The sequence below is a fragment of the Magnolia sinica genome, chromosome 1 (assembly GCF_029962835.1).
Source record: "Magnolia sinica isolate HGM2019 chromosome 1, MsV1, whole genome shotgun sequence".
Classification (NCBI taxonomy): Eukaryota; Viridiplantae; Streptophyta; class Magnoliopsida; order Magnoliales; family Magnoliaceae; genus Magnolia; species Magnolia sinica.
The window spans coordinates 130,995,188-131,055,834 of record NC_080573.1 but is presented as its reverse complement, the minus strand read 5'-3'; the positions used below and the strand labels follow the sequence as shown (position 1 = coordinate 131,055,834).

The 60,647-nt window shown below is 39.1% G+C and overlaps 3 protein-coding genes and 8 non-coding genes across 13 annotated transcripts; 10 read left to right on the top strand and 1 right to left on the bottom strand.

The window, feature by feature from the left end:
• The first annotated feature begins 4,668 nt into the window (after window positions 1-4,668).
• On the top strand, window positions 4,669-14,750 carry LOC131217294 (small ribosomal subunit protein uS2-like). Of its 2 annotated transcripts, none has more exons than XM_058212215.1 (5): window positions 4,669-4,845; window positions 11,738-12,000; window positions 12,085-12,282; window positions 12,980-13,202; window positions 14,483-14,750. In XM_058212215.1, the coding sequence occupies exons 1-5, from the start codon at window positions 4,716-4,718 to the stop codon at window positions 14,584-14,586; spliced, it is 918 nt and encodes a 305-aa protein (XP_058068198.1). In that variant the 5' UTR covers window positions 4,669-4,715; the 3' UTR covers window positions 14,587-14,750. The 2 variants fall into 2 exon arrangements, with proteins under 2 accessions (XP_058068198.1, XP_058068191.1); XM_058212208.1 differs by having other exon boundaries at window positions 4,671-4,845; window positions 14,480-14,750.
• LOC131223667 (small nucleolar RNA snoR2/U65) lies at window positions 6,078-6,225 on the top strand. The gene has a single exon (XR_009160620.1). It is a non-coding gene; the product is annotated as a small nucleolar RNA snoR2/U65 (small nucleolar RNA).
• LOC131223741 (small nucleolar RNA snoR2/U65) lies at window positions 7,028-7,180 on the top strand. Its single transcript, XR_009160658.1, has one exon. It is a non-coding gene; the product is annotated as a small nucleolar RNA snoR2/U65 (small nucleolar RNA).
• Window positions 8,038-8,188, top strand: LOC131223758 (small nucleolar RNA snoR2/U65). The gene has a single exon (XR_009160662.1). It is a non-coding gene; the product is annotated as a small nucleolar RNA snoR2/U65 (small nucleolar RNA).
• Window positions 8,520-8,672, top strand: LOC131223730 (small nucleolar RNA snoR2/U65). The gene has a single exon (XR_009160655.1). It is a non-coding gene; the product is annotated as a small nucleolar RNA snoR2/U65 (small nucleolar RNA).
• Window positions 9,010-9,161, top strand: LOC131223696 (small nucleolar RNA snoR2/U65). Its single transcript, XR_009160631.1, has one exon. It is a non-coding gene; the product is annotated as a small nucleolar RNA snoR2/U65 (small nucleolar RNA).
• Window positions 9,460-9,611, top strand: LOC131223678 (small nucleolar RNA snoR2/U65). The gene has a single exon (XR_009160624.1). It is a non-coding gene; the product is annotated as a small nucleolar RNA snoR2/U65 (small nucleolar RNA).
• On the top strand, window positions 9,909-10,060 carry LOC131223709 (small nucleolar RNA snoR2/U65). The gene has a single exon (XR_009160641.1). It is a non-coding gene; the product is annotated as a small nucleolar RNA snoR2/U65 (small nucleolar RNA).
• On the top strand, window positions 11,030-11,183 carry LOC131223747 (small nucleolar RNA snoR2/U65). The gene has a single exon (XR_009160659.1). It is a non-coding gene; the product is annotated as a small nucleolar RNA snoR2/U65 (small nucleolar RNA).
• Window positions 14,751-18,255: 3,505 nt separating the features above from the next.
• On the bottom strand, window positions 18,256-25,227 carry LOC131217285 (large ribosomal subunit protein eL28y-like). The gene is made up of 4 exons (XM_058212199.1): window positions 25,072-25,227; window positions 21,577-21,729; window positions 21,309-21,472; window positions 18,256-18,663 (listed from the first exon to the last, which is right to left on the bottom strand). The coding sequence occupies exons 2-4, from the start codon at window positions 21,722-21,724 to the stop codon at window positions 18,523-18,525; spliced, it is 453 nt and encodes a 150-aa protein (XP_058068182.1). The 5' UTR covers window positions 21,725-21,729; window positions 25,072-25,227; the 3' UTR covers window positions 18,256-18,522.
• A 16,305-nt stretch (window positions 25,228-41,532) lies between these two features.
• LOC131217277 (uncharacterized) lies at window positions 41,533-58,101 on the top strand. 2 transcript variants are annotated; one of them, XM_058212177.1, is made up of 11 exons: window positions 41,536-41,682; window positions 44,966-45,031; window positions 45,149-45,216; window positions 49,476-49,509; window positions 50,197-50,266; window positions 50,586-50,643; window positions 53,661-53,789; window positions 55,923-56,014; window positions 56,904-56,988; window positions 57,373-57,448; window positions 57,847-58,101. In XM_058212177.1, exons 1-11 carry the CDS (start codon window positions 41,676-41,678, stop codon window positions 57,924-57,926), a joined length of 765 nt encoding a protein of 254 aa, XP_058068160.1. In that variant the 5' UTR covers window positions 41,536-41,675; the 3' UTR covers window positions 57,927-58,101. The 2 variants fall into 2 exon arrangements, with proteins under 2 accessions (XP_058068170.1, XP_058068160.1); XM_058212187.1 differs by lacking the exon at window positions 53,661-53,789 and having other exon boundaries at window positions 41,533-41,682.
• Window positions 58,102-60,647: the final 2,546 nt, after the last annotated feature.

Genomic DNA, 60,647 nt, shown 5'->3' with positions numbered 1-60,647 from the left:
ACAAATATTAGCCTAATAAGGGCTTTGTGGACCTGCAAGTAATATCCTAACATGAGCAGGAGAAATTGTTGGATGGCTTGGATTTGGCACGGACATCTTGGTAGGCCCAATAGCTCCCACTGTAGTAACATGTGGGGCAAAGGCAAGAAATAAATGATACATATGAAATTCGTCCATTGATTTTACTAACATACGTATTTCGGATGAGAATAAAAGTCTTGTGACATGCAAAACTCATATCTTTAATGTGATTTTGGCTTATAAAAGTATGATATGTGATGGAATTACACTGCATGATGGCTAGATATGTTACATTTTTCAAAGGTAATATTTTTTTTTTCCAGAAAATGTAACATTACTTGTCTCTTGATTATCATTGTTTAACATAAATTTTTTTTTTTATTGGATAGTGTAAATTAACTCAAATACCATTGAAATATTGGAGGAAACCAAAAGTACAAGGTATAACTTATAACCTGCTAACCAACAACGAATTTAGCCAGTATTGGCATTGTGTGGTGGTGATTGATGTAATTAAAAGATCAACGTAGTAATAATAATAATAATAATACACATCACCGCTACCTATTTTTTCTAAGATTAAAAGAATTCAATTCTCCTTTGATATTCTAAGATTGAACATTCCTGTTACGCACGCTTGTGTAAATCCGGTCCAGGTACCATATGGAGATTACGTGAGCACACACTCTCCTGAAAGCCAAGATGGTCAGCTCTTAGGGTGACAAAGATGTAGTTGAATGCTAGACATTGGTGAGTTTACATCTGTTCATTTTCTTTCTACAGGCATGGTCCACCTGATCAGTGGATTAATCTGATTTCGGGTCCGGATAATGGTCTCCAACGGACCAAACTAATGATCGGTCTGGATCTTTTGTTCGTGTTCCCTTGAAAATCTCCTGCCATGCATTTTTATTTTTATTTTTAAATCTCTCTATCTTTCGTACGGTGCAGAAGTGTGGTCGATTTAGGGTATGGAATATGGTATTTCCGTATTAACTTTCCAACTCCAAGGGGATTTGTGAATGCTTCTAAAGCTTATAAATAAGCATAAGTGCATGACATCCGAGCTAGAGTTTCACCTCTCAAAGGCAGAGAAGAGAAAGAGAAGGAAGCGCAGCAGCTCTCCAACACAGAAGACCGAAATCTGAAGATAATTATTACACAGAAGACCGAAATCTGAAGATAATTATTGTTGAAATCTGAATATGAAACAAAACGTTTGTTAACAAACATCTTAAACGTTTAAAATATGTTAACTTGACACATTTGCCCCTATCTCCAGTTTGGAAATGTTTTACATTATAAAGAAATATTTTTTTATTAAATGAAAATAAAATTATTCTATTTAATTCAAATAAACTATAAAGTACTTGATAGAAAATTAAAATATCATTATTCATAAAAACAAATAAAAAATTAATGATTTCCACCGTTGAAACCTTTCTAGGCTCTAGAGTGATGTTTATTTGTCATCCAACCTTTTCATTATATCATAAGGACATGGATGAAAGGAAAACAAAAATATAGGCATGCTCCAAAACTTTTATGGCCCTCAAGAAATTTTCAACTGTAGACGTGCAAGTCAACTATTTCTTGTGGGTGTGGTCCATTCAAACATTCTATATACTTTATTTTTTGGCCTAATGTTCTAAAATGAGTTCACAAAATTGATGAACGAGATAAAATTCTCACAAAAGTTAGGGTGGGCCCCGTAAAAGTTTCTAGCATAAGAACTTCCTGTGAAAGGCTTTCCCACATAATCTGCATCCATGGCTGGTGTACCACACGAAAAGGGATTGGCTACTCTTGTTGCCACCTGCCAATGATTGATCGTCAATGCTCTGTGGGCCCTACTATAATGTATGTGTTTCATTCATGTTGTCCGTTTATTTTTGCCAATCATGTTATGGGAACAAAAATGAGGTATATCCCAATCTCACGTAGACCACATCAGAGGAAACAGTGTTGAATGAGCTTTGTTCATTGAAAACCTTTTAGGGCATAAAAGTTTTGGATCAAGCTGGTTTTTGTTTTTTCAGTTCACCTGGTAATGTATGACCTAATCAACATATTGGATGTCAAATAAACGTACAGTGGGCCCTAAGAAGATTTTAATGGTGGATATCCAATCACTATTGTTTTCCTATGGTGTGGTCCACCTGAGATTTATATCCCTCTTACTTTTGGGATAGAGACATAAAATAATATAAAATTATATATATAAATGAATGGACTTGGAGTAGGTGAAACACATACATCATGGGGCACAGAGAACCGACTACAACCCACGAGGCTGGTGTTGGGGGATGCGGATTGGCTGGTGTACCGCACACCAGCTATATCGCTGCCGCAGGCACGGTCGTGCAAAGACGGGCACTGGCGTTCCTTGGGCTTGAGTTGATGTATTTATTATATCTATACTGTTCATCTATTTTTAGATATCAATTTATAGCATTATCCAAAAAAATAATCATATCCAAAGATCATTTGGACCAAACCACAAATAGTATCGTAGATAATGATTTTCACTGTTAAAAAATTTGTAGGGCCCATCATAACATTTATTTTCCATCTAAACTGTTCATAAGGTCACAAAGACCTAAATGAAAAGGAAAAACAAATTTCATATTGATCCAAAACTTCCGTGACCCCAAAAAGGGTTTCAATGGTAGACATTCAATCCCCCCCTCTTTTTTCAGTGTGGTCCGCTTGATGATTATATCTGTCTTATTTTTCCTCTCAAGCCTTAAGACTAGCTCATCAAATGAATGGACAGTTTGGATATAACACATACCTCATGATCAGACCCACGTAACTTACGGACGTCAATACTGCAGGTGTGAGGTACACCAGCCTGGACGGGGATTCCTGCGCTGGGAACTTTTATATATATATATAAATTTTAGTGGGACCGGAAGTGATGTTTTTGAGAAATCCACTCCATTCATCCGTTTTGTGATCTCATTTTAAGACATAATGTTAAAAATGAGCCTATCCAGTACTCAGGTGGGCCAAAAAAGTAAGTATTGAACATGTTGAAATATTCGTGTGGCCACAGAAGCTTTGAATCCGGATAATATCTGTTTTTTTTTTTTTTCATTTCATCCCAATATGAATGACTTTATAAGCGGTATAGATGGCAAATAAACATCACTTTCTACACTAGGAACTTTTCAACGACAGGAATTTCCCTACACATATTTTCCCTTAGTGCGGCCCACTTTAGTCTTGGATCCTACTCAATTTTTGCCTCAAGTTCTAAAATGATCTCAAAAACCGGATGGATGGGACGGATTTCTAACAAACATTACAGTAGGCCCCAGCTAAATTTCGAGTGCAGGAACTTCTTGCAAGAGGCTTTCGCAGGAAATCCGCGTCCACTTCCGTGGCAGGGGGAGTAGCCCATCCATTTCCGTACCATACGCCTGATATATAGCCGTAGATATACAGCTGTTGTAGATAGACGAGCGCCGACGCTCCTCAGCTATTCGAACGGTTCAAAGGAGATCAAAGTTACATGAGCCCTACAATAATGTATTTATTATATCAACACCGTTCATAAAATTTTTGAGATCATTTTAGAGCATCATTAAAAAAATGAATCATATCCAATACTCAAATGGACCACACCAAACATAGCAGCGGGATAATGATTTTCACCGTTAAAAAATTCGCAGTGCCCAGTATAACGTTTATTTTCCAATCTATTCATAAGGTCAAAAATATATGGATGAAGAGGAAAAGAAATTTTCATATTGATCTGAAACTTTTGTGACCCCAAAAGGATTGCAATGGTACACGTTCAATCCCACGCTGCTTTTTTCAGTGTGGTCCATTTTATCCTTGTATTGTCTTATTTTTCGGCTTAAGCCTTATGACGAGCTCACAAAAAGAATGTACGGTTTGGATATAACAAATACTTCATGATGGGACCCACAGAACTGGCTGACGTCAATACACCGGCCAATCCGCTTCCCAATCGCGTCCCCACAATCCGCTTCGAACGTCCTACCCCCGCCCGAACGGATTACCGTCCGGGCACGGCTATGTGGGGCCCACCGTGATGTAAGTGTTTTATTTAAGTTATTCATCATTTTTCTCGTATTATTTTAACATATAATTCTGTTGATGAAGCAGGTCCACAGCTCCGATGAACCACACCAAAGGATGCTGCAGTGATAATGACATCCACTGTTGAAATCTTTCTAAGGGCCACTGTGATGTTTTTTTACCATCCAACCTATTCATTAGGTCATGTAGAGGTGGATGAATGAAAACACAAATACCAGCTTATCAGAAACTTCTCTAGCTCCCAAGAAGTTTTTAACGGTGGACGTTCAATCCCCACCTTGTGGTCCAATTAATTTTTTAACCTACTTCTTTTTAAGATTCACACCGTAAATGATCCTAAAAAGTTGATGGACCGTGTGGATCAAACAAATAAATCATGATGGGGCATAAAGAAATTTTACGTGTTAAAAGTTGAGTTTTGTATTGCGCGAGGAAAAAATTTCCGCAAGCAAAATTGTTTTTTAATAGAAAATTGCGTTCACCGTTAAGCCAGACTTCTATCGCAGAAAGAATTGTGTGAAAAACACTTCTTCTGCGTTAACAACGCATTAACAAACACCACTGGACACGAACAGGCCACTAGTTTTTGTCTTTCTCATAGCTTTTTCTCAGAGCTTGCAGTCATGGCAGCGAAGAGCGGCTTATCCCAGAAGGAGGCGGATATACAGATGATGCTCGCTGCCGATGTTCATCTCGGCACTAAGAACTGCGATTTCCAAATGGAAAGATACGTCTTCAAGAGAAGGACCGACGGTCAGATACTCTTCAAATCTTCTCTCTTTGAATCTCGAACGTCTGTGTTTTCTACCATTGTTTATGCATCTGTTTGGATTGTCTTGTTTTCGTTGGGGTTTATGGATGAACATATGTAGTGGAAACTCAAATAATTTTCTTCTTAGTAGGAATAGGCACTTTCATGTAAATGTAGGGATTCGATTGTGATATAGAAATCAGTATTTGTTAGCATTGAGACGTGGAGATCGTTGTTTGGTTGATGGCGAGTTGTGTAATGCTCAATCGAACAAGCTTTGTTGGCCGTGCTGGTTATCGTGATTTGGGAGACACCCGAAAAGTATATGATATTTGACGATCGCAAGGATCTGACTAGGCATGTGTTTTTCTCCTCTAAATTCTTACCATTGGCTGTAAGTGTCTGTTTGCTATCCGCCAATAGGATATCTAGATAATCTGATTGGGGAGGTTTGCCCACTGGCCAAACCGCCTAGATGACTAAGACAGGTCCCACCAGTACTATTCATGAGTTGAACATAAATGCTGTATCTTTTGTTTGAACATCACATTTACGAGTTGTTTTATTCTGGTGAAGTATTTCGTTTCGTTTCACTTCCTTTTTTCACCTGAACCTGGTGTTGAGCACATGACTTAGGGAGGGAAATCAAATGCTCTAGATGTCCCTAGGCAATGGTCCGTCTAGGCAACTGAGGGAAATCGTGTGTCCAAAAGAAAATGTTCGGATATTGCAACATTGCCAACCCTTTCCATTTCATGATAACCCTGTAATAATTTTGCCCATGTCAGCTGATACAAGGGGATAAACTATAGAAGACTTTTTTATTTTTATTTTTTTTCCTTTTCTATTTTTTCGTTTTTACCCTAGAGGATGTTTTAAAACAAATTTAGACTTTATCCAGGTCAGTTTTGGATCAAAACACAAGCATGGTCCTATCATTTTGGCAAAAATCAGGAAAGTGGCAAACCATAAAACGAATTTGTTTCCATTATTTTATTGAATTTTAATGTAATGATCCATAATCCACTAAAGCATTCGTGTTATGTATCCGAATAGAGCCTAGTTGTCTGACAATCGACAGGCTGGCCGATAGACAACATTCTTTAAAAGATTTGATACACCATTGGATACAAGTTAGAAATGCACACATGGAAAAAAGATAGATTATTGTGTTTTGCATTTTTTATGGGATCTCTCTATAGCTTTCCTTCATTTTATGCTTTATTTTATTTATTGCCCAATGCCACATTGCCGGTAGCAAAATGGATTGCATTGACCGGCGATGCTACGATTGGGCACAAAGCAAATACCAATTTCGCAGGTTGATAGGAACCTGTGGGTCTCTAGTTTTATCCATGGAGCCAGTTTCTGCGATTACACCTCATTTCTTCTTCTTTAAATATAAAAAAAAATAATTTAAAAACTTATTTGATTCATTTAAAAAAAGAAAAGAAAAGAAAAGGCAAACGAAAGGAAGAAAAGAAAGAAGAAGCTGATTGGACCTGTTGTCCTCACATTCTAAATTAGTACATTATGTTGGCTTTCAGATTGGATGTGGACCCCATAGTTCAATCTGACCCTTGATTTGGTCCATATCTTCACTCAGGACCTGCGATTCGGCCTGGAACATCAATCAGACGAGATGTCCTTCGGCAATCGGCTGTCTCCTGCATCAGGTTCCACCATGGGTTGGGGGGGCCTCAGGGCTACAGGGTGATATGACTATAAAAGTATAGAGGCCTTGTTTCTTTTCTCTCTCTCATTTGTCTCATTTTTCCATTTGTTCTTCATTTCTACAATAGAGGATGTTTTAAAACTCGTTTTAGACTAGATCCAGCCCTACTTTTTGGATGAAAACACATGACTCGAGTACAGTTCGACCATCTTGGTAAATTTTAGTAAAGGGTCAATCCATTAGGTTTTTTTCTCCATTCCCATCTTTTGTTGCATTTCATTACAATGGACCATAGTCCACCAAACCGTCCTTGATCTTTCTTCGATTAAGGCCTAGTTGTTTGACTTTCAACTACTTGTCCAATAGACAAGATTTTTTAAAAGATCTGATACACCATTGTTTCCATGCTAGAAACACGCATACACAGAAAAAGACAGATTACAATGTTTTGCATTTTTTAAGGGATCTCTCTATCGCTTTCCTTCATTTTTATGCTTTATTTTATTTATCGCCTGATGCCACGTCCCCGGTAGCAGAGAAAATGGATTGCATTGATGGGCGATGCTACAATTAGGCGCAGAACAAATACTAGTATCGCATGTTGATCGGAACCTGTGGGTCTCTAGTTTTATCCATGGAGCCGTTTTGCTGCGATTACACCTCGTTTCTCTCTCTCTTTTCAACTTATGTAACTTGTCAAAAAATAAAAAAGAAGGAAGAAAAGAAAGAAGAAGCCAGTTGGACTCGTGGGCATCACATTCTAAATTAGTTAATTGTGTTATCTTTTGGATTAGATGTGGATCCATAGTTCAATCTGACCCTTGATATTTGGTTCAAATCTTCAATCAAGACCCACGATTTGCTCTAGAACCTCAATCAAACAGATGCATTTGGATGTCCTTCGGCAATCAATTGTTGCCTGCATCAGGCTCCACCATGGATCCAGGCCTCAGGGTTACAGGGCGATATTACTGTAAAAGAATAGATGCCTCTTTCTTGACCTTTTTTTTCCCCCTCATTTGTCTCATTTTCCCATTTGTTCTTCATTGCTACCATGGAGGATGTTTTAAAACTCATTTTACACTAGACTTTTGGGTTGAAAACACATGACAAAAGCACAATTGATAATGTTGGTAAATTTTAGAAAAATAGCAAACCATCAGTTTTTTCCCCACTTCAAACATTTTGTTGCCTTCCATTGCAATGGTCCATAGTCCACCAAATATTTCTTGATCTTCATTCGATTAGAGCCTATTTGTCTGACTTTCAACAGGTTGACCAATAGACTGCATTCTTTAAAAGATCTGATGCATCATTCGATCTTTAAAAGATCTGATGCACCATTCGATCCATGTTAGAAACACACATCCACAAAAAAATAAAAAAATAAAAAATAAAAAATAAAAAGAAGAAGAAGAAGAAGAAGAAGAAGAAGAAGAAAAATTATGGTGTTGTGCAATTTGTTTTCAAAGGATCTCTCTATAGCTTTCCTTCATTTTTACACCTTATTTTATTTTTCACCCAATGCCATGTTCCCTGTAGCAGAGAAGGTGGATTGCATTGACTGGTGATGCTGCGATCCGAGGCACATCAAATACTAGTTTCACATGGTGATAGGAACCTGTGGGTCTCTAGTTTTATCCATGGAGCCATTTGCTGCGATTACACTTCATTTATTTTTTTCAACTTGCGTAACTCGTTAAAAAATAAAAGAAAGAAAAGAAAGAAGAAGGTTGTTGGGCTCGAGGGCCTCACATTCTATATTAGTTAATGTTGTTGGCTTTATTGGATATGTGGGCTCCATAGTTCAATCTAACTATTGATTTTTATCCAGATCTTCAAACAGGACCTTTGATTTTGTCTAGAACCTCAATCAGACATGCATGTGGATCCATATTAGAAATACACAAATAGAAAAAAGATAGATTATGGTGTTTTCATTTTTTCCTCTGAGGGATCTCTCTATAGCTTTCCTTCATTTCTATGCTTTATTTTATTTATCGCCTGATGCCAAGTCGCCTGTAGCAGAGAAAATGGATTGCATTGACCGGCAATGCTACGATCGGGCATAGAGCAAATTCTAGTTTCGCATGTTGATAGGAACCTGTGGGTCTCTAGTTTTTATCCATGGAGCTGTTTGATGTGATTACACCTCGTTTCTTCTTCTTTTTTCAACTTATGTAACTTGTTAGAAAAAGAAAAGAAAAGAAAGAAGAAGCTGGTTGGACTCTTGCGCCTCACATTCTAAGTTAGTTATTTATGTTGACTTTTGGATTGGATATGTGAGCTCCATAGTTCAATCTAACCATTAATTTGGTCCAGATCTTCAATCAGGACCCATGATTTGCTCTGGAACCTCAATCAGTCGGATGCATGTGCATCCATGTTAGACACACAAACAGAAAAGAAGATAGATTATGGTGTTTTGCGTTTTTCTCTTTGAGGGATCTCTCTAAAGCTTTCCTTCATTTCTATGCTTTATTTTATTTATCGCCTGATGCCACGTCGCCAGTAGCGGAGAAAATGGATTGCATTGACTGGCGATGCTAAGATTGGGCGCAGAGCAAGTGCTAGTTTCGCATGTTGATAGGAACCTGTGGGTCTCTAGTTTTATCCATGGAGCCGTTTGTTGCGATTACACCTCGTTTCTTTTTCTTGTTCTTTTTTCAACTAATGCACTCATCAAAAATAAATAAAAAATGAAATGAAATGAAAGAAGCAGCTGGTTGGATTTGTGGGCCTTACATTCTACACTAGTTCATTATGCCATAGGTTGATCAAACCATGGATGTGGTCCAGAACTTCAATCAGACAAATGCATGTCTATCGATGTTAGAAACACACATAAACAGAAAAAAAAGATAGATTATGGTGTTTTGCATTTTCCTTTTGAGCGATATCTCTATACCTTTTCTTCATTTCTATGGTTTATTTCTTTTATCGCCCGATGCCACGTTGCCAGTAGCAGAGATAATGGATTGCATTGACTGGCGATGCTACGATTGGGCGCAAAGCAAATACTAGTTTCGCATGTTGATAGGAACCTGTGGGTCTCTAGTTTTATCCATGGAGCCGTTTGCTGCGATTACTCCTCATTTCTTTTTCTAGTTCTTTTTTCAACTAATGCACTCGTAAAATAAAAAATAAAAATGAAATGAAATGAAATGAAAGAAGCAGCTGGTTGGATTTGTGGGCCTTACATTCTACACTTGTTCATTATGGCATAGTTTGATCAAACCATTGATTTGGTGCAGAACTTCAATGAGACGGATGCATGTCTATCGATGGTTGAAACACACATAAACAGAAAAAAAGATAGATTATGTTGTTTTGCATTTTCCTATTGAGCGATATCTCTATACCTTCATTTCTATGCTTTATTTCTTTTATCGCCCGATGCCACGTTGCCAGTAGCAGAGTTAATGGATTGCGTTGACTGGCGATGCTACGATTGGGCACAGAGCAAATACTAGTTTCGCATGTTGATAGGTACCTGTGGGTCTCTAGTTTCATCCATGGAGCCGTTTGCTGCAATTACACCTTGTTTCTTTCTTTTCAACTTATGTAACTTGACAAAAAATGAAAAAGAAAGAAGAAGAAGAAGCTTGTTGGACTCGTGGGCCTCACATTCTAAATTAGTTAATTATGTTGGCTTTCTGATTGGATATGTGGGCTCCATAGTTCAATATGACCCTTGATTTGGTCTGGAACCTCAATCAGACAGATGCATGTGGATGTCCTTCGGCAATTGGCTGTCTCCTGCATCAGGCTCTACCATGAGTCCGGGCCTCAGGTGCTACAGGGTGTTGTGACCATAAAAGTGTAGAGGCCTCTTTTCTTTTCCTTTTTTTTTTCTCGTTTGCCTCATTTTTCCATTTATTCGTCATTACTGTCATAGTGGATGTTTTAAAACCCATTTTAGACTATATCCAGGCTTACTTTTGGGATGAAAACATACAACTCAAGCACAGTTGGATCATCTTGGTAAATTTTAGATAAATGGCAAACCAATAGTTTTTTTAATTTCAATCATTTTGTTGCCTTTCATTGCAATGGGACATAGTCCCCCAAACATTGCTCGATCTTTATTCGATTAGACCCTAGTTGTCTGACTTTCAATAGGTTGGCGAATAGACAACATGCTTTTAAAGATCTGATGCACCATTGGATCCATGTTTTCAATCTAACCCTTGCCAGTAGCAGAGATCTGTCTATAGCAATAAAAGAAAAGAAAGAAGAAGCTGGATGGACTTGTACTCCTCGCATTCTAAATTAGTTCATTATGTTGTCTTTCGGATTGGATATGTGGGCTCCATAGTTCAATCTAACCCTTGATTTGGTCCAGATCTTCAAACAGGACCTGTGATTTGGTCTGGAACCTCAATCAGACAAATGCATGTGGATCCATGTTAGAAACACATATAAACAGAAAAAAGATAGATTATGGTGTTTTGCATTTTCCTTTTGAGTGATATCTCTATACCTTCATTTCTATGCTTTATTTCTTTTATCGCCCAATGCCACGTTGCCAGTTGCAGAGATAATGGATTGCATTGACCGGCGATGCTATGATTGGGCACGCAGAGCAAATATTAGTTTCACATGTTTATAGGAACCATTGGGTCTCTAGTTTTTTCCATGGAGCCGTTTGCTGTGATTACACCTCGTTTCTTTTTTTCAACTCACATAAATTTCAAAAAAGAAAAAGAAAGAATTAAAAGAAATGAAAGAAGAAACTGGTTGGACTAGCCTATTTAGTAGGGGAATTATCTATCCTGTTTTTGCTTTGTATCTTTGTTTTCTTTTAATGAAATTTCTCAACAATTACAAAAAAATGTGACAAATATAACCTATATTTTGAAATTATAGTGATGTTTTCCTGGTGTTTTGAAAATGAGATTTGTCATATTGCAATCAATTAGTAAGCCAATAAAGGAGCATTGACCAACACTTTCTTGCTTTTGTATTAAACAAAGGATATTAATTTTTAACACGTAACCTTCCAACAAAACTACAGTACTTTCTCTTCTTCTCTCCATCTCCCATTCTAATTGCTCTACCCTCTTTCTCAGGCACCTATTTTTTTGTGACAAATGTGGTTACATCCTAGCTGCTAGGCCACAAGACTAGATCCTTTGTTTCTTCATGATGCTAACCAGTAACTCTAATGTATTTAACCCTTACATTTACCATTTTGTTTATCCTTTCTTCTTTCTCAGGTATTTATATCATTAATCTTGGCAAGACATGGGAGAAACTGCAACTTGCTGCAAGGGTTATTGTTGCCATTGAAAACCCTCAAGACATCATTGTCCAATCTGCTAGGCCTTATGGTCAGCGAGCTGTTTTGAAATTTGCACAGTACACTGGAGCTCATCCAATTGCAGGGCGGCACACTCCAGGAACCTTCACAAATCAGCTCCAAACTTCATTCAACGAGCCTCGTCTCCTCATTCTTACTGACCCTAGAACAGATCATCAGGTGCATGCTTCTGTAGATTATACACAGCTTATGCTTTCTGCTCGATCACCTATTACTTATATTTACTGCTGTTTCATTTGACAGCCAATCAAGGAGGCTGCTCTCGGAAACATCCCGACAATTGCTTTCTGTGATACTGATTCACCGATGCGGTATGTGGATATTGGCATTCCTGCCAACAACAAAGGGAAGCACAGCATCGGCTGTCTTTTTTGGTTGCTAGCACGTATGGTTCTGCAGATGCGAGGCACTATTCTTCCTGGACATAAGTGGGAAGTAATGGTAAGTACCAGCAGAAATATTTCTAACTATAGCCGGGATTTGTTCCATTCCAGTATATTTCTATTATGTATGTGTCTTATCCATGCTATTCATTTGTTTTACCTGCTCATTTTAGGGCATGAGCCCCAAAACGAGGCAGATTTGAAGCTAAGTGGACCACACCAGAGTAAACAGGGGGGATTGAATGCCTACCATTGAAACCTAGTGCGGGCCACAAGTTTTTGGATCAAGCTGTTATTTTATCCTTCATCCATGTCTGCATGACCATTGGCCCACAACCCTGTGGACCTATCCTTAGGAAGGTTTTGGTTTTGAATGGTGGACTATGGACGTCATCGTCTCCCCTTTTTTCTATGGTGTGGTCCACATTGGGGTCATGCCCTAAAATGAGATGGTAAAATGGATGGACGGCGTGGATCAGACACGTACATTGTTGTGGCATCCGCAGATTTTACCACTGTGCAATTCTCATCCATTTCATGCATGCAAGCAAGCATGGTTTTCGAGGCATGTTTAAGAGGGGTATTTCCTTCTCTTCCAAATTCCACTTAAAAGTAATTATTATTCATTTACACGTATTTACAGTGCAATTCTTAAAAACCAACAGGCCCTTAGGGTAGTGGTTGTTTTCAACTGTTGGTCTGCCAGAAATGGCCTGCTCTTGTATTAATGAACTTGCTATGCTGACTATATACAGGTTGACTTGTTCTTCTACCGGGATCCAGAGGAAGCCAAGGAGCAGGAAGAAGAGGAAGTTGCTGCAGCCCCTGACTTTGGAGCTATAGATTATCCTACAGCAGCACTTGGTCTTCAAGGGGACGAGTGGCCTGCTCAGATCGCCGATGCTCAGTTGAGTGGGGCTGTTGCTGTTGTTCCTCCTATTCCTTCAATTCCTGCAGCCGACTGGAATGGAGCTTCAGGTCAGTATAATGCAACTAAGCACGTTATGGTTTTCACAAAAGAAAACAGAAAACATGCTTTACCGTGTGCAAATTTGCTCATGAAAACATTGAACTTTGCTGACCAAATATTCCCCTATATGGGACCAACCTTCCTGTAGAATATTTGGCCTTTTAGGGGCCTGTTTGGCAGTGGGCTTAAGAGGATTAAGTGGGATGAACTTGCCTTTGGTTCCATGGAAATTGTGGGATATCCACTACATCTGTGGGCCCCAAATTGATGCACATGTTTTATTCATGCACTCCATCCATATGCATCCTTTACACATGACATCCAAGCTTTATATGTGCGCAAGTGACTGGCATCAGTTGTGAATCTAGTTTGTTGGTTGCAATTCCATAGTCCTCCAAACAGGGTTTTTGCATAATCTGGTATTTTTGCCTAAGGACACCATGGTATTTCCAGACACGCAATTATTGTGCAGTAATGGTGTTAATCCCATCTGATGCAATTCCATACCATTTAATTCCCCAGAGCCTGGACCAAACAGGCCCTAGCTAAATGGAAATGGGTGCTGCAGTTCATGGACCATTCACAGTTGATGTTGTCGATGGCTTGGATGGCAAACAACGGGTCCCAATTAAACATACTAAAGTGTGAATGGTACTCTACAATCAAGCAGTACCATTGAACAGCCGGAACTTTTTATAATACTTCCAGTTTTCAAGACATTAGCTGAAATTATGAGTTGCATGCAGTCATCCCACGCGAATGCAAACAAATACATGTGCATTCTTTGTTAGTTTTCTGTCTCACATGTATTTTGCAAGCATGTTTCTGATTTACATCACTTCACAGTGCTCTACTGCATCTGTAGCTACATTGACATCCTCAGTTACCTGAGAAAAACTTAGATACTCTGGCAGTGAGATTGTTGATATGCTCTTTAAATTACTAAGAAATTGCAGGCATGGAACACAATCAATTCAAATTGAACTGTACCAGTTAGATGTATTATGACTCAAAATTAGGCTTACTTGGGTATCTCACTATTGGATTGGTAGGCATTGTTGGACCATTAAAGCTGAAACTAAGAGATATCTACTGGTCCTATTTCAGCGAATATGTTTCCACCAATTAGATGTTTGGATTGTCCACCAGATCTGATTTTTGGAATATGACTTAGTGACAGTGGTTTCCACAATGTAGTCTGTTTAATCCTAGTTGATGTATGCCACGTGTTTAATCCTAGTTGATGTTTGCCATGTGTACAATCTCACTGACACCTGTGAAACAGCAGTTCCTGTATCAGCTGATGGATGGGATGCAGCTGCTGCTCCTGCACCAATTGCTGCCCCTGGGCTGGTTCTTGCTCCTCAACCTGCAGCCCCAAGTTGGGAATAAACTCTCATGGATCAATCAACAAGCATCTCTCTTGTGAGAAGGTAAAATGCTTCTCCGGTTTCTTCTGGATCAGTTTTGTAGGTTAAAGTATTATGTTGGGCTATCAAATGGTTTTTGCCAGAATTGTTAAAGACTGAGTGATTAATGATGCGTCTTTTAATTTAGATTTGTTTCTTGGGAGATCTGTTGATCACCCTTTTATTTTGACAAAACATTCTTTTTTTAAAAATGATTATACAATTTATTTTAAAATATTTTTTTTTCACTGTGGGATGAATTAACGAAAGCAGGAAAGGGGGATGATAAAGAACAAACTCTTCTCCTGACAGCCCCTTGTGATTGTGAACGGATTTCCTTTGGAAATTGTATTTCGTGCTGTTATGCTGAGTTGGCCTCGAAATGCATGTTCTTGTACTGTGGTTCGTTGAGGGCATGGTCCGTATATCAAATTGCCCATGAGGCTTTTGGTCTGGATCATCTAAGCATAGGACCTACTTGTACAAATCCAAAACAGAGGATACAAATGTATATTACGCTGTCAGTTATCTGTTTGGACAACTAAATCATGCATTCCTGTGCTTTTCAAATTCCAAATGATGGTGATCATGTTGACAACAATAAATAAAGAATCACGTCGTTTGACATGATAATTACATACATGGCCTCGAGTCGAACTGGTTGGACCACAGGTTAATGTCTATAACCATTGGATAACTTGTTCAGTGCATTGTACATCCAACCTGTTTGATAGATTGGTCTCCCCATGAAGAACGCATTGTGCAAAAATCAGCCCTACCCACTCATCAAATGGACCACACTGGTATTTTGCTATTTATCAATGGCTATATATAATGTTTCTATTGGTGTGGTTGTCTTGAGTGTATGGGGCTGATTTTCAGGATAGGTGATCCTCATGGTGGGGACAACTTACTAGGAGGATTGGTTTCACGACAACTTAACCGGCTGGAAGTTATCCATTGGGTCGACCTTTTAATTTGGGATCCGACCAGCTGGACTTGAGAACTCATTGTATGCAACCATAACTGTTCATTAAATGGGAAATACCCTATGTTACGAAATTCGATTGCGTACTGACTTAAATACATTGTTGGGCTCGTTTTTAGAGATCAATTTAAGGGTTAGCCCAAAATTGAAGCATATCCTAAGCTCAAGTGGACCACACGGCAGGAAACAGTGGGAATAATGATTTTCACAGTTCAAACCTTGTTAGGGACCACAGTGATGTTTATTTGTTGTTTCAGAACTTGTTGCCCCCTAGAATTTTTCCACGATTGAGGTTCAATTCACATCATTCACGTGGTGTGGTCCACTTGAGCTTTGGACATACTTCTTTCTTGGGCTCAAGCCCTAAAATTATCTGGTAAAATGGATGTACAGAGTGGATAAAATATAAATCATGGTGGACCCTACAGAGTTTAGTCAGTACGTAAAGGGTACTGACTTAGCACGCAATCCGCTTCCCTAAGTTGCCGTTTGGTTTGAGATAGCGTTGTGGCCTACCTAATGTGGCTAGATTCTTGTTCGAAACTGGAAACGACTCAAAACGCCCCTGAAAGAGTGCATATGATGATTAAAATTGAATGTTATTGCGATTTTCACCCTTTTGAAGGTTGTGAATCAGCAACTGAGAGAGAGATTGCCAGCACCCCTACTTACGGTAAGAGCCTACGGGGCTTTTTTATTGTTGGAAGATGTGGATTCTGGGGAAATTAAAAGCTAATTATTTTAATGCGTCTACAGGACGTCTTCCGCCACAAGATTTCAGCGGATACAAAAATACTATTTTAACAATGCTCTGCTCTCTCATACCCTTTAGCCTAATACATTTTTCATAACCTTAGATATCCAACACCTTTCATCCGCTACCATGTAAGCATCACACCAATCTGGCAATGTTACTCATCAGAGCGATGGACTTAAATGTTGACAGTCAGATAACAAAACTGGATAGAATCGACAATTTGATTCATGTATTGGTTGCGGTCCATCATGGATTGCTTGTGATTTTAAAGATGTTTGTTAGGCAACAATAAATAAAGAATCACTTTTTTGTTATGCCATCACAATCAACAGATCCAAGGCTTAGAAAAGGGATGGCTAGATAAAGTTAGACCAAATCAAGGATGAATTGGTGCAATTTTGCATGTATACATGAAATGTCTTCCGGAGTGAAAAAATAAAAACAAAAACATTAAATAAATAATAATAATAATAACAGTTCAGATTTCAATTGGACTGTCCAAGTGATGCAACTACAAGTAATATAACTTAATAGTGCTTTGAGAGCATTGGAGCATCTCTCTATTTTATTTTAATGCATCTTGTGGGTAGAGAAGCTTTGTACCAGTGGTGCAGGTTCCTGTATGTGATCAGTTTCTACTTGACAGAAACAGAGTATTGTTTCACATCTTAGGAGTTGTGCATGTTTAGACATGATCCATGGAAGAAAACTACCAAAGGTGAGTACTCTTCGGATTTGTGATAGCCTTTGCATCTGCGTTTCCAGTAGCCAGAAACTTGCAACTCCCAATCACGCTGTCACAATCAACCAATGCACCTAGGCTGTCAACATGCAGGGGCTATTTAAAATCCTGATTTTGCTGGGCCACGTGCCGTAGATGAACCCAATTCATTTCCCCATAGTAACTTGGGGGTGCAACTTGGGCCCGACTCTTTGCCTGACTCGCCCAACCCAAGCCCAACCCAACTTAAGGTTGGAGTTGGGTTGAGGCATCAGGCAATCCAACCCTGTATATATAACATGCTACATGTATATATCATATAGGAAACACTCTAATGGATTGCATACAGTCAAATCTAAAAATATTGAAATGGACAGTCTAGATAAGGGCTTAGGAACAGAGGGCGGAATGTGGGCTAGGGTGATGCATCCTTGAAAGAGAACCGATCACGACAGGCATGGTAACACGCAATGTGCCATTTGTATAGGACATCCGTACCATGAAAATGGTAGGAACCTCCTTCATCCAATGAGAGATGTGATTCATACATCTTAAATGCACACATTAATCCTCCTAAGTGGGTCATGCTAGGGCATGCATTTCCAAAGCACCTTAGAATCAAAACCCTTGCACTCTGCCAGATAGTAACAAACCAGTACTCCTGGTCTCCCACAGGGGTTGGAGGAATATGCCCCATGACCAGTGCGTGCACGTTGTTCCTATTCAACACAGTGAACAATGAAAAATGAGCGGGAACCAATACCACCACTGCTTTCACAAGTAGAAGATGCACCAAAACCCGATGCTGCGATGTCCCAGCTGCTGGGGTGCATCAGACCCTGTTGCTGTGCCATTCAAAATTATCTTCTACCACTGTGGACCCCACTCCAGATATGACATAGGCCAAAAACAGAATCAAGCGGACAATCCAGCCAGCCATCAACTGGAGGGTGTTGCTGATTCTGCTTCTAATAATCACATTGTACAACAATCAGAAACGCTCTTTCCATCTATGGCAGCTGTCCAAATTAATAAATTACCACCACATTTCTATTCTCCCTCACATTACCACAAGCAAAAACCATAATATTTCAATGGTGGCTGCATTTCTATGGCTACAGTGTGACCCGGGAATTGGCCACTACAAGGATTAGCATAAATGCACGCCACATCTACTTACCAAGTGTGCTGCAAGACTCTGCCAGAGTATATCATATAAACCCTCAAAAGAATACCTAGGCTCACCCAGACAGTGCTTTGGCTCTGAAATGCTAACCAATACTCAAGTCTCAAAAAGGGATGCATTAAACAAGTAACACACGCTAGTTTATCAAACCCAAATTAACACTAACAGACCTGGCAACTTCAGAAGAATAAAAAGGTAGGTCCCATATCCTTCACTTACTGCAGTGATTTTCTAGAAATTCAAAAAAGCGGGCAAACCGAGCTATACTCACTTCCTACCACGGATTTTAGCTGCCTGCCTGTTCCTCTTCTTAACCCCAGACTTAGCAACCTGAAGACTCCTGCGCACGGCACTCAGCCTAGCAAGCGCCACATTCTTCAGATCTGGCCTGTAGTAGTTGTCTGCAACCTGCACCCAAAAAGCAAAAGGAAATAAATGAAGATAATAGATTTCAGCTAATGCTATATTCTGACTGAAATGAACAAGATCGAAATCCATATTCGTGCTTGCTCCATTGTCCAATTCCAAATTGAACTGGAGAAAACGTAGTAGAAGTAAAAACCCCTCTCAGATTGTAACCAGAGCATTGCAAGTACTTCGATGTATGGATTGGGTTGCCCACAGGAAAGATCTGGAAGAGTTCCAGTTCTCCCATTGAGAGTCAGAGCTTCACTCCCTGCAGAGGTGAGGTCACCACTGCAATCTGATTTAGAGACTTCTAACACAGAAATTATAGCTTCCTAATGCATTAGAACATGGTGTCCTTACGAATCCAGTTGGTAGAAATGGGGCCTTCATAACACAAGGATATTTCATCGAAGATCCGATTTTCAAATGTTCTTTCTTACATGTAAGCAGCCCATCCCAGAACTGAAAGCTCTCAGAGTCTTCGCATGAAAAATTAAATACAGACAAAAAAAGGGACATGCTATCAAACGTGTGTAACAAACATATTTCGACAAACACCCCCCTTGAACGCTCCTACTCATTGCTGCATAAGTGACAGAATTTGGGGTTTTTTTTTTTTTTTTGCAGGGGGAGGAGCTTAATTTCTCAAGCTGAAAATAATGCCTTTCCCTTCCACGACTTCGTAGCCACAATTACAAGTCAAAGAAAGAACTCCTTTTGACACAAATAAAGCTTAGTATCTAGCATAGCTATCAGAGTTTCTCGTGCCTTTGCCTTTCCCACCTCAACAAGGGAGTAAAAACTTATTTTTAAAGAGCCAAATTGTACAAAAATAGTTTGCCTCTGATTGTGAGGTTTTAAATGGCAAAATTGGAATGAAGAGAGATTTCTCTATGTGGGATTGCAACCCAAACACTTTCTAATGCAAATGAAAGCATTTCTAGTACCTTTCTCTAGCAAAACAGACAAGTGCAAAGGGTTTCCTTCCCCTAGCGCCGAAGTCAGTTTACCATCCGAACACACCCTAAGCAATCGACAATGCATCAAACCTACAACTACTAATGGTTGCAACCAGGCCAAGCCATATCAAAGTGATGCAGGACAATTAACCACTTGCTCTAAAAGCTCAAACTGATAGAGCATGGCGAATTAATCCCTTTATCTTATAGGTCAAGCCCCACATCTCATGGGTTAGAACCTCGGCCGAACCCCCCTCGTGGGCCCCACTTCACATGGGTACCGCCTCACACGGGCCGCCCACCCCAAGTGTGCCCCTGCGGCCCACAGGCCACCCCGCTCGAGCCTGGTATGAAAATGCCCTTGCATTACAAAGCATGCACAAGTTCATCTCATGCGCCCAAGTATCCAAGGCACAGTCCAGCCCACACAACCACCAGATCGTGAGATAAGAATCAACTGCAGACTATGCTGCACCCTGCAGCCCACTACTCGGCCCACGAAATTTAAACAAGTTGAGCCTTAAGGCAAAAGCAACACCAGTTCCAAATTAGCTTCCAGATATGATGTATATCCACATCAGCTTCACCAATCTCCTTTTATCAAAACACCACATAGCTGATTAGTTGTGTCATTGTCAGTAAAGTATGTCGATGCAATTGGTAAGTCTGGGAAAAAAATAGCCTCAACCCAAAGCCATCTATAAATTATCATACAAAGCCTACTGAACCAAGAGTAGAAAAGGACATTTTCCCTAAACGGCAAGCAAACACCAAATCTCCCATCAACACAGAAAACTGGAGATCGCATACCACAAAGCAACTCGCGACTAAGTATCAAATTCTAACACTTGGAATTATGTAAATTTTCCTTTATGCTATTGCCATCAGCCACTTGTCAGCACCACAAGCTGTTTTTCTAGACACAAGGAGAATGTCTTTCTTAAAATCAACCTAAGAAATAGAGCTGGGCAGAATCCGACCCGATCCGGTGGATCGGACCCGATCTGAACTAAAGGCCTAGATCGGTGCGGATCGAGTAGGACTACTCAGATCCGATCGTATATCAGATCGAGTTCGGATAGTGGTCAATCCGGACCGATCCGATCCAAAATCCGAACAAGCCCTAACCCCTCTTTCTCTACCCGAAGGAGGCGCCGCACCCACCCATCTCCTCCTTTCTCTCCCTCTTTCTCCCGATTTCCCTCCTCTCCTTCCTTCTCTCCTCCTTTCTCTCCTTCTTTCTCTCCCGGTTTCCCACATCTCCTTCTTTCTCTCCTCCTTTCTCTCCCTCTCTCTCCCTAGACTCAACTCGATCCGACTCGATTCGGTTTCCCAGACCGAGTCGGACTCGGTTCGGGTCAGGCCAGCAAGGATTCAGATCGGATCGAGTCAGCCCTACTAGACTCGGTCCCCGATCGGATCGAGTTCGGGTCATGTTCTTGAAAAATCGGATCGAGTCGAGTTGGACCCAATCCGGTCCGACTCGACTCAATGCCCACCTCTACAAAGAAACATAAGCTAAAGTAAAACAATTTACTACATATGCAGATTACTCTTACGTGGGAAGTCTCCCATATTTTCCCTTGATTTTGTGCCCAAAAGAACATGGCAATTCAAGAGATGAAATCCCAACACATGACATAATAGATAAATCATAAAGAAAATACAGCTTTTAATGTTCTATACCTGGTTCACAACAGCCTTCGCCATCCGACTGAATTCCTTCTTCATGATTGACCTGTGGTACAGATTCGCAGGCTGGTTTTGCTTCTTTGTCTTTGTAGTAGCAAGCACAATAGAAAGATCCTTTCCTCCCGGCTGAATTGACACTGTCTTCTTGTTCGCTAAGCCTAGCATTTTAATAAAGGTAAAAGAAAAAACGTGAGACCTTTGATAATTCGACGTGGGAAAAAAACAACGGAGTTGGGAACCAACTGAGACATCAAAAAGATACCTGAATGCTTGAAGGAGTTAACATTGTAGAGGTTGTTCTTTTCTTTGCTGAACTGCACCATCGCAGTGCTGTTCCCGAATTCCTTCACGAGAAAGGAGTTGTTTTTCTTGACAATCTCCCAAATCAAATCGCTAGGAACAGAAGCCATTTTATCTACAATTGTTGCAGAGACAAAAATATTCAGGTAAGAATTAAAAGAAAAAATCATAATTAAGAAAGCAGAATCTAATTTAGATAAAAATCAACAGCAGAACCTAGTTTGGCATACATCCATGAAAAAAAAAGGACTCAGGAAGCCCAGAACCTAATAGACTAAATTCCCAAGAGTTATATATATATATATATAGAGAGAGAGAGAGAGAGAGAAGATGGGACCTAAGAAAGCCTGAAACACCACATGTTCATTGAGAAATAATGTCTGAAAAAAAGTTTGAATATAGTAGTTCTCAAAAAATGCACCCATGGTTCTAAATATCAGTATCGGATAGCATATTGGCCCAGCCAGAAACTATTGCAATATGGTTCTGAATATCAGTGTCAAACCATTGGGAACATGGGGAAAATAGAGATTCAAGAATCTATCATTCTCTGTGCATATAATGTTGTATCAGACCATTCTGAGATAAGAATGTTGTCTGCGACCCGACCTGGGCCCTAATTGAACATAAATCAAGCCTGATTTTACAAACAATGCTAAAATCTTCCCTTTTATTTTAAATCCCTAAAGTACGCCAAGATACAGTTTAAAATGACTTTGTAAGCTTCCTCCATGGTTGGAAGTTTATTTATTTTTTATTTTTTTTAAAACGGCAGAAAATTGAACAGATTTAAAATAAAAAATAAAAAATAAAATCAAACTTGGGACTTTATGGCCATATTGATCCATATATGGTCGTACCCAGGAGTCCAGGCCATATCAGACTATCAGGCGTATCAAAGCATATGCATCAGCTGAAAAGGCTCAATACAGTTTATATTTTTCTTTTTTTGTTCTTTTTTTTTGGGACAGTGATACAGACTCATATTGTGTTGAATCAGGCGTATACAGATAAAATACAGCCGTATAGGCCAATACGATAAGAATATTCCGAACCAAGAATCGATTCGAAGAGAAATCAAATGCAAAAAAGGTTGTGGAAAGAGCTTGGGGCCTTGTCTGGGAGTGAGGCTGATGTAGTTTGGGTTGTAAGGGATAGTTGTTTCTTTGCTGTTTGGGGGCTGGCTGGCTGGTTTTTTTTTTTTTTTTGGTATTCTTAGTTGCCCGTTGGCGCCTTCTTAACAAAATTTCCGTAACTTCTATAATTTAAAAGAGAGAGAGAGAGAGGAGAGGTTGTCGATTGTGATCCAGAATGTTAAAAATAATAATAATAAATAAATAAATAAATGAAATGAAAAGACAGCCAAAGCTGAAGTGAAGCTTGTTTGAAACCTAAGAGGGTAAAAATCAGATTCATGAGGGGGGGAAATGCACTCCCTTAGTGTCGTATTAGGGCTGAAAGTCAGGCGAGTTGGGTCGGGTTGGTGCTCAACCCTGGCCCAACCCAAGGTTCTTGTACCTCAACCCTAACCCAACCCAACCTCGGGTTGGGAATTCTCAACCCAAGCCCAACCCAAGTGGGCTCGGTCGGGTTAGCCGGGTTGGTCGGGTGGATAAATGCTAATATTTTCGTTATTACATTAGTCTATTATATTTCAATATACATTTTATTTTTTGTACCTATGATTTTATTAATTCTATATGTAATTATTTATATAAAGAGCTTCATTTTTTCTAAATAAACAAGCTAAAATATAGGACAACCACTCCTTTAAAAGTCGTGTTGTGTGGCACGCAATCTATTTGGGAGAGTGAAATCTGATGTATCTTGTTAGCTTGACTAATGAGACCCAATGGCATTGGAATTTCATGTGCATTCAACATAGACGATCCACACTCAATTATATATCGATCGGGTTCAGGTTGGGTCGGGCAACCCCAGACCTCAACCCAAGCCCAACCCAAGTTTGATCGGGTTGGTGTTTGTATAGCCCAAGCCCGAGACCAAACCCGATACATCCTACCCGAGCCCAACCCAATGTTGGGTCGGTCACGGGTCAGTCGGGTTGAACCCGCCCGACTTTCAGCCCTAAGTCATATGGATCGGCATCATATCTAAATTATATACAACTAATGACTCAGAACATTCATGTTGGAAATCAGATAAATGCTGTGCATAGTAAAATGCTACATTGCAGTTTACAGAAATGTGTTTGTACTAAAATTCTCCAATCTTTCAAAGGTTCTGTGAAGGCCCTTTTTCAAGAATACCATATCACAATTTACAGGACTGTTTGTACTAAAATTCTCCAATCTTTTAAAGGTTGGATAAAGGACCTTTTTTTTTTTTTGAAAGATTGTGTAAAGGACCCTTTTTCAAATTAAATCCTTGAATAGTTAACAAGACAGCTAGAGTCACTCAGGTCGATCCAGTCAACTGAGTCATGGCTATTAACAACCTAACCAATATGCCCCAGGACTGATGGAATGCATAAAACTAGGCCTGAGATTTGCAACACACCACCACGCTCTACGGCGAATGTCCACACCAGCCCACTGTGACAGCACTCACTACCTTTTCTCCATGTAGCCCTTTCCACCCCGAGCCAGCATGACACCATGATCTAGGTTGCCCTTTCCATAGGTCACCCCCTCCAGGAGTCAAACACAGGATGTGGTGTTGGCTCTGATGCCAGATGTAACAACCCTAACCAGAATTGCGAAAGCCACATGACTGATGGAACACATCAAGCAAGGGGCAAAAGCCACATGATTGATAGAAGGCATCAAGCAAGGGTCTTGGAACCAGGGTTGACCATACCGCACATATCGTCCAATACCGGTACGTCACCCAATATGCACCGGTATCGCCCTTACATGATATAGCTGTATCGGCCCGAAACAGCCTGATACGGAGGAGATACGCCCCCGTTTAGCAGTGAACGATTTCATACGCAAAAAAATAAAAAATAAAAATAAAAAAACGATTTGCAAACCATGCATAAAACACTGAGGATCGTAACATTGATCGGGTCTGTGTCAAACTGAGTCAGCGAGGTGACTCGACTCATAATCCTACCAAGTCAGCCGAGTTTGGAGAGAAAATGAACGAGAAGAGGAAGAAGAAGAGCCATGAAAAGGATAACTCAAAATGAGCTCCAATCAAGACATTTCATGAAAAATACATTACAGACAATAAAATCAAGTCCATAGAAATGGGAAATTTATCAAAAGAAAGAGAGAAAGAAATGGAATGAAACATTACGTGTTCATGAAAGAAACAAAAACTCTGAAAGAAGATCGAACCTAATAAATTCAGGAATCAAAGCATGTTGATAAAGAAGAAGCGAAAAAAGACGATCTAAACCCTAGAAAAAAGCTTGAATCGGATCTGACAAATGTATGAATTATTGATAGAAAATTCATGAAACCGATAGAGGAAATGGAGAACTTCTTACCGGATGGAAAGAGAATGATTTTCCGTGATCTCTGGCTTCTAAGTGCTGACGCAGGAGCATGAAAGAAGTGAAGAACGCCATTTATAGGGCCCTCAAAACCCTAGCCCATGGGTGAGCGTTTTGCACGATGACTAAAATGCCCCTTTGCTAATTGCACTGGGGGTGTGGCGCGTGCAACGCACGTGGAGGGAAATAGGGGAAGAGGGAAAGTATCCGGTTAGTAGAGAGTCTAGAGCTGTACACGAGTCGAATTAGCTTTGTCAACTCGCTCCAACCCACTCAGAAAACCTCGACTTGCCTTGCTCGAAATTCGATTCGGACCGATTCAAGCTAGTTTTGGGAGCTCAAAAAAAATTTGAGTCAACCTTAACTCGGATCAAATAGCTCAGTGACACGATAATTTTATTATTGATGCTTCTCTCCAAATGTTTGATGAAATGACTCAACGAAGTGTTGTTTCGGGTGCATACATTCCCCGCGAGATCTGCCGGTAGTAATGAAGGAATGGATATAAAAAAAATCACTAAAAAAAAAGACCTTTACATTATAAGACTGCCCTCATATCTTAATTTTGATGTTGCTCGCCATGTTTGATTAAATACATATAAATTGTTGTTACTACTTTGAATTACATGACAATTTGAAAACGCACTTCATGTGTTTGAGAAAATGTCACACAAGCTCACGCTAGAGTCGAATTAGCCCGAGTTGCTTGCCAAACCGAGCCAGACTAGCCAATCAAGCTTGAGGATCGAGCCAAGTCAAGTTTGAGCTAGGGTTAGCTACTGGCCAAGCCGAGCCGAACTGTGCCAAGCTCGACTCGGCTCAACTCGTGTACAGCTCTAAATATATGTAATGTCAACTAGTCAAACAAAATACCGATGTTTGGCTTGAAATTCGATATGTCGAGCATGTTAAGAAGGTGTTTGGATCCAAAATTCAGCCATTCGTATGCATATGTGATGTCGTGGCTATTAGAGTCTTACACACCTTAATCTTAATCTAAAGGGAACACCTTTGACCCCAAGCGCCAAGGTAGACAGAGATATTGGGAATTGTCATCTATGATCAGTATCTTAGAAGTTTGATTTTTTTATTCAGCCACCTATGATAAAGAATATGTGATTTACAAATGAGAAGTTTTATCCTTCTAATGAGTTCTTTTTGCCTTTTAAGTTGAAATGCCTTTTTTAAGTATAGACCTTGGTCCAACTACGAGCATGGACAAAGAGAATTGCATCACTCCTAATAGTTGATCCAATGTATCATTGTAAACAAACTAAATTACACTAAGTGATACGCTAAGAGTTAAACTAAGAGAAATAGCATTGTAGTGCAGAGTTGTGTTGGGTTGGGTTGATGAGGGTTTGGAGCTCTTCTTCTTCCTCTTGTTTTCTTTTTTAATAGGTGGTAGCTAAAAAAACATCTCCGTAACCACTCTTCATATTTATTGACGTAAAAAATAACCATATGGACTTGTAAATAGTAGTGGCTTATTATGCAACATCATTGTGCTAGTCTTTTGTTGTTGGTTGGCCATTGGTTACATGCATATCATGTGCCTACCATGTGGATGAGAGTTATTCTCGTGATGTCACATGTAGATTATTGTTATCATTTTCTCCACTTGAATATGTATTGTGCACCGTGAAAATCAACCAACCTGGCAGTGCCTTTATGTTGCTTGGTAGCCCCTTGGGTGGTTCATAATAAGAGCTTCTTCTATGCGACGCTATAGTACGTCATTTGAATCCATTTCTAACCATGACCGTATTTTAGTCATTACTCATTATCGAACATGTGGTGGATAAGGTGAGTAATTGACTCCGCCACACAAGCAAGATATGTGACATGCGTCTCATGGCAATAGCTAACCAAACTTAACAATTTTTTGTGCTACTCACAAAAATTTATAATACAATAAAATTTGACTACTAGAGTATTGTGATCCCAGTGGTTTAAAGAGCCTAGCTTGACATGTGGCATCAGTCTTGGGGCTCTTAGCATATTGTTTTGGTTTTTAATAATTAGTGATGAGCCAACACCACGTTATGTGTTTGAATCTCATGGGGGGCGACCTATGGAAAAGGTAACCTGGACTATAGTGAAAAGCTGCCACAGTGTGGAAAGGGCTACCTAAGCAACCAAAGTATAGCTTAGTATAAAGGTCTACCTGGATAACCAGTGTGCAACCGCCATACCCTAAAAGGGAGGCCAGAGTAAGTGTCGTCATGGAGTGGGACACCTTAGACCTTAGTTATGGAGCATGGTGGAACATTATGATCTCAACAGTTTAAAGAGCCTAGCTTGACACATTCCATCAGTCCTGGTGTTTGTAGTGTATTGGTTAGGTTCTTAACACAGAGCAATCGAACAAGATCTTCATTTCTCTTATCGAGATCTCGCCATCACGTGGCATCATGTGAGTTGCTAACATGACCTGGATGGACCGGACATGAACACATGGAACAATATAGTAATAGCTATTTGTTTTTTTTTTTCATTTTTTAATGGTAAAATGGTGATAAATGGATGATCATTATTGCCTAATAAATTTATGCAAGCCATTCCCATGATGTTAATAGCTATACTAGAGCTTATTTGGATAATCAATTACCATACTAATGTAAAGGAAAAGTGTGATGATTATAATTTCCTTTACTTGTCTCTAAACAACATTTGCATTTGACTGTCAATTTCTGTATTTGGCATGTTCAGAAAAACTATAATGATGACACTTTTTATTACATTGATGCCAAATAATCATATTCATATAGTTGATGTTGTTGTTTGAATTTGATATTTCAACGATAATACCATGAAAAGTGCAATGATTACAAATTATTTTTACTTAACTATTGAAAATATTATTATTTAACTAACGATTCCTACGCTAGGTTTGATGATGGTAAAATTGTAATTGCGACACTTTTCCTTTACATCATTGTGTAGTTAGCAATCCAAACATGCCTTTAAACTGAGGAGAAAACACACACGACGTGTAAAATATGCGAGGCCACGTGATGTACATGTCTAATCCACACCCGTCTATCCATTTTACTAGCAAGTAGATCCAATAGCACGTGGTCCATGCTACAATAAATAAGGGGAATTGAACGCCTATCGTTGAAATTTTCTTAGGGGCCACAAAAGTTTTAGGTCAAGCTAATAGTTATTATTTCCCTTCATATATATCTTGATGGCCTTATGAATAGGTTAGATGACATATACTCATTGCCGTGGGCCCTACACCACCCCCCCCCCCCCGGTTTCATATGAAGCAGTCCACTTGAGCTTATAATCTCCTCGCTTGTGGGTTCATGCCCTACGATGAGTTGGAAAAATGGATGGATGGTGTTGGATCCACAAAATTTACTTACGCAATCCTGTCTTGTGTAATATTGGTTCTTAAGGCATAATTACTCACTAATTTTCCTCTCATCCAAATGTTCGTGAGAAGTCACCATTATTGATTTGCCATAATTTTTCAGTGGAAAATGAAAAGTCAAACAAGCCTTAAACGTGTGGAGTGGATTTTATATAGGGATTATGGTGAAACTTACATAACCTTTGTTCGTGGAGTAGATTGTATATAGGGATTATGGTGAAACTTACATAACCTTTGTTATGCCATGCTTGGGAATATATATATATATATATATATATATATATATATATATATATATATGGGAAAAGGTACTATACGCTCGACCTTACCATGGCATTCCGTAAGGTCGAGCGCTGTCCTATTGCTGGCCGTCAGATGGAGGCGGTTTGCATCCAACGGTTGTTACTTTAACGCCTAATGAAGGAGAGAAACCGGTATCACCGGTTTCTTTGTAGCCGAATATGTACACGGCCATGTAAATAGGGCTTTTTCACCCCTTCGACGCAACCATCTCTCTCTCTCCCTGGATTTGGTCGAGCAGCTACATCCCTGTGCAGCCGCCTTCACCTCTCTCTCTCTCTCTCTACCACCACGCAGTGCAGACCTCAGATTGAGCGTTAAAGGTAAGGTCTCGGCATGGATCACGCTGTAGCTCTGGATTCGGATCCGAGTTTGGTTCAGGTTCTGGGTCTGGGCATAGATCCGGCTCTGGCTCTGGCTCTGGCTCTGGCTCTGGATCCTGGGTTTGGGCAGTGATTTGGGACGGATTTTTCTTATATTCCACTTTTTCTTTTCTTTTCACTACATGTGTTTGGCATAATGTTCTTGATAATCTCTTGTTGATAGTTTAAATGGTTGTCATTTACAGTGTTTGTAGTCTCTGTTACGATTTGTAATTCTTCATTGTATTAATGATGATGATTATTAGATTTCTTTGATTTAGTTCTTTCTTGTCGATGATTCCATATTAGCTGAGAGGGATAGTGTTTATTATCATTTATGTCATGTTGATGTCAGCACCATTATAAAGACATATAAAAAAAGATGATCTTCATGTTGGGGCCCTCCCTGTGCATGGATCAGATGATCTACAAGTGTGGCATGATGGTAGAAAAGATGGAGCCGCATGCCAGGCTACCATGAGGCTGGCTGGATGTAGGTGATCCGTTCTGGTAGTGGGGTTTTTTCTCTGGTAATAAGTGAAGTTGTGCTAGCACAGCATTGGCCATCTCTGTTTTACCAACTGGAGTTATTTCAAGTCATTTCAATTGGCCATCCAAACACACTACACATCCCGAATGCTAAGATATAGGCCGTTTGTGTGATGGATATGTTTCTATGCTTAGTGGTTGGATGCAATCACGAGTAATGTGCATTGTTGTAGCTGAGTATTGTGCACAATTAGCCAAGTAGGGCCAGGTCACACTAGGGCTCTTTGCCGGACGGGCTTAAAAGGCAAGCCAACTACATCAGCGAAAATTTCTTTTTCTAATAACTTCCTTCTTGCTTATGAAATGAATTAAGAAATTTATAAGGCTGAGTTTGAATGCATAGATGAACTGAATTGCAATAATTAGTTATAAGGTTGAGATTTTTTATTTTTATTTTTTTAATTTCCTGAGAATTGATAGGTTTATCATCCCATCCACATGACACATTGCAGGTTTATGTATTGATCAAGTCCACACATATAGACAGATTGCTCACATTTTAAAATAAAAGCCATGAGACAATCCCAATCCATTACTTCTAACATTTATCCAGCTTATCCCACTGCAAATTTGGGATGAAAAAGTGATAATGCAACAATCTTGCTGACCGTTTCCACAAGTTCATGGTTAATGGGTTTTAGTTCAACAATGCCAGCAACAATATAATGTGCAACGACTGATCGGGCTTTTCAATTATCCAAGGCAACTAAATTATATTCTTAATATCCTCCATTTTAAGTGGTCAAGGGTCAGGATTTTGTATTCAGAACATCTCTTGGGATGGTGAAGATTGGTAGATTTGGGATCCTAATCTTAACTGAAACAGCTACAAAGTTGTCATTTCAGGATGTTTATGGTAGCAGCAGGCCTGACTCAAGTTTCAAACCTTATTTAGTTTAGTTTAGTTTTATTAACATTATTACTATCATTTTTGGAAGCTAGTTTCATGGACGAGATAAGGATATGAAAAACAAAATCAAAGTAAATAATATCTGATGGAAGAAATGTTAAAGAGCCAGGTACCTGTGTTAATACTGCATGTGCATACAAATGCATCTTTGGTGTTAAAGAGCTAGGTACCTGTACTAATACTGCACCAGCAGCATCACTAAAGAGGATACAAGTACCTCTATCTTTCCAATCTACACATCGGGAAAGCGCATCAGCACCAATTACTAGAACATTTCGAAAGCCACCCGCTGTAATTAAAAGCAGTACTGTTTAGTTGATAAATCATGAGAAACAGCATAGCAACCCACTTAAGGCAAGGAGCCCTTCCCACATCTGGATTTCTTTTTCTTTTTCTTTCTGGTTCTGTGTTCTTCTTGATGGGATGAAAACAACATTTCAGAGGGAATTGAGATCTTTCCAAATGAGTTGGTTGGGTTTTTAATTTATGTTTTTTTTTTTTTTTTTAAGACTTTGCTTTGCCTACAAGAGAGTCACCGAATTTTCCAAGAATCTGTTAGACTTGGTACTTTTAAACTGTTTCATGGATTTTGCAGGTATACTTGACTGTTGCAATTTAAAGTTTCATACTGCAAAATGTGATTTGTGCATTTTAGTTTGATGCCTAGATTTATTTGGTACTGAAATAATGAGATTTTATTTTGTTCACTTCCATCAGGTTATCTGGAGAAGATAGTGAGTGGACTATCTCAAAGTAATTCAAACAAAGAAACCTCAAACTTACAAAACGCTTTACCTCTCTCAACAAGCGAAAGATCCCAGTTCTGTTGCTTGGTCATGCATCATGACATGCTCTGTGGTCTGCGCCATGCATCATGCATGCATAAACAAGGAGTGGAGCATAGAGGATTTATTTATTTATTTTTAATGTATTCAGACCATTATAAACTTATTGTTGTAAATATATATAATTTATATTATAAAGTTGTACAATAATTTTTGAGAAACTGTGCTGGAAGTGAGGTGGAGAAATGGGTCTGACCATTTTTGGGCGTACCTCCTGATCGTATGGGGAAACTTTTGGATGTTTCATCAAGTGACCTTGGTAGTCCTATGTATGCACTCCAAAATCCGTACGGTAGGGCATGCTTAATGTGCATGTATAAATTTTTGCAAAGAACTTTTGTGCACAACTTTAACTTGTCCAATTTTGGGATTTGATTCCCGATCACATGGGACCCATTTTAGCAAAGGCAAAATATCAAATTTCTAAAAATATGTATGGTTTAGAAATTTAAAGTGGTGGCCCCTAACGTATCATGCAGCGAAATGTACATAGCTACGGATAATATGTGTCGCTAAAAGTAAAACGAAATCCGTAGCAATATGATGAAGCTAGTAACAGTGCAGATTCTAGAAATACAGCTACGGCTAATATCCGTAGCTATTTCCCATTTTTTAAGAGAGGAAAAATTATAAGAATGTGACGTATATTACCATTGCTAGTAAATGCCCTGATTGATCAACTTATCTAAAAGCTAACACAGATAAAGACTTCATGGCTTACAAACCCATGACAGTAAGGATGGTCCTGAGAAAAAGGGAAATAATCCACAAAAAAAAAAAAAAGAAAAACCACAACAAAAAATAGGGAGTAGACAACTTACTGTTTATTTTTATTCTTTTTTAACTCTTCCTTCCTTTCTTCTCTGTTTAATCTGCCAAAAGAAAGAAGAAGGGATAGAGAAAACGGAAGTAATGAAGATAGAAGAAAACCCAATCAATAGACTAAAAAAATATACAACAATGAAATTAAAATTCCAAATGAAATCAGAATTCCAATGAAAAATTCCAAAGAAAACCCAATTCAGATACAAATTATAGATTGTTGTCATTCCAAAATTACAACTAGATAATAAGTTACAAAAACAATAAGTAGCATAAAAGATTAATTTATCCAGCTGCATTAAACTGATCAGATAATTGGAATAGTCCAACCATAGTCAACTACTAAATAGAGGCAGGTGAGTGTCAGTTAATTATCTTATAATTGAATGATACATGTGCCAACGCCTTACATGCTAAGGCAATGCAACTGTCTCCTTGCACTCATGGACGTGGCACGTGTGCAAATGGGGTGACACAAGGCTTGATGCTATGTCTGGCAAGAATGCTGAATGGTGAGATGGATTTGTTGGTGGAATTGGGTGTTCTTTGGAATTTTTTGGAATTCTGCATAGTTTGCATTGGAACAAATAACCAACCAATTAAAATTTAGATACTTCCAACCAATTAAAAGAACAAAATTCTTGTCAATTACAAGAGATGAATTGTTAATTTGAAGATATACCTTCCAACAAGTATGTTCTTTGAATTTCTGCAGTTGAGGCCCTAGGAATTTAAAAACACAAAATGAAAGTTAGCGTTTTCTAGCATTGGAGAGCCAAATTCAAAGAAACAAAACAACCAAATGCCATTTCAGAGTCTTCTAGAAAGAAAGGAAAAAAATGAAAAAAAGAAGAAAAGAAAAACCCACTTGAGTTCTTTGGCCTCCGTACCATAAAGCTTGAGTTGTGTTTCAAGATCCTGGCTCCCACACGAATCACCTCCACTACTGCCATTGGGTTGTTTATCAATCAATTACACTTGCACTTCATCACTCCCAGTCCCAAGCGATATGGTCATTTGTATTCTACAAGTCAAATGATGGTGATATAGTCAGTGTCCTCGGGCTAGAATGGCTAAAGACAATGACGATACTACATAACAAACATGTCTGTTCAACTACATAAAAGAAAATGAAAACTCAAAGCTAATTAACCGAGTGTTATGGTTTCTTACTTGAAACCTGCAACAAAAGACCAGATTCACGAAGTTAGAAATTAGAACGGAAAATCCAAGGTACTAATCCAAATAGGCCTAGAAAAAAAATACTCAATATTCATACTTTTTTGGAATCTTAAATAGTGTTAAATAGTATAAAATGAGGACAATTTAAGTTTGAGTCCTATGAGGCTTTTGCCTTTTCTTGTTTTAGTGAATCAGGCCACAGGCTTGAATTCTAGACAGAGTTGCCTGGAAATGCAAAGGTTATTTACAGATGTTGTGTAATTGGTTTGGATAGATAGCGTGGGTTTCCTTGGTTACACTTGCATGCATGTGCTTGCGCTACCGTGCTTAAGAGCTTTAACCGCTTGCTCCCATGTTTTGTGTAGCATCTGAATATTACATTCAGGTGGGACCCAACTAATTATAGGCCATGAATTAACAAGTTGGACTCCACTAAGGACAGGGAGTAGAAATCTGCTGGCTCTTATTACTACCTGGATGATTGATGTAATCTTCGCAGGTCAGTTTCCTTCTCGCGCTTTATTTGTTTTTGGCCTTGTGTTTTCCCTCAGTGAACCTTTGACAAGTAACACCTTATTTTTTGTAGGCATTTACCCTCCCATGGATGTTCCGCTGTTTGAACGCTGCCTAAGCTGCTTGCTTCAATTCTAATGCAAGGCCAGAGCAATTCAACTTTATGTTGAGAGAGTTTTTTTTTCCTATAAAAAAATATGTAAGCGTGCTTCAATCAACAAGTCATGGAGTCGTGGTTGCTTGTCATTCAGGTCACTGAGCACTGGTTTTCCATCCCTGTCTTGAGTGGAATCTAGAAATCAACATGACTGTCTTGCCTTTTAAGTCCGTCCAGCAAAGTGGCCTAGTGTGACCTAGCCCTACTTGGCTAATCGTGCACAATACTCAGCTACAACAATGCACATTACTCGTGCTTGCGTCCAACCACTAAGCATAGAAACATATACATCACACAAACGGCATATATCTTAGCATTCGAGATGTGTAGTGCGTTTGGATGGCCAATTGAAATGACTTGAAATAACTCCAGCTGGTAAAACAGAGATGGCCAATGCTATACTAGCACAGCTTCACTTATTACCAGAGAAAAAACCCCACTACCAGAACTGATCACCTACATCTAGCCAGCCTCATGGTAGCCTGGCATGCAGCTCCATCTTTTCTACCATCATGCCACACTTGTAGATCATCTGATCCATGCACAGGGTGGGCCCCAACATGAAGATCATCTTTTTTTATATGTCTTTATAATGGTGCTGACATCAACATGACATAAATGATAATAAACACTATCCCTCTCAGCTGATATGGAATCATCGACAAGAAAGAACTAAATCAAAGAAATCTAATAATCAGCATCATTAATACAATGAAGAATTACAAATCTTAACAGAGACTACAAACATTGTAAATGACAACCATTTAAACTATCAACAAGAGATTATCAAGAACATCATGCCAAACACTTGTAGTGAAAAGAAAAGAAAAAGAGGAATGTAAGAAAAATCCATCCCAAATCACTGTCCAAAGCCGGGATCCAGAGCCAAAGCCAGAACCAGAGCTTGATCCATGCCCAGACCCAGAACTTGAACCAAACTCGGATCCGAATCCAGAGCCAGTGCATGATCCATTCCGAGACCTTACCTTTAACACTCAATCTGAGGTCTGCACTGCGTGATGGTATGGATTGAGGGAGAGAGAGAGAAAGGGGGAGAGAGAGAGGGAGAGAGAGAGGGGTGAAGGCGGCTGCACAGGGATGTAGTTGCTCGACCAAATCCAGGGAGAGAGAGATGGTTGCGTCGAAGGGGTAAAAAAGCCCTATTTACATGGCCGTGTACGTATTCGGCTACAAAGAAACCGGTGATACCGGTTTCTCTCCTTCATTAGGCGTTAAAGCAACAGCCGTTGGATGCAAACCACCTCCATCTAACGGCCAGCAATAGGACAGCGCTCGACCTTACGGAAGGCCACGGTAAGGTCGAGCGTATAGTACCTTTTCCCATATATATATATATATATATATATATATATATATATATATATATATATATATATATATATATATATATATATATATATATATATATATATATATATATAGTTCTTGTGGTTCGCACTAAGGAAGATGACTGAATGAGAGAAGGCGAAAACGCAGACAAAAACGACTAAGGGTTAGGACTTCCCTTATATAAGGAAGCTTGAGTATGCCTATCAATGCTGGGTCCGTATGGCGTCCCCTCGACTACCCCCTCCTAACACGTATTGCGACCCTATGCGTCACTAGACCCTAATATCGAGTAATAGCCAAGTGTCACGCCCTCACTTAGGCGAGTAAGGTCACCCCCCTTCCCAATCGACCATGACACAGGGGGCGATGTGGCCTAGTGGTATACGGCCCTCATGCGCTCATACATATATATATATATATATATATATATATATATATATATATATATATATATATATATATATATATATAAGGTGAGAGCAAATTACTAGCATTAAATTTTGTTGTCTTTACAGATAAAGTGTGATTCAGTCACAAGCTTATTGTATATGAAATATGAACATCTCTCACCAAGTAACAATGTTTTTATGACAATTTTCTATGCCAATAGCCAAAGTTCCCAAGACAAATTGGGGTGAAAAAATGTCCAAAAGACTATAGCTTTATATATAGTCTATAAACAAATGTAAAGTACGTGATTCCAGACTTCGAACTTCACAACTCACAACACTCAACTAAATAAGCCTCTCTATATAAGATTTTAAGTTCCATAGGTAGGGCCCATATATTAGGTGGTGGTGTTGGAGCAGCCAGGGAACACTGTCCCAAAACAAACTCAGGAGAAATTCTTGCTGGGAAAGCCTGTGAAAAAAGATAGACTGGAGAAAGGATAGCCATGGATTTGGCCAACCAGAATGAGGAATGAATCGATAAGAAAGAGCCTGTGAAAAAAGATAGACAGGAGAAAGGACAGCCATGGATTTGGCCAACCAGAATGAGGAATGAATCGATAAGAAAGGGATTGGTCGACATAAAGATCTAATAGGGACTTGAGTGTTTTTGGTCAATCTAATTTATAAGTTTTGTTCTCGTCCAATTAAGAAATAGTGAACACGCATTAAACTTAGATACTTAAAAATGACGATCGAAGACTTTTAGCGTGCTTTTGATGCATCGAACGGTCTTCAAATCAGGCAATTCTTATCTCATTTGAAATATTATCAAGTTACCTTTCCAATGAGCTAAAAATCGCCTAAATCTGACCTTTGATGAGTGAGTTATGAGAGTTTCTATCGGACCAGGAAAAGAAGGAAAAATTCAAGACTAACAACTTTGATCCCACTTTTAGATGCCTAAATGGTATCGAAACACGATGATTCCAGTTAGGATTGAAATAACATTAAATTACCTTTCAAATGACCCTAAAATCAACCCAATCTAACTTCAAATGAGGGAGTTATAAACGCCTTCGTTGGATCACGCGATTTCAAAAGATAAACGATCGACATTGAAAAATGACGATGGAAGATTCTAGCGTGCTTTTGGGATGTCGAATGGTATCTGAATCAGGTGATTCTTGTTCAATTTAAAAGCTTGTCAAGTTTCCTTTCCAATGAGCTAAAAAATCATCCAAATACTACATCTGACGAGGGAGTTATGATGGTTTTTGTCAGGCTAAGAGATGTAGGAAAAATTTAGGACTGACGACTATGATCCCACTATTTGGATGCTCAAATGGTCCTAGAATGTGACGATTCCAGTGATGATTGAAAGAGCACTAAATTACTTTTCCAATGACTCTAAAATCGACTGAATCCAACATCAAACGAGGGAGTTATGAGCATCTTCATTGGATCATGCGATTTCTAAAGTTAACGATTGAGATTGAAATATGATGATCGAAGATTTTAACGTGCTTTTGGGATATCAAGCGATTCTTGTCCCATTTGAAAGCTTGTCAAGTTTCATTTCCAACAAGCTAAAATTTGTCTAAATCATACCTCTAAGAAGGGAGTTACGATGGTTTCTGTCGGACTAGGAGATGTAGGAAAATTTATGACCGACGATTGTGATCCCACTTTTGGATGCCCAAATGGTCTCGGAATGTGACTATTGTAATCAGGATTGGAAGATCATTAAATTACCTTAGAATTGACCTAATTCGATTTCAAACGAGGGAGTTATGAGCATCTTTGTTAGATAACGTGATTTCGAAAGATTAACAATCAAGATTGAAAAATAACGATAGAAGACTTATATAGCAAGCTTTTGAGATGACGACTGGTATCCAAATCAGGTAATTCTTATCCCATTTGAAAGCTTGTCAAATTTCCTTTCCAGCGAGCTAAAAATTATCCATGTCCTACATTTGATGAGGGAGTTATATGAGAGTATCCGTCGAACTAGGAGATACAGGAAAAATTCATGACCGACGACTGTGATCCCACTCTGAATGCCCAAAGGGTCTCGGAATGTGACGATTTCAGTCATGATTGAAAGATCACTAAATTACTATTCCAGTGACCCTAATATCGACTAAATACGACGTCAAATGAGGGAGTTATGAGCGTCTTCATTATATCACACGATTTTGAAAGATTAACGATCGCAAATCTTGCCCATCAAAAACCTAGCTAGGAGTGTACACCGAGTCAAGATGGCCTCAACTCGGCCAATAGTTGACCTTAGCTCGAACTCGGCTCGGCTCGGCTTGGTCTTCGAGCCTAACTGGCTAGCTCAGCTCGGGCCAATTCGAATCGAGTTCGAGCCAAAATCGAGCCTCTGCGGCATTTTCACAAACACATATTGTGCACTTTCAAATTCTCAGTGGTGTAAAATAGCGGCAACTGTTTACATGTATTTTTATCACACACTTTCTAGGCAACATCAAAATCAAGAAAAAATTATATTTGTTTCATGTACATACCTTCCTTGCCACTAGTTGACACTTTGTGGAGTCATTTCATCAAACACTTGGTGAGCAACGTCAATATCAAAGTAATTGAGTCATCGAACTAGTTCGATTCGAGTTGGGATTCGATCCGAGTCGAGTTGAGCACGTGCAAGCTTGAACTTGGTTTGATTTTTTTTTTAGCTCAAAAAAATCATCTCGACTCGACTCGAACTTAGCTTCGAACTGAGTCGAGTCGAGCGAGTTGACCGAGCTAACTCGGTTCATGTACACCCCTAAACACAGCTAATTGACTCACACTTATTAATTAAGTATAACACACACATTCGCATCATTATTCCACACATATATCACTCGATACTTGATCATTTTGAACATATGCTTTGCGACTTACTAACTTGGCTAGATCCTGCTGATCAAAATTTTGGATCGATTAAAACACTATTATTGTATTTCATATTTTTTTTAATCATTTGTGTATAAGAATTAATTCCATAATTTTGAAATTAGTCAGATATTGTGAAGTAAATACCGGACATCCGTACAAACACAGTGGATGCCCATCACATTCTCTCTTATAATCGTGGTCCCCTACTCAAAATCTTTGAATGCAATCTTAAGAGTCGTCTTAGGGTTATTGATCATTGGATTCTTAGTCCTAAGCATTTTTACATGATTTAACCGACTCTAATTTCAAATAATTGGTTAGCGGCGACTATGGTTAAACATAATACTCTCTTAACCATAACCCCAAAAGCTCTTGAGAGAGACACCCACGGAAGCGAATCAATTCCATTCGGGATCCTGCGCCCATGCTTGGCCACATACAGTTTTATTAAATTAACACCAGGAAACTCTGGATTATACTCTCCGTACTCAGGTGTCGCGTTTCGAGGCTTAATAAGTTGGTAATGCATTATTGCTCTTACCACACACAGGAGTGTGAGTGTGTCATGAATATGGAATTTTTGCATGGGCGTTGGACACTCATGTTGGTGGATTGAAGTTTAAGTCAACAAATTGAGGCCAATTAGCCCAAACTGTGTACGTCATTGGGACTCGAGTCTTCACAGTAATTGATCACTCCATAGAGACGAGAACGTGTCAAGGTATTGAATTTTGATTAGACACCTTTAGCTCATTTTATTAGGTTTCCAAGAGACTGTTGAAACTGTGTGATACTAGATTTGCCCATGAGCATTCATTAGTTACGCGAGCCAACAAGAGACTTACTTGTTTTACTACGAGACATATTTAGGAAAAGATATGGCGAAAACTAATCAAAATCAACTTTTTAGCTACCATGTTTGAAAGCCGAGAGATGGGGTGGCAATGGGCTGGGCTGGGCTGGGCTAGGCTGGGCCCGAGCGAGATTCGATACTTAAGACCTAAGTCCTAAGTCTAATCTGATCAGGGCAGGAGCTTAGCATGAGAAGCCGAATACCTACTCGGAAAAAAAAAAAACCTAAGTCCTAAGTCTAATATGATTAGGGCAGGAGCTTAGCATGGCAAGCCCAAGAACCTACTCGGAAAAAAGAAAAAATAGTTTAGTCTAGTCTAGTTAGATGACGCTCGAAAAATAATTAAATCCCTATTTTTCCTTGAAAAATTTCAATCCATTTGTTTATCAAGTAGACCATACATGAAAGAGGAAATAAACATTTTAGAAAAATGAAATCAATAGTCTGCATTCAATAAAGATGGAGCCCAACTAAGGATTATAACAACATGTTTGAGGACATAATGTATGTACATATAAAGTTAAGTCAGGTCTAGTTAAGCTAGTTTTGGTAAGGCTAAAATAACTTTAGCACTAAAAAACTAACTTAAGGTTCAAATCTCAAGTTGACTACACCATAAGAAAATAGTAGTGATTGAATGCCCATCATTAAAAACTTCGAAGGTCTCATTATAATGTTTATTTGTCAACCAACCTATTGATTGGGTCTCACACACCCTGGCAATGAGAAAACACAAATATCAGCTTAATCCAAAACTTTTGTCCACTGTTAGAAGTTTTTAATAGTGAGTGCCCAATCACCACTCTTTCCTATGGCGTGGTCCATATGAGATTTGGATTTGACTCCTTTTTTAATTTTAATTTTAATTTTATTATGCCATAAAATAGTCTGTAAAATTAGATGGATGGTGTGGATAGGATACATACATCACGGTGAGCCCACAGAGCACAGTCAGTAGCCACCTCTCCACTGACGCTGTGAGTAAGCAATCTGAGTCCGGTTCACTTGGTTCCAAGGTGCATACATATCGGGACCTTAGGGAACATTTGACTCACTATATTAGATGAGATTAGGTGGGATATAAGTGCATTCGGTCTCATGCAAATTCCATCTAATATTTGGAGAGAATGGAAAATGTTAGTATTAGGTTAATGGAATTACATTTGATCCCTTTTAGATTATGAGCACGTGGCATTGCTTTCTGTCTTTGGCATTTGAATTTTTTTGAAAAGGTTTTTTTGACATTTATAAGTTCCATAGGTCCTGCTATGATGTGTGGGCTATATCCACATCATTCACTTATTTTTCAATATCATTTTAGGGCATGGGCCTAAAAATAAGGCAGATCTAAAGTTCAAGTGGACCTCACTATAGAAAGCAGCGGGGATTGAATGCCTACCATTGAAAACTTATCAGGGGCAAATGAAGTTTTGGTTCAAGCTGATATTCACGTTTTCCCTTCATTCAAATTTGTTTGACCTTATGAATAAGTTGGATAACTAATAAACATCATAGTGGACCTTAGGAAGATTTTAACATTGAGAGTCATTGTTCCCACCATTTTCTATGTTGTGGTACATGCGAACTTTTTTGAATCCTTTCATTTTTGGGTCATGTCATTAAATGAGGTTGCAAAACGGATGGAAAGTACAGATATAACACATTATTTTCAATGGTTCCAAATTCCGATCGGTACCTTTTCAACGCCCTCCAAACTAACCATCCAATGCCACTTTGACACAAACACAAAAATAAAGTTACATTTGTCCCGTTGTATCGTAGGATAATAAGGGACAATCCTGCCTGTCGCATGCAGTAATTATATATTTTTTAATCACGTGCCACTTGAGCTCCAAAACTTACGCATGATGAGTACCTGAAATCCGGACCGTTCTGTCAGTGGGAACCACAGCGAGTAGGATCGCACATGAGGCGAGTGCACTTTCAAAGCGTCAGCTATCATTCTGCCATATTTATAAGCATCCACTTAGGTATCTAGCAGCTCCTCTCTCTCTCTAAACAATCCCAAAAGACTACTGAAAATCGTAGAACGAAAATCAAAATCTTCACAGCCATGTCTGGTAAGCTTCTTTCTCTCGAAGTATATTTTGTATTTTCTCTCATCTCAATTCGTCCATACCTATTTAACTACTCCTTCCATCAATCTGCAAATAATTCTCTCTGGATGATTAAAACAAGGATTTGAGATTCGTTGGTTTGATTGGATTTTGTTTACAAATGGCTTGGATTGAAATCGTTTGATAGGTCGAAGCATAGTTCAAAAAAAAAAAAAAAAGAAAGAAAGAAAAAAAAGCAGAAGGCTCTCACACCTGTATGAATTTGTCGCAATACATTTCCAATACGATAATATATATTCTGAGATGTTGTCGACCTTTGTTTGATATTGGATTGCACTGAGATTGTCTGGCGAGGAGTGCATCGATGATGCAAACCAATACAATTGACACTTTCCACGTCTCTATCCATTCGCGGGATGAATTCATCACGATGCGTTCCAAGCATGATTTAGATATTTTGAACACTGGGATTTGTTCATTATTATTACGACTATTATTATTATTGTTGTTATTGATACTATTATTATTATTTTGAGAAAGTAAATTGACATGCACAAACGTCCTGGTTGATGGATTCTCCCTTCTCCCTCTTCTACTATTGCCAGCTTAAAAAATGTGAATTTGAGGTATTGTAATGGCAGAAGTAGAATGGGAGGTGCATCAATCAACAAATGTGGGTTAAGTAGTGGCTCCCTTTGAGAAATTGTGTGATACCCACAACATGAGAAGGATCATCAGGGAAATGTTTGCAAGGCTCATAGTTCGCAAACCTGGACTCGGACTGTCTCTGGGTTGGGTGGATTCAGAACTTGGGGTTAACCAAGTGGGTTGAGAAATTGATTTTTAATTACAAAGAACATTCGTCTCTAAGCTGTCTGCTTGTTTCTAACACCGTGGCCCATTTGCTTAGTAGAGCATCTGTGCTGATGGTTTGGAGCTCAAGGTGATGAGCTACGCCTGCACATGTGTAGGTATGTACAGTGGCTGATACGTGCACGGGCTTAGCAAACCTTGAGAGGTGAAACCGTGCATGGAGGGATTTGATACACTAATACATGCTGACGTATTAGGATATGTTGGGACTTTAGCTGTTGAATCGGAACCTTTTAAATGGCCACATGACTTACATAGCAGGCCTTACTGTGGATGGGAGATACGAAAAAGAAAAAAAACTTGGATTGAAATGTTTTACCCCTTTGCTATTGAAAGGTTAAGCAGACCATACTCATTATTTAAAGGAAAGGAGTCAAATGATCAAAGGTTGAAATATTCTAATGTAAGGTGTTTAGTTTTTGGCCATACCTCATCCAAGGTGAGGACCTTCATGTAAACGGTTTGGATCTTTGAAAGATAACCCCGGATCCAAAGGCTAAGTCAATCATATCCAGCAGTAATATGTCGGGATGCATTCTAGCAGCCTTCCACTTGAAAGACTGAAATAGAGTTTGGCTAAGCCCAGCACATATGAAAGCTAACCCATCTACTTGCCATGTGTATCATTATGGTAGATGGATACAAGGTGGAAGCTGTCCTTCGTGTTTGATCGTGCATATGCATTTTGTGGTATTCCATTTCTGTTGGTTTGATTCAAACCAATTTATATCTTGGGATGAAATGGATTTTCAAGTTCTAGATGGTCTTAGTTACCCCAATTAGTTGGGATAAGGCATAGATGATGATGATGGAGATGGTTTTAGTTAAATATCTTAGGCATAATCTGAAACTTCATCATGAACCTTGTTGGTCCCAAGCCCGAGTAAAGAAGGGTTAATGTTAGGTGGTTAGCCAGTGATCCTTTTGCAAAGCAATCGTGAGAATTCTTGTTTGGATATGATTCGCAAAACGTGATTCACAAATCCCAAAATTAACACCATGATGATGCTTGTGACTTGTGAGCCATGCATGATAAACATATCTAGGGCCAATTAAGATGGGTTATCTGGGGTAAGGAAGAAAAGATTTTTGAGAACATAGCAGGGCCCACAGTGCTAGCTCACTGTTGTTTCGCGGGAAGCTTCCTGCAAAATGTGAATCCTGTGATTAATATGGTGAGAAATTATAGGATTTGGATTTTGTGGGCTTCTTACCGCAGAATAATGAGCGGTGTTCCAATTCAGTGCTAGGGTCCCTGGTATATTCTCCAAAGTTTTTTCCCCTCCCAAATGCCTGTCCAAACTAGCTTTTAATGAACAGTGAAGCGGCTATTGAATTTCATGTGTTTATTGTTTGTTACTGTTGTTTTGGTTTCTAGTTTCTTCTTGGCTTCGCTTTTAGAAAACAATGGAACATGCTTTTTATATACTACACGATATAACATGCTGGAAATGATCTTTTGAAGGGTTGCATGCTCTCCCTCCCTCTTGTGGTATCTGTTGGTTTTTCAAGAAGCAACTCAACAGCTGGTTCTTATGAATGTTTGTGGAGAAGTTGCAAAATTATGATTAATGTGGAAGAATATTCTCCATATTTTCGTACTTATTTAATCTTTGAAATTCAAAGTGTGCACATACTCCCATTTGTTTATATTGTACCGACACCTATGCATTTTAAGTTGTTTTTCTAGTCATCATCGGCATCTGGTAATGTTTTTTTTTTTCGCAAAAACTTCATAAGTGGATTCTCATTTTTAGCACACTTGGTGTGACTTGTAAGTACTCAAAGGATCAATAATGATGATGGCAAAGATGACAACGATGCATTACATCCTTGTCATCTTCCCTATCTCATTCAATATAGCATTCACATTCTATTTCTCACTCTCTCCAAAAAAAAAAAAAAGAAAAAAAGAAAGAAGAAAAAAGTGCCTTGTCACAGCTACTTGGGAGTCAGCTGCATGAAACCTGCTTCACCAAAAACATGGCTAGCTTTATGAATCCCATTTTGCTAAAACTTTGAAACAGGGATTCTCATGGTAGCTTGCAAATGTCAAATGACTGGCTGCCAATCTGACACCTACCCTCCTCCACCCAGGCTGCAGACTAGCTGTAACAATTGCTTCCAGGTGGAGTTCAAGCTAATAAAAAAAGTTAATCAGGCATTAATCTGATCGGTTGTAAGCTTGGCACACCTAGTATGAAATGTTATCTTTTGCGTGCAGTTGCTAATCCAGAATGCAATTGTGCTTAAAATTAGTTAGCATGCACTTGTGATTTGCACAAGTTCCTCACCTCAACAATACAATAAAATCAGTCTGCATACATGATACATCCATCGTTTGTATGCCTCTTTCAAGTAATGGTCATTAGCAAAAAGTTAATCTAAATTTCTCATAAACATTTCGGTCCAGACTATGCTCAAGAGCAGGAGATGGAAATCGAAGCATTGCAGGCCATACTCATGGATGATATTAAAGGTTTGTTTATTTTTGAACTTGTGTTGCTTACTGATTCCTCATCCAGAGTTCTATGGCATATAACAAGTTACACTAACGAAATGCCATCCCCTGCTTTTGCTTGATGTTTCATAACAGAAATTGACTCCAGCGATAGTGGGCTTAGCACGAATAATCAGTGCTTCCAGATTACTTTGTCTCCACAGGTACAGATTGTGTTCCTTCGTAATTTGGTTCGGAGGATTGTATGACGATCTCTTAATGATTGCTTTGGAACCCTGATAAGGCTACTTGCTGGTGTATACTTTCCAATCTCATTCACCCTTGTATGTGAGATGAGGCTGTTCACCGTGTTGGCTCCACTGTGTATCTGTTATGGCTTGAAAATAAGGCAAGCCCAGTCAGAAGGGCCCTGCATGTACAAAAAAATGGCAGATGGCCAACAGTCGTCATGCATGCACAGCCCACCTGATGATCCAACTTGCTTGACTTTCAGGAACCAATATGCACTTGTGGGGCCTATCTAGTTTACATCTTGGAATTTTTTTTTTCCTTGAGAGAGAAAAATTTGACTGTCCATAGAATTCAAGCTGGGTGGAAGAAATGGAGATGTGCCTTTGGAGTTTTATGTAATCGTTGTGTACCACTCTAACTGAAATGCAAATTTTATAGGATAGCCATAAGAACAGCCATGCTTTATGGCAGAATGTTGGCCAGTTAATAGTAGAATAGTGGACAAATAAATGGAGATGGATGAGTGGCAAGACATGGAAGAATATAATTAGACATGAATGCATTTGAGGGAACTTAGGAGTAGCACTAATGGGTAATAAGACGAGGGAAAGTTGACTTGAGATGATTGGTCACTGCAACATAGACCAACAATTGTGCCTGTTGGGAGTGAGTTGGTACAAGTTGAAGGCTCTAAAAGGGCGAGGGGAAGGCCCAAAAGGATGTGGGTCGAGGTAGTAAGAACATATCTGATGTCCTATGGTCTAGCTGAAGTTATCTCCCTTGATAAAGTGCAATGCGGAACATGATTCATGTAGGTGACAACAATTAGTTGGGACAAGGCTTAGATGACGACGACGATGATATAAAAAAAATGATTGCTAGAGCCCATAGGGCAGAAGAGAACAAAGATCCGTCATTAAAGTGGATAGGAGTCTCCTACGCACCGATAAAAAAAATGTCCCATTCAAATAGAAGAACTGCAAACTTCTTTAGCAAAGGGGCAGTGGTACAATTTGTCCCTCTAGGAACATGAAATCTAATATCCATAGGGCAAGCATGTATCATCAGACTATTAAAAATTACCCATCATTCTCCCATTGACGTTAAGAGGCTGTTTGGATTTGGGCAAAATTGTGTTGCGAGTCTTGCGACAACCAGTCGGAGCAACCTGCATTTGCATGGTTTGTCAACCCCTTGTGCATGGGAACCAATGCATTTTTGGACAAGTAGTCATGGACATGACCATTTGACCCCGGATTGGGCATCTTTTGTAGAGAGGTGGGAATACTTGTCAATGGCATTTTACCATTTTGGTGCACATGAGGATAACACTTATCCGTGCACATGCGTGGCATGTTTCAATTTGCTACATGTGTGACTGGCCAAGCATCCCACATGTGCGCATGTGCCACCATCAATGTTCAAGCACTAAAAGATGTGGTGCATGTGTTAATGTGCAAGAGTGTCAAATGTGCACATGCACATGTGTAAATGTGTCACCAAACAATTTCTTGACATGTGCTACAATCTATCCTGTTCATGTTCCAGGGTGTTTGACAAACAAGGGACTGAACAACCAGTCAACAACAACATGTCCATAACCACCTAGCCTTGACAGCATGCCATGGATTGCCAGTCGTGACTTGCAACACAACTTTGCCTGAATCCAAACAGGCCCCAAGCTTCCGCCTACTTGGGGGAGGAGCCATATGGCATAGATATTGCAGGGAGACCAGGATTTGAAATCCTACTCTGGATTAGCCTTTCACATATTTTGTTTCTGTGATCATGCATTAATCCCACAGATGCATCTAAATGCCCAGCTTTAATAGTGTTACCTTAATTCACGTCCTTCTTTGTTTGCAGTTCTTGATGGTTATATTTCAAAGAATGCTGCAGTTTTTCATGTTTACTGACACTTTTTATTTTTTTGGTGGAACCTTGTGCCTTTTCCCTTTGCAGTTTTTTTTTTTTGTAGTTCTGGGTTTTAGTTTATGAATGGATCATGTGATAAGAAAATGTAGTCCTTTTAGAGGCATCCATTTTATTTCAGCTCACCCCTTTCTTGTTGAACTCTTCCTTTAGTAACTAGTTTAGTATATGCCATAGAGAGAAGAGAACTGATTATAGTATCTATATAATTGCAGCACAATCCCTTTTGTTCTTTCTTGTTTTGTTGGCAGTCGTCTTCCCAATTTAATTAGTTGGTTCTAGTGTAGTATTTCTTTCTTTAATCTAGCAATTCCAAGGTTATAGATGGAACGTCTGTTATGTGCACATATCTATATAATGGTTTTCTCATTCTTTTTCTTCTGTACAAACCCACCCAACTAATTACCCAAACAAGGCTCAAGGCCACCCAAAGAAACAAAAACCCCAAATGCGCAACTCTGATTACATAGACGCCCACTCCGAAATACATAAATGGACCTGACTAAGAACTCCCTGAACCGAGTGCTTCTCATTTCTGAAGGTCTGGTTGTTTCTCTCGAGCCAAACTGACCAGAGGAGAGCCAACAACACAATTCTCCACCTCTGAATCCCCAAAGAGCCCCCTTTCTGCCCATGCTAGGCTCTATTTAAGGCTTCGATTTACCCAGGCAAAACCTACGAGATGTTGGCTTTGCTGAAAATGCCGGACTACAAAATTCTGACAAAGGCACAATGAATAAAGAGGTGGTCTATCGTCTCTTCATCCTCCAAACAGATAATACAAATGTTGGGAAGCACCATGTTTTGTTTGTGAAGATTGTTTATTGTCAAAATTCTGTTTCTCCCAACTAGCCAAGTGAAGGCTGCCAGTTTTGGAGGAGCCCTGTAAGACCATATGTTTGAAGTGTGCGAGGAAGGTCCAAGATGAGAATCTGGGATAGATGCCTGAAGAACGACTTCACCAAGAAAATACCGGACTTCGCAAACCTCCAAACCATATAGTCATCTTTCGCTTGAACTCGCTCGAAATCCTGTAAACGAGACAGCAAACTCACAAGATCATCGAATTCGGATTCAGACAAGTTTCTACGACACAACGGAGTCCATACCCCTTGATCTGACATGCAACTGGCCATCAAAATGTTGGACCTTGGGCTCAGATTCGCAAGGCTCAGGAAGACAGTCCTGAATGGGGAATCCCCGCACCAGACGTCCTCCCAAAACCCCACTTTGGAGCCATTCCAATGTGGAACCTGATACCCACCCCCACTGAGGGGGCTAATTTTGCAATATCACTCCACAAGTAATAGGCACAATAAATAGAAGACTCTTTAATCCACCAGCCCCCAGAAGAGTGCCCGTATTTAGCAGCTATGATCTCCCTCCACGAAACTGTTTTTTTAATATTGAAGCTATTTCAGTTTCTAAAAATATATTGTCATCATTATCTTAGCCTTCTCCCAGGAAATTGGCTGTCTTTTGAAATTTGGAATCGTACTTTCTTCAGTAAAGATGGAAATAATCAGTCCATAATTATTACAATTTCCGTATAATATCATCATCATCTTAGCCTTTCTCCAAGGAAAATAGCTTTGGCTTTTAAAATTTGGAATCCTACTTTCTGCAGTACAGATGGAAATAATTATTGCACAATTATTACAATTTCCATACACCTTGGATTCCTTGTATCCAAAAAGGCCCTAAATGGTAGATTGGCAAAAGTTCTACATTCAGCTGCCCACCAGACATCAACCCAGGCTCTTGGAATAGGCCATGGCACAAACTTATCCGTGTGCTGTTAATTGGATGTTGAAGAATTTGGCTACCCATATGAAACATATGTCATGATTAATTAAAAAGACAGTGTCGCTGTGTTTTTGAGTTTGGAAGTACCCCAAAATAGATTTATGGTGGCAATGTTTCGAGGTCAATTCCCTTGGGTGTGGAAGTTGAATTTGCATTAGATGGACTACATTTCATGCCAAAGCGATATGCCACTTGTTTCATGTGGGAGATGAAATGTGCTGGCAAATAATTTTGGGTTGAATTTTGTTCCACCCAACAGTATTCTAAAGTCAAAACATGGGCCCATTTTTTCAGTTCTGACAACTACCAGAAAGATGATTTATTGAAAATGATAAATAGAAAGTTTTGTTTGTCATTTTGGTATGTTATTGCAAGAAGGAAAGAAAACAAGCATCTGCATTGATGATGGCTCCTTGAAGAACTCATTATCAAGTCATTCTGTCTGGTTCTGGATGTTCTCATGGATACTAATCTTTGCATTTCTGTTCAACAGGATGATGATTTAGATGAATCGATTTACACTCCAGGTTTGTTGGTTTGAGCTAATCCCTTTTTTTCTTTTACTTTTCTCCATAATCTTTCAAAAAGGGACAAAATCTTCATAATTCATTATTTCTTTTTTCCATATAGATTGCTGATGTGTTGTTGGGAGCACGTCATCTCAAAATTACAAAAGATTATAGTTTTATTTTATTTTTCCTCCTATGAATCTGTTTTGGAGCAGTTCCATACTTTGTTTCATTTATTTTTCAAAAATAAAAATAAAAATGCAGTTCATCTAAAAAAATCATGGTTCACAGTTCCATGTTCTGTTTCTTGGAAGAGAACAGTTCCATAGTTCATAATAGTCACTTCTTGGGCTGCAACAGCCACATTTTGATTTTTGGAGCTCAGAGTTTGTTAAATCTTGCAAACACATGAAACATAAATGACTTCAGAAAAAGTGCTATTGATGTAACTTTTCTTGAGGAAATGGAAAGAACTCCCAAACATTCCATTTCCTTTTCCACTAATTTCTGCGTGAACGCATTTCAATGAAATAATCCTTTTCTCATAAGTCAGACCATGCTCCCAAATGGGGCCTTTCAAAAATTCAATCCACTTTGAAGACAAATCTGGATGCCTACACTCATAATAGCAGCCTTACTATTGGTGTTATAGTTGCATGATATTTTAAGTTCCAAATGAGTCTCATTACTAAACTTTTGTTGCAGTTGAACTAGCTTTGATTTTTTCACACACTGAAAAATATCCAGATGAACCACCACTTCTGAATGTGAAAAGGTTGGTTACATCATCCTTTTTTTTTTTCATCATCCTTTCTATGCACTTTATTTCGCAAAAGTATGTTATTTCTATTTGTTGAACCGTGACAGTTTGATTGAAATAAAATATTTGTTTTCTTTGTTATGGCTCAAACAATTACCATACCAGAGTCATATCCATACCATACAATTGTAACATGGGTTTGCTGATCTTGTCCATTCTTGCTTTCTTTACCCAGCTAAGTGACAAATGCAATCATAAAAGCTGAATGATTTTTCGGTAGTTATTGGTTAATACGAGTGTCCCCTAACCTCAAAATGAATACTGATTCATGCAGTTTGCGAGGAATAAAACCAGAAGATCTTAAAATTTTAAAAGAAAAGCTTCAGCGGGAGGTAGTTTTCTCAGGCACCACGGTTGATTTTAGGTTCAGATTCCTTTACATGCCTTTCTATCTGCTTTTACACTTGATTTATGCTTCCTGATTTTTTTTTAGCATTTATCCAAAGTCTTGGCACCTTAAAATTTTCAGTATTGTTATTGTTGGAAAAAAGATGGAATAGGAGGGATAACAATGAGGAGCATATATGAAAGAGACAAAGCCTATGTAACTTGGATACATCGATGTTGGACATCCATACACACACATATCGAATGGTTATCATCATCAAACCAAAATGCTTCTTTGAAATCATGAGCAAGTCATGGTGGGAATAACATGAAATCATGCCTAAAACCTCTAAATTCATGTGGTGGGGCCTACTTGAGAATTGGTATGGTCTGATTTTTTGTGTCCCTTCATCTTGGTAGGGTGTGCCCAATGAATGTGTTGGATGGCATACAAACATTGTGGCTCACGAGTTTTGGAATGGCCTGATTTTTTTTCGTCCCTTACATCTTGATGGGGGTGCGGATGATGAATGTGTCGGACGCCATATAAACATAAGTGGCCCCACAAACAGTGTGGACGGTTTAATGTATTGGTGGTCAATACCAGCTATTCCTTGTGGCATGACCCCCTTGTGTCGGGCTGATTTTTGGCCCCAGGGCCTAAAATCGAAGGGTGCATCTGATTGACAGGTTGGGTCTGATACACACGCATCATGCTGTGCCCCAAAGAGGTTGACACTATCGTAACTTACAGTAATGTTGACACCACATACACACACACACTCTCTCTCTCTCTCTCTCTCTCTCTCTCTCTCTCTCTCTCTCATATATCATCATCTGAGCCTTATACCAACAAATTGGGGTCAGCAATAAGAATCCTGTTATTGCATTCCACCCTTTTAAGGACCATATCCTCAGTTAAGCCATAGGTCATCAAATCTTTTCTTACTACCTCCACCGACATCCTTTTGGGTCTTCCCTTACCCTTTTAGGTTCTTCAACTTGATCCAAGCACTCCTAACTGGTGCAATTATTGGTCTCTGTTGCAACTTGCACGTGTCCAATTCATCTAAGCCTACTTCCCTCATCTTATTACCTATTCGTGCTACTTCTGAGTTCACTTAAATGCGTTCATTTGTAATTCTATGATTCCTCTGCAACTCATCCATCTCATCATCCTCATTTCATCTGCGCTCATCATATGAACATGTTGTTCCTCAACTACCCAACATTCTGTCCCATAAAGCATTAATGGTCTATATTGAAGGATAGTCCATAAAGATTTATATTAATTTTGTAACATGAATTTTAGTTCATAAATACATTGGATATATGACAACATTTCAACATAATTAGAGGTAAACTGGAACTATAAATAATATATAAATGCGAATAAGAGGTAAAGTTAAGGTTCTCATGAATAGCTGTGAACATGTGCTGACACGTGTCGAACACACTGTGCCGGACACAACAATGTCTAGAAAATGGATGGCCTTTTTGCATATGAGAAAATAAATTTTAGAAAGACCTCTTCAAGAAAAATCTTCATGGAAACATCATAGAATGAAATGGTTGGGAATGGAGTTGATCAATGAAGGGGCAAGGGAAGGAATTCCCTATGATTTCAAAGGGGATGGGAGTGGAATGCACAGGGAATTGATGGCTTGGAAGAGCATAGCTAAGTTGGGGGATGCAATGGAGAAGGTGGGGCTTACACCTTACGTTTAAAGGAGTGAGGTTTAGGGGTTGGGAGGGTAACAAAGTTAGGTTTTGGGGGGATATTTGTTTAGGGAATGGACTCTATGTCATCTTTCCCTCACATCTAGAGGGTGGAAAGTTGAAAGAATGTTTGGGTGAAGGAGTTCCATCTTCTATGAGGTCTTTGGGGGGGGATGCTTGTTTGGAATATAGTATTTCGTATTTCAGAGAAATCTCTAGGAGGAGGTGATAGTGGAATAACTTAATCTTCTCGCAATGCTTTATGATGCTTTCATTTCTAGGAATTGGGAAGACAGAAGGGTTTGAAAGTTGGCACCACATGGTGGTTTTTCTTTCTTCTTGGAACTTCGTGACCCGCTGGCAACACTTCTCCACCCTGTGCACTTGTTTAGGGCAAACCAATTCTCCCGTGGGTGGCTGCTTTCTATTGGTCTACGGTTGCTGGAAAAAAAACTCATGCGGTGCTGTGATCTTCCAAGGCTAGGGCAAGGTTTCTTGTGGAAAATGTAGATTTACTGTGGCAAATGCTCTTGTTTGCCATATTATTGGGCATTGTAAGTGTCATGTCCTTTCACTCCTTTATGATAAAGTGTCACTACAAGAACCAAGAATTACATGGTGGATAGGCTTTGGCTTGCAAAGAATTCCATGCTGTAGTGACAGCTGACCTCTTTTTTTTGAGAGATAACGATAAATTTATTAGAAAGCTCACAAAAGCGAGAAAAGAAGTGTCCATGCTGTAGTGACAGCTGACCTCTTAATCAATTAGGAAGCAAATTTTCTCATCTAATACTCCAATAAAATGGAGTGGTGTTCAGAAGTCTTTTAAAAAAAAAACTTTGATGATTTTATTGCATAAAGGTCAAAAGCCAAAAGAATTACAGGAAAAGAAAGACAGAAGAAAAAAAACTACAACTGCAAATCAACCCAATTTACAGCAAACTGATCCGCCACAATTGCCTTAGATTCGATCGCCCATTCCCATGTTCTTGTTATTTGTCCTGTATGTCTGAAGTGGCATTGATGTATTAGATATGACTCACCACTTGCATCCTGGCTCCTTATATGAGACGATGATATCTCATGGTCGAACTGCATTGCTAAAAAAGCTGTTCGATATGAATGATTTTCTTTATCATTAACCATGCAAACTGTATTTTGCCGGTGGGCCCAAGGTGTGAATTCTGTCTTCGGAATATCAAATATCTCAAGAGTCCACTTATTTTAATGTTATTCAAAATCTGGAGTTGGTTGTGAAACTTGGTGTGCAAGATGTTTCTTAACTCATGTATATGTTTCACAGGCATCTGAAAATCTTGGTATGGCTATGGTATACACGCTTGTTACATCAGCAAAAGAATGGTTGTGCGAAAAATTTGGTCAGGATGCTCAAGTTGAGGAGTCTGAGGAAAACGATACAGCTAAAGATGACGTATGGCTGTTTGTCCTGGCTATGACTTTCACTGCTTTGTCGTGATGTGTTTTCTAGATTGAAGGTGTGGTGATCTCTGTTGATGTTGCCAAGCTTTCTTTACCACCTTGGCTTCTATTGAATACTGATTTGTGAATCCATGATGGTTTCTCACTCTAGTTATTATGTACAGTATGTCGCCTGCATTCTTCTGAAAGGGCAATGTACCTGTGCCAATATGTTGACAATCCATGGATTTGCGTGCGGCAGTTTGGATGTTTTTCTTCATTTCTTTGGGCAGAATCATGTAGAACAGAAAATCATATTTACCATTCTTTTTGGTTCCTGAGTTCTTAATAGAAAGCTTTATTTTAAACACATGACATCGTGTTTTACATACCCCGTTATGTATAATGTATGATGTATCAATAACCCTATTCATCATCAACATCATCGCCATCACCGTTGCCATCATTATTGTCATCATTATCACCATCATCGTTGCTTTTTGTCCCAACCATTTGGGGCCAGCTTTATGGTGCCTATTTTGACAAGTCATATTCGAAATAAGACTTCTCATGATTGCTTGTCAAAAAATTTCCAACTGGTTGCCTACTTGACATCAATCCTGCTTCTTTACCCTGGCTTGGGACTGCAGGCACCTTGCTTCTATTTCTGGCTTTCCGCATCAATAACCCTATTGTTATACAGAAATATTTTCTTAAATTGTTTGTGAAAAGTGACCCTCCAATTCTCTGTCTTAAACTAAAGTATAGGTGTTCTGTATTTATATGAGAAAAGGAGAAAGTAAAGAGGATCGATGACTTTCTCATCATCCGGATAATTTGTATCTTAGAAAATTTGTCTTTTCTTTCAAAATTCTAATGCATTGGGGTTGATTTATATCCATTTCAATGCTAACCTTTTAGCATCACTGTAGTTGACTTATCATAACCCGTTGATTGTAATCAACCTATGTAATAGACTGTTGAATAGCGCTTTATTGTAATAAACCTATGTAATAGTCTATTACATTGCGTCTATTGGAGCTTTATGCTCTCGTTGCCTGTCCCCAGCCTGAATAAAGGAGGTGAGCCGTGTCAGGTTGGCAGCCGGTGTCAAACTTACGCCAAAACTTCCAACATGAATCTGAACAATATGACATTCCAAACTCGTGTTAGGGCGTTGTTATGGCCCTTGATAGAGTGGAATGGCGGAAAAAGGATTCATGTAGCCAACCCCAATTAGTTGGGATAAGGCTTAGATGATGATAATGGTGATATGACATATCAACTGAGACTTTTTTCATATATCTATGTTTGATGGGAAGTTTTTATTTGGAGTTTGTCTTTATCTTGTTTGATTCCATAAAGTTGCTGGGACTTGTTTATTGCAGTTCTGAAAGGATCATGCTCGTGTGCTTGGAATGGCTTATATGTATTCAGCTTAAGCTCTGTGTCTGGATGATTCCTTTTTTTCAATAGTTATGGAAATGGTATTTCAAGTTTTTCTAGCTCACACACACCTCTACATGCACAAACATGTCAGGCATGTAGGACCCTTTAGTAATGTATCAGGTGGTATGCACTGTGTAGATTATCTGAACAAAAACTCAGGCCATTCAAGTTTTGGCGCCCATCTATTGTCTCCAGACTTGTGTGGTCTACCTGATAGGCTATCAGCCTGAGTTTATGGCTGAATAAAGTACATGTGACTTTAATCTTATACATGGTTTGGATACCCTACACCCGGCATGTGCATCCACATGTAGAGGTGCATATAGGCTAATGGTATGACATTCTTTGATTTTTGTTTGGTTGGATTCATCTTTTGAGTTACATGCAGAATGATTTTTATGGCAATGAGTTTTTTTGGTTAATGATTGTTACTCTGAAATTTATGATGGATATATATATATATATATATATATATATATATATATATATATATATATATATATATATATATATATATATCCTTTTTCAACATTTACAGTACTTGGGAATTTATTTCTAAAATTTGATTTTATTTAAAAAATTAATTTTATCTGTGATGTTTTTTTTCTTAAATTTAATTGTAAAAGCAGCTGTATCATCAATTTGCATGTTAGCATTTACATTTAATAAGCTGGCTACCTTGTCCTTGTATTTCCAGATAATTATACCACATGGAGAACCAGTTACGGTTGAAACATTTCTTGCATGGAGAGAGCGGTTTGAAGCAGAATTAGCACTAGAGCGAGCCAAGTAAGCCGAACTTTCATACTGAGCATTAAAATTGCCATCTCACAAGATTCATTTTCACAGTTCGCTGCAATGTTGTTACATAAAAAGCAACAACTATAACAATGCTGACTGGAATAATATTAGTTATTGCATCCTCAGCATTGAAATTCATTCTTCCATCCCTGGCATGAGGAGATGGTCAATATTACATGGCATCTGAAGTTGCATGGTCCCAAGGCTTCTCAATCTCATGCAGTGAGGAATAGGATTAGTATGAAGGCAGTTTATTCCCATATGTTACTGACAGAAAATGCTTTGCTTGTATGCAAAGTTGCAAACATTAAAAAACCTCATCCTCGACTGAACTCCGAAATTGGTAATTGGACTTCAGTTCAACATGGACCACCTCAGAAAACTTATCAAACATGCAAAGATAGTCGTTTTGATCATTGAGCAGATAATTTCTTACAAAATTGGAATTGTGTCATCATACTTGGAGCCAGATCCAACCCAAGTCAGCTTGGACAAGCTAATCAGCAATTTTTAGGACTTTAGCATATGATTAAAACATTGCCCTGCCTCTAGTAACCAAGAAACTCATTTCTTCTCCCATTTTGTCTTTCGAACGCAAAACACCTACTTCCTTGCACTGTTTTCCATATTTCAGGCATTGTAAGATGGGTTTTTTCTGCCAATCTGTTGCTCACGTTTCCTCAGTTTCGTAGCCAGGCAACTACCATGGTTGGTGCAATATGTTTTGTTTGTGGTGGTCCCAGTGGATATTCTCTGCTTGATAAAATACAGAATACTGTAGCAATTCTCTAATGCATGTTTTCAAGATCTAATAAATTATTTTTCTGAGCTAAAAGGTAAATTTGCTGCTGCTTAACAATGCCCTGCTAATTTTCAGGCTAATGCCGGAGTCAGCTCTTACGGTGTCCAAGGAGAAGAAACTTTCGGGTCGTCAATGGTTTGAGAGTGGAAGAGCTGTTGCGGTATCTCCTTCTGACTGTTTTGAATTTACTGATCTATATAATCATCGTCTGCTTCTCTGGTTTCTAAACAGCCAAAAAGCTTAAAGAATTATGATCCCTCTTTTCTTCTCATGGTTAAAAAACCAGGCGACTCAGACTGACTCGTTTGGTCCAGAATCGAGTTGGGATTCACCTGAGTGAGGGCTGAATTGGCTTGACCAGCCCATGTTGGGGGTGACTTGTGGTATTGAACCGGATCGGGTGCTGCTGAGTCTGAGTTGACTCAGATGAGTCATATCAGACTCATCTGAGTCTTAAAACCATCTTCTTCTTGGATTTCATGAACATGGAATTTTCATACACTGCTTAATGAACCTAAGTGCAATTGGTATTTCTTTTCTCCAGAAAGGTGCTGTGCAGGTTACTGAAGGGTCCGAGGGTGAGGATGAGGAAGATATTGAATTCGATGACGACTTTGAAGGTGATTTTTTCCGCTGCTCAGTTATTTTGATCCATGCAATTCATATCCAAAATTGTTGCAAGCTGCTTGTGGATGCATTGCTCCCCCAAATCTGGATTTTCAGAGAATCAACATTTGTTGGGAGCTGTGCCAATGACACCAGATTTCTTTTTGTTTAATGGAGATAATGCTGCAACATCGAAGAGAAGTAAATCTCTTCAAAAAAGGGGAAATTTAGCCTTGATCTTGCAGGCATTTGTAAAACAACAGTGCAATCTGACTCGTCATGCATGGGGCCTGCCAGAATCAAGGATCATATGGCAGTCCTGATTTCCAAGCTTTGTAGCCCAAATCGAGCCATGGAAATAGTGCTATGTTCTTGCGTTTTGCACTTTGTTGAACTTTGTTGGTAATGGCAGATGATGAAGAAGAAGATATGCTGGACCATTATCTGGCAGAGAGGTCGGAGGTCTCATCTCAGAGTTCTTCCAGGAAGTGAACCCCTCCATCCCAGTGTTGTGAAGTGTCTTGACTCATTACTACAGTGCCCATATGTAAGCATGTGGGTATTTTGTTGTTTATGTGGATTACTAAACACAACATTCTAAGTTTTGGTTTTACTCTTTTGTACTCCTATTTAGTGAAATGATGAGAATTTTGGGCGTTTTCTTAGCCATTATGAGCCTTACCATCTGTCTACCATGCATAACGAGAGTAGCAGCGTTTGGCCAATTTTACCCTTGCGATTATTGATGGTAAGGGGATTTTCAAAGGAAAATGGAATGTCTCACTGATGTAGAGCAGGTCGCAGACAGTTTCATGGTCAAGATGGATCAGAAAAGGCCCGATTGGAAGCGAAAGTGATCCTGACTGTCAGAACTTGAAACGGACGTATCTCACAAAATGGAATGAGCTATCGGACGTACCATATATGATTTTGGGATAGGACGAGCTACTTTAGCCACCTAACCCTGCTACGCCGGGTTGCCCACGCCGAATTTGTGAAATACCATCAGATCGATGGTCAAATTCCTGTTTTATTTTTGTTTTTACTATTTTTAGTAAGTTTTGGTTTCATTATAACTCTTAATTCGTTGGGCTTTAAGAGTTGCACCCGACATGAAAAGTGCTTAGAATAATTAGGAGAATATCATGGTTTGGCCAAATAGGACACTTACTATTTTTGGCCAATAACCATGGACACTAGTAGACATTACGACCGTCTATAAATTGTAAGTCACGATTTCTAGGAGTTTTAGTTGTAGTTTGATTCCGAAACTTCTCCCATAGCTTAATATCCCCATTCAAAGGGTTGTATGATGAGGTTGATCACCGTCTTCCTCAAGGGTAACTACTCCGAATCCATGGAGCTTCTCAGACTTCTCAAACTACAACTAAAACTCCTAGAAATTGTGACTTACTATAAAAAAAATTCTATAAAATTCGTATTTTGATCGATGAATTAAATAAACGAGTTCACAATCCTTTAGATAGGGATATTAAGCCATGGGAGAAGTTTCAGAATCAAACTACAACCAAAACTCCTAGAAATCGCGACTAACTATGAATAGTAAACTTACTATTTATAAACGATCGTGATGTCTACTAGGGTGCATGGTTTTTGGCCAAAAATAGTAAGTGTCCTATTTGGCCGAACCATGATGTTCTCCTAATTATTCTAAGTACTTTTCATGTTGGGCGCAATTCCTAAAGCCCAATGGGTGAAGTGTTATACTGAAATTAAAACTTACTAAAAATAGCAAAAGCGAAAATAAAATGGGAATTTGACCGTCAATCTGATGGTATTTTGCAAATTTGGCATGGGCAACCCAGTGTAGTAGGTTTGGGTGTCTAAAGTAGCTCGTCCTGCTCCAAAATCATATATGGTACGTCCGATAGCTCATTCTGGTTTGCGAGATACGTCCGTTTCAAGTTCTGACGGTCCGGATCACTTCCGCTTCCGATCGAGCCTTTTCTGATCCATCTTGGCCATGAAACCGTCCGCGATCTGCTCTACATCACTCACCCTTCAACCAAGGGCATTTTTGTCATTTAAACTATTTCGTGCAAGTAGCTCACTTGGATGTCTCCTCCTTTTTGTGTATTGCCTCCACCGATGTTTTGTGTTAGGGGCGTTTGGTGCATGGCATTTGGTGGGATGGAATTGCATTTGGTTCGTGCAAATTCCATCGGGCGTTGCATTGATGCATGGGTTTTGTCCATGCCGTCCATCCGTACATGCCCTTTACACTGACATTCTAGTTATATACATGTACAAGTGACCTGACATTCTAGTTATATACATGTACAAGTGACTGATATCTGTTTTGAATTTGGTTCGTTGATTACAATTTCATAGTCCACCAAACTGGATTTTGCTTAATCTAGTATTTTTTCCGTAACAAGAATTTTATCCCAAACATGGGGATTGGATGGCCCAAATACCATGGTATTTTAATACATGCAATATTGAGCAATAATGGTGTTAATCTCATCTAATACAATTCCATGCAATTTAATCCCACGGACCAAACAACCAAACAAGCCCAGGGAGCTTACCCAAAAAAGTCCTACCGGGCCCACTATGATGACCCTGCGACACCTGCTCTATATATCTGTTGCACCGGTTCTGTTAGATCAACCCAAAAACTGAGGCAGATCTAAAACTCACATTGGCCACAAAACCCATAAAAGCGGGCATGAGTCGCGTATCATTGATACCAATCAGACTCCCTTCTCTCTCAGCAGTAGTGTGTAGTCCATTCCCTCCATTTTCCTCTCATGTCTCTCCTCTCTGCTCTCTCTGCCATGCTATCATATCTTCTAGTCGTGGCGGTCAAGGGACTGGGATTGAGCTAGGCAAAATCAAAATTTTAAATGGGCTTGGCCCAAACATTTCAAAATCCAGGCTGAAGCCAACCCAAGCCTGGCCTCCCTATTAAGTATAATACACAAGGCTAGTAGCCTAGGTCAACCTTTTTGACTTGATAATTTTTTATGATTGTCAAAACTTAGGCAATATTTAAGCACATGGAAAAGGGTTTACACTGGTTTAAGGCTTTGTTTGGATCGTGGGAAAAGAAAGAAAATAAAAGAAATCAAAGTTGTATTGATTAACCCACGATAATTTCCTATGATTTATATGAAAAATAATTCCCATGGATTCCATTTTGAGGGGTTTGTTTGGATAGGAATTGTAAATATGATAAAGCTCTGACAT

Coding starts and splice junctions, on each gene's coding strand:
- LOC131217277 (XM_058212177.1), top strand. Junction 56,015..56,903: donor TTAGCACTAGAGCGAGCCAA/GTAAGCCGAACT, acceptor GCTAATTTTCAG/GCTAATGCCGGAGTCAGCTC. Junction 56,989..57,372: donor AGAGTGGAAGAGCTGTTGCG/GTATCTCCTTCT, acceptor TCTTTTCTCCAG/AAAGGTGCTGTGCAGGTTAC.
- LOC131217285 (XM_058212199.1), bottom strand. CDS start 21,724: ATGGCTTCTGTTCCTAGCGATTTGATTTGGGAGATTGTCAAGAAAAAC. Junction 21,473..21,576: donor TAACTCCTTCAAGCATTCAG/GTATCTTTTTGA, acceptor TTAAAATGCTAG/GCTTAGCGAACAAGAAGACA. Junction 18,664..21,308: donor CGAAGGCTGTTGTGAACCAG/GTATAGAACATT, acceptor TTTTGGGTGCAG/GTTGCAGACAACTACTACAG.
- LOC131217294 (XM_058212208.1), top strand. CDS start 4,716: ATGGCAGCGAAGAGCGGCTTATCCCAGAAGGAGGCGGATATACAGATG. Junction 4,846..11,737: donor CTTCAAGAGAAGGACCGACG/GTCAGATACTCT, acceptor CTTCTTTCTCAG/GTATTTATATCATTAATCTT. Junction 13,203..14,479: donor CGACTGGAATGGAGCTTCAG/GTCAGTATAATG, acceptor CCTGTGAAACAG/CAGTTCCTGTATCAGCTGAT.